We start from the raw sequence: 68,027 nt of genomic DNA, 5'->3' as shown, positions 1-68,027 counted from the left end.
AAAAAAGAATTAAGAAAAAAAAAAATTGTCACTGACAACAAATGGCATTGATCGGCAACGACGATAACTTTGTATAGAAGAAAGCAACTCGCCCTTTGTTTGAAAGAGATAATAGCGGTATGCCAAGCTGACGAAAATTGTTTGCCTGGTTTTTGGATCTTGTTCGACTTTCTTTTGACTTAACAACGATGATTCTCTTTCAGTCAACTTAAGTTTTATGTCTCTTGTAATTTACCTCTTCGGTGTGACGACACACGGGTTAACAAAACCGATGGCTGAGTCGTGATTTAGCTGTTGTCACAAGTCTTAATTCTTGATAGCTAAAAGGAATGAGATGACTGGCTACTTTTTAAAACAACCTTCTAAATTTGAAAATACAAGGCAATTTTACATGCATGTAAATGAGGCTGTTTTTCTAAGAAAAAAACACTTTTTCCCTGTAATGTTCTTGCAGAAAAGAGTTACTTTTGACCTTACTTTTTCTTCCAAGCTCATTACTTAAACGTTCTTGTTACCTTTCAAAGACCCAAATGGTCTGATCTTCTTCTGAGAAACCTGCAATGGGTGGCTCTCATGGCATCCCTGTTCTTCTTCTCGCAGTTTTTTACCTAGCCATTTTCCCTTCTCATGGAATCCTCCATGGAAATCTGGCCACCATTTGCCATAAAACCCCCGATCCGTTCAGCTGCCAGAGAATCCTTGGTAACGTTCCCGGTGCCATCTCGGCTGACCTCCCTAAGCTCTCGCTTATATCCATCAATCTGACGATGAACCAAGCCGATCAAAACCTTGATTCCTTCTCCAAATTAAGTAAGAATGAGAGTGATCCTGAGCTGAAGAAGAGTTTCAAGCATTGTGTGAAGTATTACCATGAAATTCGAGCACATATCCAGAAAGCCTTTAAGTTCTCACGGAAGAAGATTTTCAGAGATAATCATCCATTGGTAACATCAAAGAAACTTGTTAAAAGGTGTAGTCAAGCCATCAGAATCAACTCATTGGATATTGAAGTCATGAACAAACGTATGATCCTAAGCTGTGATATTTCAATGAGTGTAAATCACTATGCTACTGCTAATGCCCACATTCAGTAAATCTTTGATAAAAGCGAGAGCTGATAATCTCTTTTGTAGTCAAGTTTGCCAGAAAAAGAATCATATCTGATTCCTAATGGAATAAAAATCCTAGCGATAGTTTTGTTTGCTCTGTCCCTTCTTGTTTTTATTATTTTGTTTTGAGTTTGCTTGATGAACAAGGTTTAAATATGTGAGATTCCACTCGGTTGGAGAGGGGAACGAAGCATTCTTTATAAAGGTGTGGAAACTTATCCCTAACAAACGCGTTTTAAAATCCTTATGAAAAGTCCGAAAGGAAAAGCCCAAAGATATGACAATATCTATGAAGTCCCCTTTTAGAGAAACTAGAGAGGACAATGTCTCCTGGCTCCCTTCAAGGGAATGCCAAAGAGGACAATATCTATTAGCGGTGAGCTTGGGCTGTTACAAATGATATTAGAGCCAGACACCGGACGATGTGCCAGCGAGGACGCTGAGCCCCAAAGGAAGGATGGACATTGGGCCCTAAAGGGGGGTGAATTGTGAGATCCCACTCGATTGAAGAGAGGAACGAGTGCCAGCGAGGACGCTGGACCCCGTGAATTGTGAGATCGCACATCAATTGGAGAGAGGAACGAGTGCCAGCGAGGACGCTGGGCCCCAAAGGAGGTGGATTGTGAGATCCCATGTCAATTGGAGAGGGGAGCGAGTGTCAGAGAGAACACTGACCCTGAAGGGAGGTGGATTTGAGATCCCACGTCGATTGGATAGGGGAACAAGTGTCCGCGAGGACGTTGGGCCCTGAAGGGAAGTGGATTTGATATCCCAGATCGATTGGATAGGGGAACAAGTGCCCGCGAGGACGTTGGGCCCTAAAGGGAAGTGGATTTGATATCCCAGATCGATTGGAGAGGGGAACGAGTGCCAGCGAGGACGCTCGGCCCTAAAGGGAGGTGGAGTGTGAGATCCTACATCGATTGAAGAGGGGAACGAGTGTCAGCGAGAACGCTGGGCCCCAAAGGGAGGTGGATTGTGAGATCCTAAATCGATTGAAGAGGGGAACGAGTGCCAACGAGAATGCTGGGCCACGAAGGAAGGTGGATTGTGAGATCCCACATTGATTGGAAAGAGAAACAAAACATTATTTATAAGGGTATGGAAACTGCTCCCTAGCCAACACGTTTTAAAAACCTTGAGAGGAAGTCCGAAAGGGAAAGTCCAAAGAAGACAATATGGGACAATATCTACCAGCCGTGGGCTGGGCTGTCACAAAATAACTTTGTAGTCGATTCTTCAACATATGTTATCTCTAGAGAAAGAAAAGAGATGAACTTGGAAAATTTAGCAGATGATATTGGCCTGACCTTGATAGCAAATGACCAAGTTCTGAGAAATGCTTCCAATACCTATCAGTTCATAGTGCAACTTCAAGCCTGCACAATTGGTTGCAGTCAGGTCAGGCAGATGAAAACATGTCCCAACTACAGATGCATTCAGTGATGAAAATGATGAAATGGATGTATTCATTTATCTAAACTGATCAAACGTTAATCATTCGGAAAATTGGATATAAAATTAACCATGATTATCCAGTGAACACAGAAAAGGACCATTCTATTTCCACCAAATATCAAACGAGTCACTATTCATGGAGTACACTTAGCAGGCAAATTATCAAGTATTTGGACAACAATATCATGAGCCTTTCTTTCTTGAATTGTGGATGGTTAATACTGGCAAAATGAAGGATATCGAAAGCTCATCGACCAAGCAAAGCAACACGATCCTTTTGCACCGCCTGCACTAGGTTGATATCAAAGAGTTCACACCGAATAGGCATCTCCATCTCATAGAATGGATTCTTCAAGACATAATCTGTGTATAACTCATAAATGTACTTCAGAAGACCCTCCATGTGCAGTGTCCCAGGCTCACACACAACAAAAAACTTTGTTCCTATAACAGCCAAGTTCATCCATGATTCAGCTTCATAACTAAGAACTAGAAAATGAATATAACATGAAAGTTAAGGCATTATAATCTCAACAACGGTTGTGTTCGAAATCCCATATATTGTTGAACTCAAGACAAGAAAGATGTAACAGCCCAAGCCCACTGCTAGCAGATATTGTCCTTTTTGAGTTTTCCCTTTCGGGCTTCCCCTCAAGGTTTTAAAATACGTCTACTAAGGAGAGGTTTCCACAATTTTATAAGAAATGTTTCGTTTCTCTCTCCAACTGATGTAAGATTTCACAATCCACCCCCTTATAGGGGCAAACATCCTCGTTGGGACATCGTCGTGTATGGCTCTGATACCATTTGAACCGCTCAAGCCTACTGCTAGCAGGTATTGTCTTCTTTGGACTTTCCCTTTCGAGCTTCCCCTCAAGGTTTTAAAACATGTCGAGAGGTTTCCACACCCTTATAAGGAATGCTTCGTTCCCTTCTCTAACCGATGTAGGATCTCACAATCCACGTTCTTGGGGGCCAGCATCCTTGCTGGCACATTACCCGGTGTATGACTCTAATATCCGTTGTATCAGTTCAAGCCCACCGCTAGCCGATATTGTCCTCTTTGGATTTTCCTTTTCGGGCTTCCTCTCAAGGCTTTGAATGTGTCTGCTAGGGAGAGGTTTCCACACCCTTATAAGGAGTGTTTCGTTCCTCTCTCCAACCGATATAGGATCTCACAAAATATCAATAAGGTTCCTAGAACTTCAATTGTGCATTCACATTAGGAATTTGATTGCGTGTCTTTGGAACATAGTTTGAGACAGAATCCATGCGTTTAAAGCACAAATTAAACAAAGTAGTGGAAGAAAAAATGTACCAGTAAGTGACTGGAAGCAATGGAGATCGAATGTGTCGGCTTCAAGGAGTTCAGTACCCGAACAACCAGAAATAGGCGAAAGCTGCTGGGAAATGGCATGCATCGAATGCCATAAACTCGCCACTCTCAAACTATCGTTTGTGTCCATTCGTCCAGCAGATCCATAATCCTAAATTTTCAAACAAGCCAATAAGAGATTCAATCCGAAGATTAAAAGAATTCCACCCCTAACCGGTTTATAATTCATAAGTAAAAGAAAGGTCGATTGAAAATCTGATAAACAAACTGGAATCATGATTTGGGGTTCGTATTTGTTTTTCGTTTCGGATACCAAATTAAGCATCAAAACTCCCAATCAGAATGGGAATTAGCAGAATCTAGTTTCTAATTGCATTAATAAGTAGTTTCCATTTGTTGATTACCTTGTAGAAGATTAAGCCACCAGATTTGTTGATGATGTAGAGGCTGTAAATTGCTGCCATCCTCTTCAGATCTTTCCGGGTTGAAATTTCTGAAGTCCTATGAAAGAAATGGAATGAAAGCGATTGTCAGTGTAGATTCAAAGGCGCAAAATCCAGTTTCAACGATCGCCGATCATAAGCCAGTGGGGGGAGTTTCGGAAGCTCTTGAGACTGGATGGAAGAGAGGCCTATTTAAAACATTAAATTAATAATTAAACTAATTTTTATAAATCAACCTTTTAAAATTTTGATAATACATAATTTCTCATTTATTTAAGATTTCTTTAAATTAATTTAATTTAGAGCGAAATGTGATTTTTTTTTTTTAATCAAAAATTAATTTTATTTTTCAATTAAAAATTTTAAAAAGATATATTATGAGTTAACATTTAATTCGATTGTTGTTCACCGATTTCGCGACAATGTCCTAATTCAATGGTTGGGAACCGAATGTGCGACACTGTCGAGTTTTCTTTTGCGTTCTCGACATTGTTGTGGGGAATGCCCCAATTCAATGGTTGGGAACCAAATTTGCGACACCGTCAAGGTTTCTTTTGCGTTCTCGGCATTGTTGTGGGGAATACCCCAGTTCAATGGTTGGAAACCAAATTTGCAACACCGTTGAATTTTCTTTTGCATTCTCGACATTGTTGTGGGGAATGCCCCAGTTCCAAACAATTTGCGACACCATCGAGTTTTCTTTTGCGTTCTAGGGTGAACCCTATCTTAACTTTTAAGATTATTACAAATATTGAGAATGTTTGACATTTGTGACAAATATTAATATGATATAGTGTCACTTATGAATATTTGATATTTGAAATCACGAGAATTTAGTTATTAACCTAACATGTGAATAAGTAATTTTTTTTTAAATAATTAAAAAAAGAAAAAGAATAACCAACACCCCCACTCAATAACCAACCCAAAATTTCGTTGTCAACCATTGAGGTTGGAACCCTGAGCAGACGGCGGGTGATAAGTCTAAGGAAGGTGAGGATGACATCAAGCCATCATGCCCCCTTATGCCCTGGGCGACACACATGCTACAATGGCCGGGACAAAGGTAGTGATCCCGTGAGGGTGAGCTAATTCCAAAAACCCCCTTATGCCCTGGGCGACACACGTGCTACAATGGTCAGGACAAAGGGTCGTGATCCCGTGAGGGTAAGCTAATTCCAAAAACAGCTAATTCCAAAAACTCCCTTATGCCCTGGGCGACACACGTGCTACAATGGCCGGGCAAAGGGTTGTGATCCCATGAGGGTGAGCTAATTCCAAAAACCCCATTATGCCCTGAGCGACACACGTGCTACAATGGTCGGGACAAAGGGTCATGATTCCATGAGGGTGAGCCAACTCCAAAAACTCGTCCTCAGTTCGAATTGTAGGCTGCAACTCGCCTGCATGAAGCCAAAATCAAATTGATCCAAAAGATTTTCCCAACCAAACAAGTGTTCACCTCATTCTCTGGAAAATAAAATATAAAAAAACACGCATACTAATGAAATGGTTGTTGCTATCGGTTAGCAGCAAAAGCAAGCCTTCATGGGGTAATTTCCACTATTTATACCCGAACCTAGGGGATTCATCCATGACCATGATGAAGTTGTGAAGCAATAAAAGTATGAAGGTAAACCGGAAGGATAGATAGCAATCCGAACACTTTAGTCCACTCACCAATCTCTTCACAAATTTTAAAAAGAAACTCTTTCTAGCCTTGGCCCAGGTCGTTTATCTAATAGTAATGTAACAAAAACCATGCAAAAGTAAACACCCCATCATCCCCCTGATAGACAACAGCAGCAGTCTTTATCTCAGAACTAGCACAATACGTGAAGAATGAAGACCGATCTCATCAGTGATCTAGCCAAAAACTACATTCATTTATGCAGCTTGTTTGCGAGTTGAGTGTACATGTAAGCCACAGTGTAGAAAGTTTCTCCAAATATAAACTCTAGGAAAAACTAAAGATACAGAGCAGCAACCATATAGCTTAGGTTTTTGTTATGTGCTGATGGCTTAATAATCAAATCAGCACAAGACCGTCCATAAGCACGTCGATTTCAAACAACTTGGAAGAATGTAACCGTCCAAGCTCACCGCTAACAACCATTGTTCTATTTGAGTTTTCTCTAACACATTGTTCTCTTCGAATTTTTCCTTTCGGGTTTTCGGGTTTTCCCACAAGGTTTTTGAAACACGTCTACTAGGGAGAGGTTTCCACACCTTTGTAAAAAATGTTTCATTTCCCTCTCCAACCAACGTGGGATCTCACAATCCACCCCTTTAGGGCCCAGCATCCTCGCTAGCACTAGTTCCACTCTAATCGATGTGGGATTTCACAATCCACACCCCTTCGAGGCCCAACATCTTTGTTGCACTCGTTCCCATCTCACAAACGACAAGATGGAAGAGTCTAATACAGGCAATGAATACTAATGGGTCTGTTATGAACAGAACCAGTTGATCATAAATTGAAACAAGCAAGAGTTATGTGATTCTGATATCTGCCATATTATGAAAAACCTTAAAAGACATAGCTTATGTTTCTGTTGTGTGATGATCATGGTAAAATGATATGCAATATGCGACTGACAACCACAAAATTATCAATAGGCTTGTGATGTGTGATGAAAGATATACGCCATAGCAGATAGTTTAACCTCACTTGATAGAGGGGAACTTGAAAGACACCATGGCGAGAGTGTAGCTTAGGCTTTTGTTATGTACCGNATACAGAGCAGCAACCATATAGCTTAGGTTTTTGTTATGTGCTGATGGCTTAATAATCAAATCAGCACAAGACCGTCCATAAGCACGTCGATTTCAAACAACTTGGAAGAATGTAACCGTCCAAGCTCACCGCTAACAACCATTGTTCTATTTGAGTTTTCTCTAACACATTGTTCTCTTCGAATTTTTCCTTTCGGGTTTTCGGGTTTTCCCACAAGGTTTTTGAAACACGTCTACTAGGGAGAGGTTTCCACACCTTTGTAAAAAATGTTTCATTTCCCTCTCCAACCAACGTGGGATCTCACAATCCACCCCTTTAGGGCCCAGCATCCTCGCTAGCACTAGTTCCACTCTAATCGATGTGGGATTTCACAATCCACACCCCTTCGAGGCCCAACATCTTTGTTGCACTCGTTCCCATCTCACAAACGACAAGATGGAAGAGTCTAATACAGGCAATGAATACTAATGGGTCTGTTATGAACAGAACCAGTTGATCATAAATTGAAACGAAGCAAGAGTTATGTGATTCTGATATCTGCCATATCATGAAAAACCTTAAAAGACATAGCTTATGTTTCTGTTGTGTGATGATCATGGTAAAATGATATGCAATATGCGACTGACAACCACAAAATTATCAATAGGCTTGTGATGTGTGATGAAAGATATACGCCATAGCAGATAGTTTAACCTCACTTGATAGAGGGGAACTTGAAAGACACCATGGCGAGAGTGTAGCTTAGGCTTTTGTTATGTACCGATAGCAGTAAATTAATCGGCACAAGACCGTCCATAAGCACAATCCAAGAGCCAGATAATTAAAAACTAGCAATGAATCATTCAGAAATCTGCCATAACATGGATAGCTTTTCCTCAAAAAACTGAAGGAAAGCTTGAAAGACAGGACGGCAAGAATGTAGCTTATGTTCTTGCTGTGTGCTGACGATGGTAAAGTAATCAGCACAAGACCGTCCATAAGCACACCAATAGCAATAGCATAAATAGCAAAGAAGGTCATTTAGAAACCATTACATGTCCCCAAAAGATGCATCTTTTTACAAGAAATTTGAAACTGGTTCAAACCATAAGATTAAGAACTTGATAACTTTATTGTAACAGCCCAAGCGACCGCGAGAAAATATTGTCTTTTTTTAGTTTTTCCTTTCAAGGTTTTTAAGACGTAGTCAACTATGGAGAGATTTCCACACTCTTACAAAGAATATTTCGTTCTTCTCCTCAACCGAGGTGGGATCTCACTGCATTCATTCCCTTCTCCAATCGATATGGGATCTCACAATCAACCCCATTTGGTGCCTAGCATCCCCACTGACACACCGTCCGATGTCCACCCCCTTCAGGACCCACAATCCTCACTAGCACACAACCAAGTGTTGGGTCTATTACCACCGCCCTATGGGGATCTCACAATCAACCCCCCTTCGGGGCCAAACGTCCTCGCTTACACACCGCCCGGTGTCTACCCCCTTCAAGGCCCACAATTCTCACTAGCACACAGCCCATTGTTTGGCTCTAATACCATCGTCCTAGGGGACCTCACAACCAACCCCCCTTCAAGGCAAGCGTCCTCGCTGACACACCGCCCGGTATTTGGCTCTAATACCACCGCCCTTGGGATCTCACAACCAACCTCCCTTCAGGGCCCAGCGTCCTCGCTGACACACCGCCCGGTGTTTGGCTCTAATACCACCGCTCTATGGGATCTCACAACCAACCCCCCTTCGGGGCCCAGCATCCTCGCTGACACACCACCTAGTGTTTGGCTCTAATACCACAGTCCGGTGCCCACCCCCTTTAGGGCCCAACATCTTCACTGACACATCGCCCAATGTTGGCTCTAATACCATTTTGTAACAACCTAAGCCCACCTCTAGTAGATATTGTTTCTTTGGGTTTTCCCTTTCGCGTTTCCCCTCTTTTAAAACGTATCTGCTAAGGAGAGGTTTCCACAACCTTATAAAAATGTTTCGTTCTCCTCCTCAACCAACATGGGATCTCATAGTTATTGTCTCTTCGGGTTGGGTGAGGCCTCCTCAAAAATACCCAATGTGACCCAGCACCCAATTACAGAAAATACATGCATATACACACACCATTGCAATTGAAACAAGTGTATTGATAATCATGGAATCCTCTCATTATAGCTTATCAAACTATAGAAGAACACTACTCCACACCATGTAAAGGAGACCAGCTAAGCTAAGCCCAAATTTTCTAAGTAAAGTGAAATTTTACAAATGATAAGTAATGACATTTGAAAAAAAAGGATAATCACAAACCAAGCGCAATCTATTATCAATGTAATGAACAAATGATAGAAACATTCAGAGTTCACACAGAAGATCCGAGTAAAAACAACAAAAATCGGAAATGATAACTATCACAAGTCGTAAGAAAAATGAACGAACAAAATTCAACGATTCAATAAAACAAACAGAGATGTTAATCGAAAACATGTGGTTTAAATCTAGCTAGAAATCGTGGAATGGACAAAAATCGGGGCAACCCCACCAGCCATATGGTAATGATTAACACAATGATCATACCCAAAACGAAACTTGTTGGATTAAACAATGCATAAAATAGGAATTCAAATCAAAGAAGGAATCAAAGAAACAGTGGTGACTGGAAATTGGCCATTACAGATGAGAAGAGTTGCGGCGCTAAGGATTACGCCGAGGGAGCAAGGTGATCATAGGGTTTAATTTATAAATCACTGTTTTATAAGTAATTTGAAAAATATTTTCTCCAAAAATTAGGGCTTCCAAAAAAAAGTTAAATATACTCTTGAGGAAACATCAATTCAATCCGACCGAAGCATAGATATGCACGAACCACGAACCGTTGCTATGTTAAGGTTTGAGATGTAATTGAGTGACAAGGTAGCGATTTCCACCTTTACTAGGATTGTTTCGTTCCCCTCTTCAACCTATCTGGAATTTCACAATACACAAGTCGGTTTCAGCGAGGACGTTGGACCCCCAAAAGAGATGAATTATGTGATCTCACGTTGATTGGAGAGGGGAACGAAGTATTTCTTATAAGGGTGTGGAAACTTTTCTCTAGCAGACGCGTTTTAAAATCATAAAGCTGACGACGATACGTAACGAGCCAAAACGGACAATATCTACCAACAGCGGACATGGGCGATTACAAATGCACATTTTATACCAATAATGAAATCATGTATGCTACTCGAATGACCTTTTTCTGTCTGGAATAATGCTCTAATACCAATGGATCCAAACCGATCAACAACGGTTCTTCAGTAAACTATTTTACTTATCACATGTTGTTTTCGAGTCTAACCCATTTAAGAAATCAAGCAATCGATTTCAAAATGATAATAAACGTCTTATTCACTCGACTACGCTCTATCATATTCGTAAATTCCATATAAATTCTTCGAGAACGTATTGTACATAAGAATTAAATTTGCAAAAGAGAAACTTATACACAAACTTAAAATTAAAAAAAAAAAAAAAAATCTTCCAAATCATTTCATTTGCAATTCCACGTCATCTTTTTGACTCCCATTTGTTGCCTTTTCCACCTTGTCTTCCTCTTCTACTTTCATCTCTTTGGACTTTCCCCATAGCACTCCATATAGCCCAATGATTATCAAAATCGAGCCAAGAACACTGTTAAAAACGAACGATCACGAACGCACAAAACCCGATAAGTAAACAGTTCTATACGAAATAGAAAATATCTCATAAATTTGAATATACGAGAGTACGTGGAGTATTTGATAACGATTATAACAGTTCTATACGAAATAGAAAAGGTGTCAGAAGTTTGAATATACGAGAGTGGCATGGATACGCACGTTCCAACGTAGAGTTGTTCGTGGAGGAGAGCCCAGCTAAAGATGGCCACAATGATAAGCAACAATGGGGTGAAAATTGAGACATAGAGAGGCCCTTTCCTTTGTATAATCCAAGAAGTGATGCTAAATGTCAATCCCGAACACACAATTCCCTGTGAAAACTTCCATTAGTTTCATACCGACATATCGACACCATGCATCGAGCGATTATTAAGTACGTTACGTACCGTGTAAAGGGCCGAGATGAGTCGGATCGGACTTTTCAATGACCAAGAAGCGACGTTGTGCTCGGAAATTACAGCTATGAGTCCACATTGGAAAAAGGCCATGAAGCACAACAACGTTGTACTTGTATAAGGAGCTTTGAACTTGACACTCAATCTTGCCTACAAAGAATGGTTTCAGCTGTCTTTGGCTTGAAAAATAGACCAAATTAGGGGTCATGGCTACTTACTTGAATGACGAACCATAACGCCCAAGAGAACGAGCTGCAAAGCAACAAAACCGAGCCGAGGGTTCGGTTTTCTTGACGGTTCGTCGGGTTTGTTTTGCTCATGATCCTCTCGACATAAGGCCAGTGAATTTTTGATTCACCTAAGCCAATGGTGTGTCCATGGTAGAAAGATAGCAGCATTGCTCCACATATACACACAATTGTTCCCATCACCTTTGCAAGACCAGGCTTGGTCTTGATTCTCACACTCTCTTGTCTGCCAAAATAATGGCATGCCCTTAAGTTTACTCTTAACGCTACCGCTAAATTGAAAGCTTAAGCGGATAGATTAACGTAAACAAATTTATATATATTGATAAGTAAACTTAAAAACCTAGAAGAACACTCGTGGCCTTTCGATAGATGTAACAGCCTGAGTCTACTGCTAGTAGATATTGTCCGTTTTGGCCCGTTACGTATCATCGTTAGCCTCACGGTTTTAAAACGTATCTACTAGAGAGAGGTTTCCACACGCTTATAAGGAATGTTTCGTTCCCCTCTCCAACCGATGTGGGATCTCACAATCCACCCCCCTTGAAGGCCCAACGTCTTTGTGGCACACCGCTCAATATCTGACTCCGATACCGTTTGTAACAGCCAAACCCCACTACTAGCCGATATTGTCCATTTTAGCCCGATACGTATCGTCGTCAGCCTCACGGTTTTAAAACGCGTCTACTAGGGAAAAGTTTCCACATACTTCTAAAGAATATTTCATTCCCCTCTCCAACTGACGTGGGATCTCATAATCCAGCCCACTTGAGGGCCCAACGTCCTCGTTTGCACACCGCCCAATGTCTGGCTCTGATACCATTTGTAACAACTCAAGCCCACCGCTAATTGTTCGCTTTGGCCCATTATGTATCGCCATCAGCCTCACGGTTTTAAAACGCATCTACTAGGGAAAAGTTTCCACATGCTTATAAGGAATGTTTCGTTCCCCTCTCCACCCCCCTTGAGGGCCCAACATCCTCGCTGGCACACCGCCCAGTGTCTAGCTCTAAAACCATTTCTAACACCTCAAACCCACCACTAGCAGAGATTGTCCACTTTAGCTCCTTACATATACCCGTCAGCTTCACAATTTTAAACAGCATCTACCAGAGAGATTAGTTTCCACACCTTTGTTCCCCTCTCCAACCAATATGAGATCTCACAATACCTCTCCATAGTAGACACATTTTAAAACCATGAGGCTAACATCAATACGTAACAAGCCAAAGCAGACATATGGCAGCTTTGAAAATCTAACCTGAAAACAACAGCAAGAATAAAAGTAGCAGCAGGAAGAACATTAGCCATAGCACTTGAAACGGTTGGGTTTGTGCATTTCAACCCAACAAAGAAGAATATCTGGTTCGCTGTGGCTCTGCACAAACATTCATAGAATTCCTTTCAATTCTAAAAAAGTTACAAAATTTAAAAACTTGATCACAACCCATTTGACTCACCCAGATAAAGAACAGATAAAGATTTGAACAAGAACAGGGAAAGTGATCTTTGGCCTTGTTTTCCTGCCAAAGAAACAAAACATAGAACAAGAACCAAGAAAGATTCATTCATTGTTCTTGATCATCTTTTCAAACCCAGAAATTGATGATCTTTTCATTCATTTTGAGTACCTTTCAGTAAAGAAAGCAAAGGGAGCAATGGCCAAAGTGCCAAAAAATTGCCTGTAAGTGAGAAGAACAAGAGGGTTCATTCCTGATTGCATGGCTAGCTTTGAGGTAATGCTTAAACCAGCGTAGCAAACTTGCAATATAACCATCCCCATGATTGCTGTGATATCTCCCTCCATGATTCTTCTTCTTCTTTCTTAGAGAGAGAGAGATACAGAGGTTTATTCATAGAATGAATCCATCCATGAGAGAGATATGAGAAGAACTATATATATATATATATACATACATACACACGTGAGAAAAGTTGGGCGTCTTGTCAACTTGATCATAGTTCAATTGGTTAAGATATTTTAAATTTGTATGAAACACGAGTAGTTATATTATTGTGATAGTTTCACTGAATAACAATGTTCAACGTACATATAGTTTGTAATTCATTTCTCTCTTCAATTGATGTGGAATCTCACAATCCATTCCCTCTGGAATCCAGCGTCCTTGTTGGTACAACGCCCGTGTTTGGCTCTGATATCATTTGTAATAGTTGAAGTTCATTGCTAGTAGATATTGTCTTCTTTAGACTTTCCTTCAAAGTTTTTAAAACGCGTATGGTAGGGAGAGATTTCCATACTCTTACAAAGAATGTTTCGTTCTCCTTCCCATCTGATGTGGAATCTCACAATCTACTCCTCTTCGGGCCCAATGTACTCGCTAACACTAACACTCTTTCCTTTCTCCAATCGATGTGGGACCCCCAATCCACCCCTACAGGACCCAACATCCTTGCTAGCACATCGGCTCGTATCTATCTCTCTAATACCATTTGTAACAGCTCAAGCTCACTGTTACCAGATATTGTTCTCTTTAGGCTTTTTCTTTCAGACTTCCCATCAAGATTTTTAAAACGTGTCTACTAGGGAGAGATTTCCACACCGTTATAAAGAATGTTTCGTTCTTCTCTCCAACTGATATAAGATCTCACACTCCAATTCGTTCTAGCGGTGATATTGAGTAATTTTTTTAGATAGACCCAACGAGAAAGAATCTGATTTATAGGACGATGACAAGTACACGTTGTAGCTAACGGTTTTGAATAACTTTTGGAGGTGGAATTAGAGAAAGAAAGGAAGAATTTTGGGGAAAGATTAAGGGAAAGAAAGACACATAGGAGGATATTATTGCACCATTTGGGCATTTGCATGGAAGACAAAGTTGCCACTTAGGGTTACAAAGTTGTTTTTTAGGGGCCGTTTTTGGAGCAAAATGAAAGAACTTGAAGCAAAAAAACACTCAAACATGACATCAAAACCCTTTCTTCTTCCTCTTCTTCTCCTCCTTCAGTTGCTTACAGCTCATTTGGGACTTTGCATGGCTTTAGTTTCCAAAGCTTGGGTTTAGTGACAAGTGGTGCAATTTGATTGGTTGAGAAGAAGAGGTAATTAATGTTGGAAAATGAGACATACCCATATATAAATATATGTTTTTTTTTGTGTGTTGGAAATATATAATATCAACTCTTTTATGGGAAGTTGGCAAAGAATACAAGAAAGTTTGAGAAAAAAATCCTTTGATTTTTGGGGAAAATAAGGATTTCTTTTTAAGGATGTCATTATGTTTGTTGGGATAACTTCTACTTCTCAATGTTTAGGTAGCGTTTGGATTAACGAGTTCAGCTGTTTTAGCTTTGAAGTGTTTAGCTTCAGTTAAATAGTCCTCTAATTTTGAAAGTTTCGAGAAAAAAAAAAGTTTATGTTCTACTCCAACCTCGAGTTTATAACTTAAATGAAAAAAAAAAAAAATCTAACTGTTTGGGTTGGTTGATGGAAGCGTTGGGTTAGGTTGTAGATCTGTTGAAGCAACCTTTTGGGCATGAATTCACGTTGAATGTGATTGGGTCGGAAGTGGACTTGGCCTCATGTAGTTGTTGATTATGGACGCGGGTTGGGTTCGACCTGACTCAATTTGGTTTGTTTTTTTTTTCTTTGCCCACTATTTTTTTTTTCAAAATTGGATTCCCTCCGCCAATAATGTCTCCAATGATAGTGGTTTCATGTGGATAAATATAACCCACATCGACAACGAGAAACTTTGGATAGCATTTACTCTCGGTATTGAATTTCGAGTTCAAAATTGACCGAGGAGAAGTATTAGAGAGGGAGATCGAGGAAGATTGTGAAACTGTCGACTAAAATGGAGCACGATCATCAGAATTCGTGCATGATTTGGCAACGGTTTGGATTTTTTTTTCTAATGTGATAGTGAAGTTGTGAACTGTATAGGTTAAATTACAAATTTAGTCTCTCAATTTTTTAATATATTTTTATTTGACTTTTTAACATTAAAAAATGTCTAATAATCTCTAAATTTTCAATTTTGTACATGATAAATCCGGAATTTTTTTTATAAATAATAATAATAATAATAATAATCTAATTTTCAATGTGAGCTCGGAAAAAAAGAACTAGTTCTGATATGAACCACGACCAAGGAATTTTCATACCTCAAGATCCTATTACAAGAACGAGAGCCAAGAAGCTACAACAAACTTTGTACACTTCTATTGAAGCTATAGTGAGCTCATCAAACAAAATTATAGAAGACGTTGGAGACCTTCCCTACATGTTGTGCAAAGTTGATGTTCAAAAAATAGATGTATTTAATGCAAAGTTGCATTTGATAAACTCAATTAAATTTATGGAATTAGTCATGACTACTGATCATATTTCATCTCTCGCTCTATTTAATTATAATTTAAATATTTATTTGTGATATTTAAATTAGTTTTTAATACCGAAGTTGTTATATTGTAACTCATATATTATCCATCTATTTTAATATGGAGGTTACGAGTATTCTCATTAACTATATAATTTAAAGTTATAAATATTATATAAAACATTCGTTTCTTTGATGAGAGATATCACATTTTGAAATTCTTTGCAAATTCTTGTGTTTAGAATTTGAATTGTGGAGTGATTCGAATCACAAGTTTAGAAACGAGTTTTCTTTACTCTTGTTCTTAATCATCAACGTAATTTGTTCCATATTTTCCCTTGGGTTGATTCCATATCAAGTTCTCTTTGCATTTGTACGATCTATACACGTCATCTACTTCTTAACCTCACGTTATCAAGGAAATTTATTGGTATAGTTAGGAATTATCCGTTTTTTTTATTTTATTTTCCTTGTAACCAAAATATATTTGTGAGATCTCACCTCCGTTCGAATGGAAACGAAACAATTTTTTTATAAGGTTGTAGAAACGTCTCCCTAATATACACGTTTTAAAATCATGAGGTTGATGAGTATACGTAACGAGCTAAAGCAGACAATATCTGCTAGTAGTAGGCTTTGACGGTTATAGAATGGTATCAGAGTCAGTTATCGAATAGTGTGCCAGCGAACACGCTAGCCCTCAAGGAAATTTATCGGTATACTCAATAATTATCCATTCTTTTACTTCGTAACCAAAATATATTTGTGAGACCTTACATCAGCTGGAGAAGGGAACGAAACATTTTTTTATAAGGGTGTGGAAACCTCTCAGACATGTTTTAAAATCATGAGACTGACAACTATACATAATGAGCTAAAACGGATAATATCTACTAGTGGTAAGCTTGGACTATTACAAGATGATATCAAGATCAATCACTGAGCAGTGTGTCAGCCCAGACGTTGGCCTCCAAGCGAGGTAAATTGTGAGATTCGACATACACAGATTCATCGTGTACCTTATGCGTGCGGTGGATCGTGAGATCCCCCACTATATTGAATAAACTCCAAATAAACCCGTTTAAAAATTAAAAAATCCGAACGCGAAGTCCATATTTTCTAAAAAATCCCCCAAGATCCAAAAATTTAAGTACAAACTTTAATGATTTTCCTTAAACTCATCGAAATAACAACGAAGAACACAAACAAAATGCGACCCACCGACAGTCTACATTATAATTTATAGACAAAAACCAAAAAAGATCAAAATAAAGGATTCGATACTCAAAACCCAACAAAATAAATCTCACACAAACAAAGAGAGAGAAGAAAGACAGCAGCTTTGCGAGCTTTGAACTGTCCAGTGACAATGGCCGCCATTGTCGGTCTCTTTACCCTTCTTCTTCTTCTTCTTCTTCTTCTTCCTCCTCCTTCTCTGGTTTTTTCCCAGTGCACTCGCCGTCCGCCGGTCATCTTCAACTTCGGCGACTCCAACTCCGATACCGGCGGCTTAGTCGCCGGACTTGGGTTTCCGGTTCTCTCCCCTAATGGCCGAACCTTCTTCCGTAGATCCACCGGCCGCCTCTCCGATGGCCGCCTTCTCATCGACTTTCTCTGTAAGTAGGCCCCACTATACTTTCCCCTCTTTTTTTAATTATTACGTGGCGTTAGATCTGACCGTTCAGTTCGTCTTTAGATCTGAAATTGTGAATGGCATTTTTGTGATTTATGGGAATTTGGGGGGTTTTTGTGGAATTTGAGATGGATATGGATCCCGTTCTGTTTGACGTTGTCTGGAGTTTGAATCCTCTGCTTTACTCATATTCTAATCTCTGTGCTCTCTGTCCACGTGGCGCGTTTATTGTGCTGGGTCCCACCTTCCTCTCTTTTTGAACTTTGATTTAAATTTAGCATTTTTATATATTAAGGAAATTTTTACTATTTTTTTTTCTTTTCTATTTATGTATTATAAATATTAATTTGTTCTTTCCCTTCCATAAATTATTATTAAGATTATTTTAATAATTTATTAAATGTGATGTCTCACGTTGGTTGGGGAGGAGAACAAAGCACCCTGAAAACCGCGTAACGCGTTTTAAATCTTTGAGGGGAAACCCAAAAAGAACAATATCTGGTGGGCCTGGGTTGTTACAAATGATATCAAAGCCAGACACCGGACGATGACGATGTGCCAGCTTTCTCGTTGTTCCCTAAAAGGGGTAGACACGAGGCGGTATGACAGTAAGGACGCTGGGCCCCAAAGTGGAGTGGATTTGGGGGCGGTCCCAATTTATAAGGGTGTGGAAACCTTCCCTTAGCCTATAAGGGTGTGAAAACCTTCCCCTAGCGGTAGACTTTATAAGGGTGTGGAAACCTTCCCCTCGACTTTTAAAGCCTTGAGGGAAAGCCCATTTACATGGGTGTGGAAATCTTTCCGTAGACTTTATAACGGTGTGGAAACCTTCCCCTAACTGTAAACTTTATAAACGTGTGGAAACCTTCCTGTAGACTTTATAAGGGTGTGGAAACCTAACCATAGCCTAGACTTTATAAGGGTGTGGAAACCTTCCCTCACCTTTTAAAGCCTCGAGGGAAAGCCCATAGAGGACAATAAATTTAGAGACTAAATTATTTTAATTCTTAGTTCACAAAGATATGTATATTACTTTAAATTAATTTAATAATTATTTTCTTATTACCTTCGACCACTCTAAAAAATAAATTTTAACGATTCGAGAGTAATTTTTGAAATATATATTGAGATTGAGTTTGAAAAATATAATAAATAAATAATCTGAACATCTCGAACTAATTTAACTCAAAAAATTTAGAGTTGTTCGAGTTGAAAAAATTTACAACTCGAACAACTAGATTGAGACCGACCGAAATTTATTTCATTTTGATTTGACAGGTGAAAGCTTGAACACGAACTTGTTAAACCCTTATATGGACTCGTTAGCAAGATCGAAGTTCAAAAATGGAGCAAACTTTGCTATCGTAGGATCGTCCACTCTCCCCAAGTATGTTCCTTTTTCGCTCAACATTCAAGTCATGCAATTCGTTCACTTCAAGACCCGAACGCTCGAACTTCTTAACTCTAATGCTGGTATTCTTCTGAACTCTTATCGTTACAGTTATTGTCGTTACTTTTTCCATTTTCTATATGTTAAGAATATAGTCGATTGAGATTGAGATCTTGTTTTAGGTTACGAGAATTTGATTGATGATGACGGTTTTAGGAACGCGTTGTATATGATTGACATTGGTCAAAATGATATAGCCGACTCTTTATCTAAGAACCTTTCTTATTTTCAAGTGGTTAAACAGATCCCATCGGTCATTTCCGAAATTCAAAATGCTGTAAAGGTGAGAGTAATCAGTGGTTGTGCTTCGTTTTTCGGTTCCTCTTTTGTTGAATTCGATGTTTTTCTCTAGGGTTTGTATGGTCAAGGTGGAAGGAAGTTTTGGATACACAACACGGGGCCGTTAGGTTGTTTGCCTCAGAAACTCTCATCGTTTCACATGAAAGATCTCGACCGATATGGATGCATTTCGAGCTACAATAACCTAGCGACATTGTTCAACAAGGCGTTAAGCCATTTATGCCAGGAATTGAGATATGAACTGAAAGACGCAAGTATTGTGTACGTTGATATTTACACTATGAAGTACGATCTGATTGCCAACTCCTCATTACACGGTAAGTACAAAAACCCGTCGTAAATTTACTAAACAAACACTCTATCAACCAATGAATCTCATAAAAACTCACAAGAACAACCGTTTTTTTCAGGTTTTTCTGATCCTCTAATGGCATGTTGTGGCGCCGGGGGACGTCCATACAATTACGACATTAGAGTGACGTGTGGTCAACCGGGATATGAAGTTTGTAACGAAAATTCAAAGTTCATCAGTTGGGACGGGATTCATTACACCGAAGAAGCTAACAAGATCGTGGCTTCGAAAGTACTTTCTAGAGCTTATTCTACTCCGTCATTGCCTTTTGATTTCTTTTGCAACAATTGAGTTCAATTAAACCATAGTTTGTTTCTCGTCATTGTTCCATTTTCATGGATATTTTTTTTTAATAACGAATGAAATCGAAGGTAAATTCTCGAGAAATAACATTACAATTTTAATCTAAGAAGTTTCACAATTTTATGTAAGAGACCACAATTACAAGTTCGATCGTTCGTCTATGTAAGAGACCAAGTCCACCATTAACCCATTTTAGCCTGTTACGTTTCGTCGTCAGCCTCACGATTTTAAAACGCGTCTGCTAGGGAGAGGTTTCCATACCCTTATACGGAATACTTAGTTCCCTTGTCTAACCAATATGGGATCTCACATTCCACTCCTCCTTGGAAATCTCTCCCTTACCATGAATGTTACGCTTCCCTCTCCAACCGATAATAAGATCTCATAATCCACCCGTTGGAGACCAACGTCCTCACTGGCACACACCCAGTGTCTTGTTCTGATACCATTTGTAATAGCTCAAGCCCACACGCTATCAGATATTGTCTGCTTTGGCCCATTAAAACGCGTCTACTAATGAGAAATTTCCACACCCTTACAAAAAAAATACTTCATTCCCCTCTCGATGTCACAGTCTAAACCTATAATTTACCCTAAAATTTAGTGTCTAAATAATTAAACTTCATGATCTTCTACTAAATTATCCAATGTACATTATACGCCTCCCTTGAGGATTAAGGAGCTCTCGAATAGCCTCCCCTTAATCGAGACTGACTCCTTTCTCTCCACCAAATTAATTAACGTTGGACTTACTTTCAATAATCCTCAACAATCCTCTCTTTGAACAAAATACACTACAGTATGATATTGTACACTTTGAGCATAAGCTCTCATGGCTTTGCTTTGGGCTCCTCCAAAAGGTCTCGTACCAATCAGTGAGACTCACTCTTAATAATCTTCAAAAATCCTCTCCTCGTAAACCTGTGATCTTCCACTAAATTAACCGACGTGGGACTCAGCCCCAATAATTCTATCACAATAAACCGAAAAGAGGCCATAAATTACCAATTATAGAAATCAAGTGAACAATGAAAGAAAGCTCATTCAAATGCTCAATGGAAACAAAACCCACCAAAACAGAGCAATCTTAAACGCAGAAATAAACAAAAAAAATGGGAAAGATAAGAGCTTTGAACATAGAATCAAGCAAAACCAAAAGCAACCCATTATAAAACAGCGTTAATTCAACACAAAGAAGAACAAAAATCAAAGAGAGAGATTAAGATCGAGCCCCTTTTTTGGTTGTTCTAGCTGTTCTTGGTGTTCTTGGTGTTCTTGGTGTTCTTCCTTTTGGTTGCTCTGTTTTGTAGCTGAAGATGAAGCAGCTCCTAATTCAATGGCGACTTTGGATTTGGATCTGTGGGTATCAAACCCATCTTCAATGAAATCTTCTGGCTGAAACTTTGGATTCCAAACCCCTTTTGTTGGGTTATCTTCTTCAGCTGATTCTTTTGATTTGATTTTGTCTCTCATGGCTTTGGTGTTTTGAATTAGAGCGAAGAACAGCTTCATTTTTTCCTCTTCATCTTCATCTTCATCTTCATCTTCATCTTCTTCTTCATCATCATCATCATCTTCTTCAATGTTCTGCAATTTTCTTCTCTTTCTTCCTCCTTCCATGGCTCTGCTCCCAAGGGATGAGAAATGGATGAGAGAGAGAGAAAAACAAAGAGAGAGAAAGAGATGATTCACATTGAAATGTTGTAAAATGGGTTTTGAAAAATGTGGGAATTTGAATGAGGAGATTGAAAAATGGAATTGGGATTCTCTGCCTCGATTACAGGTCAGATTAATCTTTTTTTATACGATAATTTGAGAAAGAGATTTAAAATCGAGACGTTTGAAATGAAGATATGAAACTATATAAACTTAAACTCGAACATGAATAAGGTTAAATTATTAGTTTAGTTTCGGAGTTTTGAGTATCTAATAGAGTTTTAAACTAAATTTGTGAAATTTAGAAGTATATAATTGATTAATTGATGTATTTGATAAATCGTTTTCGTTTCTTTGTTTGGTAGTATGCTAATCTAAATAATTTAGAAAATGTCACAAAATTGTTCCCGGCACGCATTAAAAAGAAAATGGAAATACAATGATTCCAACAAAATAATTTAAATTTCATTATTCGTTCTATACCTCGTTACAAAGTAGAATTCAGTTAAGAACTATTAAAAAACTCTTAATGAACAGAAGCTAAATATGAAAATACGAGTACTCTTTGTGCTATGTTCGTAGTATGTCGTTGTCTTTACTATTACATGTATTAACGTGACTTGGGATAGGATCATCTAGCTTATCTCTAAATGGGTCATGAAAATCCTGATCAATTAGCCTGTAAGTTTGTCATCGGCTTTCAAAAACTATAAACTAGATAATCGTGGCTAAACCCTAATATAGGTCCACTGACCCTCGTGGTACAATTAATTCTAGGTTGAACCAAACTTCAACGCAAACACAACTACGTACTAGGCAACAACGCAAATATTGAGCACAAACCACTTGGTAATGATCTCCTAACGAGTACACGTGCGCAACCTTTTGGGGCCTAATGTCCTTATTAGCACATCGTCTAGTGTCTGGTTCTGATACCAACTGTAACGACCCAGACCCATTGCTAGCAGATATTATCTTCAACGCTTTAAAACGCGTTTGCTAGAAAAAAGTTTCCACTCTCTTATAAAAGCGTATTTCATTTTCCTCCTCAACCAAAATATAATTATTTTAATGTGGAGTGGTTGCTTGTGAGCCATCCTATCCAACTCATTCCATAACACATATTCAAACCTACCCTACCATTTGTTAAACATAAATAAGGATTAAAATAATTATATTTATTAAATTATAATTCATTAATTTTTAAAATTATTTTAGTTCCTTTCAACTTAAACTTTGAAAAATGGTCAAAAATTAATTATTTGGTTCGGTATTTTTAAAATATAAATATAGAACTGACAGTTAAATATGAAATTTTTTAAAGTTCAAATGTATTTTTGAACAATTTTTTTAAAGATTTAAGAGTTACTATTGAAACTTTTGAAAGTTAAGACAAAGTACAAAATTTATGAATATTTTTTAAATTAATTTAGCCTCGAAACGAAAATAAACATATCTAAAAACTAAAACAAGAACAAACTAAGATTAAAACTTCAATTTTTGTTTTTTTCCAAAAAAATCGAGGCACTAAAATAGAATAGACATGTTGAAAGTTCATACACCACCAAAATAAAATAAGGTTTAAATGAAAAAGAGATGATGATTTGACCCCAAAATGAGCAGTGATATAATGTGTGTGTGGACCATGAGCATTCTTTTCCCTTAATTTCTTGGCGGCTTGTTTTTTGATTTGTTGACTGGGGAATATCTCGAGTCTTCGTGGATCCTACACTCCCTGTTTATGGCTGCCACTAATGAAGCATGTCATTGAAAATGATTGAATAAAACCAAAAAATCTGGTGCAATGAATCTATTACCTCAATCCATATTCTCCTCTTCGTATTCTTCATTTACATCACTCGAGCAATGGCAATGATTCTGTATACAAATAAACAAGCATATATAGAGTGTTACAGTTTCCGTTAGAAACCACAACTCTCTCTAATGATATGATATTATCTACTTTGAGCATAAGCCCTCGTAGCTTTGCTTTTGGTGCACCATAAAACCTCTCCTGAAACCCATATAGCCCTTGAACAACCTCTCTTTAATCGAGGCTCGACTCCTTTCTTTAGAGCCCTCGAACAAAATACACTATTTGTTTGACACTTGAGTCACTTTTGACTACACCTTCGAGGCTAGCCACTTCTTTGTTCAACACTTGAGGGTTCTATTGACATGACTAAGGTAAGGGCATGACTCTAATATCATGTTAGGAACCACAACTTTCCACGGTATGATATTGTCCACTTTGAGTATAAACTCTCATAACTTTACTTTTGGTTTTTCCAAAAGGTCTCGTACTAATGGAGATGTATTCTTACAATCCTCAGCCGTTTCTTCCCTTTCAAAATAATTTTGGTGGAATAACTCTTTCTATATGGTACAATACAATCCTCATATTCTTTCATCACATGTCTTGAGCCAATGGCAGATCAATCCTATGTAGCATTACAAGGAACTAAGTTGAGAATCGCAACCAGAAGTTGCATCATCATGTGGTTTTAGTCTACTAGGTTGAAATTTTATGTCCAACTGCTTCAAATAAATGAACTAGATGGATGATGAATGTAATGATTCAACCATTTGGCAAATCTAGTGTGTCTGTTTCTTAGTGAGAGAGCTTGCCATAGAATAAAATGTCCTTCTGCTTACTCCTCGACCCATCGAACTCCGTGTTTGGCCCACAGATAATAAGCTCCGATGGGACCTCTGCCACCGAACTCGTAAAGTTCGGGCTTAATGTTATTCTCCTTGATTTCATTTAGGATCGGAGTTAGGATGTTCCATGCAACTGCGAGTTCATCGCTCCTCATGAACAGATGGCTATCCCCATCAATGACATCAAGGAGAAGATGCTCGTATGAATCGGGCACGTCCACGTTGTACCTACAGTAAGGGAGAAAAACTAAAATGAACAAGAGAGAATAAAGCAATGTCCACATCAAAACCATGCTGCAACTAACAAAGGACAATATTTCAAATCCATGAAGCACAGACGCACTTGTCTTTGTAAAGAAGATTGAGCTCTGGAGAGTCCAATCGCAATCCCAATCCAGGAACCTTGTTATTAACTCTGACAAGAATGGCCTCTTCAGGTACATCACGCAAAATAATCTCGTTAGTTGTGGATGCACTGTTATACCCAATGTGCTCGCGATATATGTTCCCTGGAACCTGGCGAAATTGTATACGGATCTCTACACTGCATTTGAGAGCAAATTCTCCATTAAGGATGCAGGATAAGCAGAGAATATGTAGGGGAATTATCATTATGATCATACCAGAGATTTTAAACTATCGTGTTCAGAACAAGCTCCGCTAAGAATAAGATTTGATATAACATTGCTATGCCTAGGTATTAGAAACTGATGTTGAAATTTTAACTATTCAAGTTCTAAGTTCTACTTCCTTTCAGCTTTTTGGTTCTTAATTTCCCTCATCAGTGGTCGTTTTCTCCTATTTTTCATTCCCCTCTTATCAATAAGTTCCAATGGTTGTAAGTGTACTCACACAAAAAATCATCCATTACATCGTCATTGCCATATAATCTTGGGATGAAAACTAATGCAAGTTAATAAACTTGACTTAGCAAAAAAAATTTATTAACCTCGAGCAATTTTAGGATAATTGTTAGTCTTAAGAGAATTGTAAGTAGTTGCTAACTTGTAGGGAAAGTTTAGGAAATTTGTTAATGTTTTCTCCACTCTAGATACGGATCATATGTATGCTCTATTCACAACAACAAAGAGAATTGAAAAGCATAACTGCTTAAGGTTCTTCTATTCAAAGGATCTCTCCCCTCACAATTTGTTCTTTCTGCTTAATCTATTTGTTTCGATATATTTCGTGGGCCATATCCAACAACTAATTCTGTTGAAGTCCTACATCTTTCTGACATGCAATAGCGTAACCAAAGAAGAAATTACCAGTGTTTGATTAGTCCCAAGCCTGATTTGATCAAGAAAGGAACACCGTCCCAGCGTGCATTGTCAATGTACAAAGCACCAGCAAAATATGTCGGGGTCAGATTGTCGAGAAAAAGGTCAACTTTGTCCTTGGCACTAGATTTGTACTGTCCGAGAACAACATCACTAGGTTCCAATGGGCGAATGGATCTCAGAAGCTTAACCTGGAAAGAATCTACTCATTTACATTACAGTGATTACACCATGCAATAGTACTTTTTCGAGAAGTCGATATTTTACCTTCTCATTTCGAATGGCTTCACCATCAAGACTAATGGGTGGTTCCATGGCAAGTAATGCGATTGTTTGTAGTATATGGCTGTGCACTATGTCCCCAATGATTCCACCACCGTCCAAAAATCTGCATGGAAGGAACTGCATACATGTTGATGATCCTGTAACATTAATTCAAGACAAAGGTAAAAGTAAAACCAGTGAACTTCCAAGTAACCTTTTTGTTTGAACTCCAAGTTCTTCCGATAAAATGACCTGTAATAATTTTTAATTTGTTTAGTGAGTATACAGAGTGAAAGGACTAGAAATTTCTTTATAGAATGTGTACCTGTACACTGCTTATGAATGTGCGACTCCATAGTGGCTGAAAAACTAAATTAGCAAACCTTAAAACTGTAAGGTTTTCAATAAGGTTCTTCCCAAGAAGATGATCGATCCTGAAATATGACGGTTTAAAATCAATTTATTAGCTGAAATCTAAAATAACATAAGAACTATGAACAAAAAAGTGTTAGCTTTGCACTTAGGTTGTGCAAGTTCTGGGTATTAAAGTGCAGTGTTAGTGATATCGAAGAACGAATGATGAGAAGACACACCTGTAAATTTGGTTTTCCTCAAATTGGGAAAGAAGAGATTTTGTCAAAAAATGAGAAGACTTCATGTCAAAGCCAAAAGGTTTCTCGATGATAACACGATTCCAACCTTTTTTTGTTTGAGCTTTACTGGAAAGAGAGAGTGCAACATCTAGAAGGGCGTCTTGTGGCACGGAGAGGTAAAATATCCTGTTTGCTTCGGAATACCTCTGCAGTATGTCACATATTTTATAACCATTAATCGACAATCATATCGAAAAATTGGACATAAGGAAATGCAAGAAAAAAAGAACTTCTCAATCAATCAATGGCCCGATGCAACCACCTCAATCTGTTCCATCAGGAAATTGAGCTTTGACATGCCCTTATTGTTGTCATAACCTCCATTTACATGGAATGTTCTACTCAGAAAAGCATCCATTTTATCACTGCAATTTTGTCTACAAAGAAACAAAATACATTTCACCAAAATTTTGTTACTAATTGCCAAACACAACGCATTCGTTTTACATTCACAACGTTGCCAAAATATCGATGAAATTCATTACAATTGACATCAGTAATTGTCAAACTCCAAAAAATTTCAAGTTTATGCAGTTGACAATCACATTTTGAAGTTCACAAGTCTGTTTTATCATAGAAATCAAGCCTTAACAAGCCTCCACTGCATGCTTGAACTTCAATGTTTTTTCCCCTTACAGTACATGGTATAACTTTAAGTTGAACATGCACTTAGTCAGCACAGAGAAAACTCGAAACATTTACAACGTACCACTCAGTGTACGTTTTACATCATTAATCAAACATGCAGATTAGAATGAGTTTTGAATTCCAATTTTCTGAACATATTGAATACTTGACAATAAAAGTATAAAGAGATTATCCAGGAAATAAATTCAGAAACATACTGATGGTCGATGCGGCAGGTTAAAGTAGCAGATATAATCGACCGCAGTTCTTCATCTGTTATATTCTTTCTTGAATAACCAAAAATGCCAACATTCTGCAACCATGGAATATCAGAACAGCTGTAAATCAACTTTGTGTTCACATAGATATCAAACTAGTAGATGTAATCTCCATTCATTTATATTTTGCATAAGAATCTCCATTCAATTTCTTGAGGTAGATCTCTTCAATAACCTGGAATAATTTAATGTCCAGTAAAAATAATCAATACGCATACCATTCTCAACAGTTTTAAAATGTGACTATAAGCGATGAACGGAACTGAAGTCCCTTTGGGACAAGAAACTAGCCCAGTAGATAAAAATGATTGCGGAGCGAAATTTTTTTTTTTTTTTTTTTTTACGGAATGTGCGTGTGGAACACATTTTAAACTGAACGTGTTGAAATCAATTAAATATATGCAAGGATACGACATAGAATACTCCCACGAGATATAAGAAACTAGGATGTCTGTGTTTATGTCATAAATCTGAATATCACCATACCTCAGGGAGAAAGCCACTATAATACAGCGCAAACAGTGCTGGAAAAATCTTTCTTGTTGCGAGCTCACCAGTAGCTCCAATGACAGCAATACAGAGGGATGGTACTTCTTCGTCCCCGACGATGCGGTTTGACATAAGTGACTGTGGCAAGGATCCAGAAGACGCAGAGGAATCTGGAGCATCAGATTGCAGATTCTCAGATGCTGCAGCATGTGTACTTGTTTTAGTTGTTTCAGAATTGGAATCTGATGAACAAAAATGCTTAGTTCACCAAAAAACATAACAAATATTAGATCAAAACTATAGTAAATGAGAGAATGGAAGGCAACTACGTTTACTAACCACTGGAAAGGTTGGATTTCAAGACTTCTTCAGGAACTAGCTGAGCCTGTGACGAAGTTTCCTCAAAAGGCTTATCAAACTCATCTCCTTTATGATTTTTTATAGTCTTAAACTTCTGTGTTTGTCCAGATTTCCCATTATGTTGCAGAAGGCTTAGGCTCTCACTTATCCAGAGCCTTAAGCCATGAAATATTTGGCAGAAATTGGAAGCTCTTCGCGATCGTAATCTATTCGGCGCAATCTAAATCGACTCATGAATATAAGAACACCATTACTAAGCTTAGAAACAAGAAGTTTGTTTAAAATATTAGAGAATTCCATCATAAAGGGTAAGGAAATTGATAGAGAAAGAAAGAAACCCCCAAATTTTGAATGATCTCTCACAAACTCAGCATAAAATCTCACCATATGATCAAAAATCTGATAGATACTTGCATTACATCTTGTTACAGCAAATAAACCTATCTTCTTACTACGATCACTTATTTCGCTATGAATTAACAACTAATTTCATCAAGATCAAACAACTAGGAAGCAAAATTAGAAGTGAGAAACTGAAAATGAATTGAAGAAGTAGCGGAGAGAGTGAAGGATCAAGCACACTCACATGGTAGCTGCAGTGGGGGATTCTGCGGACATTGGAGCACAGGGGAATAGCACCGGGAGGAGCCGAGAAAATTGAAATTGAAAATGGCATCGAAGCTTTTGTTGTTCAGTGAAGATGGTTTGATATCGGAACTCTCTCTCCTCATCCTCCTGCGTTTAGCCAGCCATGGTAGGGAACTCGAAGACGATTGCATCTGTGGAGCCGAGGTTCCGGGTGCAGGAGATCGTGGCCCATTTGTCGGCCGTTAAGCCCACCCGGCCCATAAAGACGGTCCAGGCCCAACATACTATTTTGGTTTTAAAGTAAAATTTAAAGTAAATGATTGTATTATTAATTACATGTCTAACACTATTTTAATTAATATTAATATTTAATAAATATAATTAAAATTAATAGGTAAGTTTGGTCGATAATATATAATATATATATATATATATATATATATATATATATATATATATATATATATATATAAATAAAGTCAACTAATAGGTCAGATGTTTGAATCTTCCACCTCAGATGTTGTACTAAAAAGAATGCTAACATCGTACAATACTAACATTATCGTCGAGTTTAGAACTTTGGTCGATTGGTTTCACAGACACTAAACTCGAACATAATTTTACAGCCTATAGTGCTCCATTCTTGTTACGTATAGCTCTTTCATTGTTATTATTAGTGACGACCCAAGTCCTCGATTGAAATCTTTCCTCAAAGTGAATTGAATAAAAATAATTACAGGAAAAAAAAACATGCTTACGTACATATTATATATACCAATAATGTGAATGTGACTACTGTTTTGAACGTGTATGAGAAGAACTATCTTGAGATTCGAGCATCCGAACAACTTGGCTCATCTTTGGTCTCTTCTCGTAATCTGGATCCACACACCTCAAAGCAACTAACAGAACTCTTTTCAACCCTCTTGTGGATGGCCTTCCTCCGATCCCTATTTTTGGATCTACCACTTCTTCGCATCGTCTACTTCCGATCATCATTTTCAGCCAATCCACCACGTTTACCTTAATCGAGCCAACATTTCGGGAAGACGGTTCAAATTGATGAATTTGATATATTGTTAAACTAAAAAAATGTACCTGTTTGGGTGGACGTCCATAGTCAACAGGATTTCTTCCCGTGATTGTTTCCACCAATACAACTCCAAAGCTATACACATCGCTCTTCTCATTCAAAAGTCCAGTATTCGCGTACTCGGGAGCCACATACCTGGAAAAAAAAAATACTCAGAACAACACCAAAACTAAAAGCTCGTACAAGAATATTGAATAGAGAATACCCAAATGTCCCCATAACTCGAGTCGTAACATGAGTCTTTCCGACCTCCATCAACTTTGCCAACCCGAAGTCGGATACTTTGGCATTGAAATTTTCATCTATAAGTATGTTGCTGGCCTTGATGTCTCGATGCACCACCTTTGGCTCAATGGCTTCGTGTAAGTATGCAATCCTTTGTGACATGACAACAAAAAAACATCATAGGTTGTTCTAAAAAACCAGACAAAACATATGACAAGACATAGGTTGATCATTTTACTGACCCTTTGGCTGTCCCCAACATGATCTTCATTCGAGCCTCCCATGTAAGGTATCTATTCTCTCCCATTCCTTCATGAAGCCATAGCTCTAAGCTTCCATTGTTTATGTACTCATACACCAGCATCCTGAAAGTAGACCAAAGCTAAGAATAGTACTTTCTCGTGAACATGGATTAGGACCGATTAGTAAGATCTGTTGAGAATTGTGAGATCCAACAATTCCACGTTGGTTGGGGAGAAGAACGAAACACCCTTTATAAGGGTATGAAGACCTTTCCCTAGCAGACGCGTTTTTAAGCCTTGAGGGGAAGCCCGAAAGGGAAAGTCCAAAGAGACAATATCTGCTAGCGGTGGACTTGGCTGTTACAAATGGTATCAGAGCCCGACACCGGGCGATGTGCCAGCGAGGAGGCTGTTCCCCAAAGGGGTGTAGACACGAGGCAGTGTGCAGTAAGGACGCTGGGGCCCCAAAGGGAGGTGGATTTGGCGGGGATCCCACATCGATTGGAGAAAGGAACGAGTGTCAGCGAGGATGCTGGGCCTTGAAGAAGGGTGGATTATGAGATCCAACAATCTCACATTAGTTGGGGAGGAGAACGAAATACCCTTTATAAGGGTGTGGAAACCTTTCCGTAGCAAACACGTTTTAAAGCCTTGAGGGAAAGCCCAAAAGGGAAAGCCCAAAAAGAATAATATCTGTTAACGGTGGACTCGGGCCGTTACAAGAATTTTCATGAAAATTTGGTTCATGAATACTTTTGGATGTAGGAGAATTTCTTCTCTCCAAACCACGTAAGTCTTTGTGTCTCTTTGTTTGATTTATATTTGTGAGCATGTGAGTACGATCGATCTTGCTTCTACTTTCGCTACAACAATCAGTATTAGAGCATTTTTCTTAGAGAGAGAGAGAGTTGTCACAATCGCACTTTTCTTGACAGCACTTTGCGATTATGTGGCACTCACTCCCAACACCAAGTGAGTCAAACCAATTTGTATTCGCGTTGCCTACGGCCGGACAACGTATGTTCAACTGTAACAGTCCAAGCCTACCACTACTAAATATTGTCCTCTTTGGGCTTTTTTGTATTTGCATTGCCTACGACCGAGCAACGTATGTTCAAGTGTAACCATCGAAACTCACCGCTAGCAGATACTGTTCTCTTTAGGCTTTCCCTTTCGGGCTTCCCCTCAAGGTTTCTAAAACGCGTCTACTAGAGAGAGACTTCCACGCCCTTATAAAGAAGGTTTCGTTCTCCTCTCCAACCGATGTGAGAACTCACATCAAGCCTCTAACCCCGTTTGAGAAGAAGGTTTTAGAAAACAGTGGCAGAGAGATTTTCAAAAGCGAGTTCAAAAGTAAGAATAAGAGAAGATTTAAAAGCAAGTAAAAGTCAACACAACGACTTAAATAGCATATAACTTTTCGAGTAGCGAGAAGAGAGAGAGAGAGAGAGGCGTCGAGTACCTATGAGTCCCTTCGACGCAGTACCCCAAAAGACGAACAAGATTCTTATGCCTAACATGCCCAATTGCCTCAACTTCCACTCTAAATTCCATCTCAGCTTGGCCTCTAAAACACACAAAAACAAAAAAAAAGTATCAATTTAACACTTCAAAATCAATCAAATCACTAATTTTACACCCAAAACTTACTGTCCATTAAAAATCTTCTTAACAGCCACTGATATCCCATTCAACAACCTCCCTTTATACACAACTCCATACCCTCCTTCTCCAATCAAATTCTCTTCTGAGAACAAATTAGTAGCCAAATCCAGCTCCCTCAATGTAAACCAATACCCCCATCCCAATCGCGACATCTCTAGCAGACCCGACAGTGGCGACGTCGAACGTCGGTTCATTGTTGTCGTCGTGACGGTGCCAGAGCTGCCTTCATCCCCTGATTGTGATCCATAGCCATAGCTCAATGGATGAAATGATGATCCTGATTCAGTGCTGTAAGTGGTGATATGAACTGCCTTTATGTCCTTTGAATGTGATGGGATTTGTGTTAGAGGACATAAGGTGTTGGTGTTGGTGTTGGTGTTGGCTGCTGATGATGATGTTCTTGAGTTCTTGTTGCGTGAGGTTAAAAAGAATGAGAGTATGCAAAGGGTTGAGATTATGAATAGGCCTACTCCAATTCCAATGACTTCCCATACCTTAAGACCAAGTATGCTTGTTTTCTTTGATAGCTCTTGGTTTAGATCATTCCCCATCTCGTACATCCAAAAGTGTAAAATCACCGATCACTTTATTCTGGTATGTTCGATAAGTTCTCCTGGTACCTGCCTTGAACTACAGGAGCGGTCTTGCATACACACATATGTAAATCATTGTTACTTGTAGGATTGGAGCATATATGAGCGAGTAGAGCCCAAGAACGGAGAAGTCTGTTATAAAGTAGTTGACTGGAAGTATCAGACTGTTGGTCTGAGAGAAGACGGACTCTCTCGAGAAAGATGGCCTAATTTCTTTTCTTTGTTTTTTCGGGAGCTTATAATGCTAAAAGGTGGGGAGAAGGAAGTCGGACCTCTGATCGACCTGAAAACATAACAAAATCTAGGTGTTGAGAGAGATTTGAGTGGCTCAGCGAGTGTTTTCTAAGAAGTGATTGACTTGGAAGAAGAAAATGAAATACGAACAACCGCGCGGGTGAGAATCGGGCTCGTCCGTTACCTGCAGAGGCTGTTGTAGTTGATTACAGGGCCAATTTCTGAAGTCCCTTTGGCACAGCCAAGCATGCTCTAAAGGCATAGAAGCAGCCATGGTTTTAATGAACAGAAGACATCTCAAGAACACTTAGAGAGCTCTGATATAAAGAATAAGGTATGAAGAAATTGGCATCATAATGAAGTTTCTTGTGGCATTTGAAAGAGAGAATGTGTGAGATCCCACGTCGTTTAGGAAGAAGAACGAAACATTCTTTATAAGGGTGTGGAAACCTCTCTTTAACAGACGCGTTTTAAGAACTCTGAGGGAAAACCCGAAAAGGAAAGCTCAAAGAGAACAATATCTGTTTGCGGTGGGCTTAAGCCGTTACAAATGGTATTAGAGCCAGACACCAAGCGATGTGCTAGCAAGGAGGCTGAGCTTCAAAGGAGGCTGGACACGAAGCAGTGTTCTAATAAAGACGCTGGCCCCAAAGGGAGTGATTGTGAGATCTCATATCGATTGGGGAGGAGAACGAAACATTATTTATAAGGGTGTGAAAACCTCTACCTAGCAGACACGTTTTAAAATCCTTGAGAGAATGCCCAAAAAAGACAATATCTGCTAACAGTGGGCTTGAGTTGTTACCGGGAGTCGTTACCGAGGATGATAATGACTTCTAAAATTCCATATGTTACTTGTATGCTACTTAATTTGCTCATTATTGTACATACTTTAGGTGGCAACTGCCTCACTTTTGATTGTTTCTTTTCTTAATTAAATCATCACTTTGTAAAAGAAGTAATGATTTTATTGACTCTAACTATTAGGACTCGTTCTAACCAAAGAATTCGTATATCTCAAAAATGACTTACCTTAGCTGTGAGATCCCGCATTGATTAGAGAGGAAAATGGAGTATTCCTTATTAGGGTGTGGAAACTTCTCCCTAATAGACGCAAATTGTGAGGCTGATGACGATACGTAACGGGCCAAAGCGAACAATATTCGCTAGCAGTGGGCTTGGGCTGTTACAAATGGTATCAGAGCCAGACCCCATAGGATGTGTCATCAAGGAGGTTGTGTGCCAGCAAGGACACTAGTGACCGAAGAGGGGTGGATTAGGGGATCCCACATCAATCGGAGAAGGGAATGAGTGCCAGCGAGGACACTAGACCCTAAAGGAGATGGATTGTGAGATTCCACATCGATTGAGGAGGAGAACGAAACATTCTTTATAAGGGTGTGGAAACCTCTCTTTAACAGACGCGTTTTAAGAACTCTGAGGGAAAACCCGAAAAGGAAAGCTCAAAGAGAACAATATCTGTTTGCGGTGGGCTTAAGCCGTTACAAATGGTATTAGAGCCAGACACCAAGCGATGTGCTAGCAAGGAGGCTGAGCTTCAAAGGAGGCTGGACACGAAGCAGTGTTCTAATAAAGACGCTGGCCCCAAAGGGAGTGATTGTGAGATCTCATATCGATTGGGGAGGAGAACGAAACATTATTTATAAGGGTGTGAAAACCTCTACCTAGCAGACACGTTTTAAAATCCTTGAGAGAATGCCCAAAAAAGACAATATCTGCTAACAGTGGGCTTGAGTTGTTACCGGGAGTCGTTACCGAGGATGATAATGACTTCTAAAATTCCATATGTTACTTGTATGCTACTTAATTTGCTCATTATTGTACATACTTTAGGTGGCAACTGCCTCACTTTTGATTGTTTCTTTTCTTAATTAAATCATCACTTTGTAAAAGAAGTAATGATTTTATTGACTCTAACTATTAGGACTCGTTCTAACCAAAGAATTCGTATATCTCAAAAATGACTTACCTTAGCTGTGAGATCCCGCATTGATTAGAGAGGAAAATGGAGTATTCCTTATTAGGGTGTGGAAACTTCTCCCTAATAGACGCAAATTGTGAGGCTGATGACGATACGTAACGGGCCAAAGCGAACAATATTCGCTAGCAGTGGGCTTGGGCTGTTACAAATGGTATCAGAGCCAGACCCCATAGGATGTGTCATCAAGGAGGTTGTGTGCCAGCAAGGACACTAGTGACCGAAGAGGGGTGGATTAGGGGATCCCACATCAATCGGAGAAGGGAATGAGTGCCAGCGAGGACACTAGACCCTAAAGGAGATGGATTGTGAGATTCCACATCGATTGAGGAGGAGAACAAAACATTCTTTATAAGGGTGTGGAAACCTCTCTTAGCATACACGTTTTAAAACAGTGAGTCTGACAGCGATATGTAACAGGACAAAGCATCAACAGCGTCGTTGTGAGATCTCACATCGGTTGGAGAGAGAAACAAAACATTCTTTATAAGGGTGTGGAAACCTCTTCTTAGAAGAGGTATCTTAAAAATCTTAAGGGAAAGCCCGAAAGGAAAACCTTAAGATAACAGTATCTACTAGTGGTAAGCTTGAGCGGTTACAGTCGTCATGGAGGATCTAGAAGTGTTCGAATTAAGCGGGTAGTCTTCGAGTGCATAGCAAAGATTTAGGTGGTGGTATTGGTAATCCATAAGGGTTAGTGGTTAATACTTAAAATCAGGGAAGGGATATGGTTGGTGGATGTCTAATTGTGTCCCATTTTGCACAATGAAATGCCTTGTTCTTCAATTTAAATCATTCATTCATGCAACTATTTGAAAGGGACATTGAATTTGGTGATGCCTTACACCAAAGATTATTAATGTAGAGTGATTTGATATCACAACAGTCTTTTGTACTCTCTTTCCTAAGGTCTCCATCACCACCACCACGAACCCATACCTTATTGATCAGATATCTCAAGGTAAGAACACTTGTTTGAGATTTGAATCACTCCACAAGCAAGATCGTTCATGTCAAGCTTGAATGATTCTAAACATGTAACATAAACTATATAGAATTGCAAAGAAACTTAGTCATTAACGAAAGGAAAAGGTAAGAACACTTAACCCTGATGATAAGGAATCATTCCAATGAAAAGGAAAATTCAGATTACCTTATTGATCAAATATTTAAAGGCAACAACACTTGATTGAGATTCAAATCACTCTACAATAAAGATCGATTATGTCAAGCTTAAATGATTCTAAACATGCAATCTAAACTACATAGAATTGCGAAGAAATTTAGACATTTGCTGAAGAAAGCTCTTTTCGACCGATGTCTTAGTTAACATCTATTGTGGTTATAAAGTTCTATAATTCACGTTCAAAAGGCTACAACAAAATAAAGGTGTGCACTGCTACGTTCAAATAGATGTAATGTTGACTAGACTTGATGTAACCATCTCGACTATGAAATCCTATCTTTATTAGTGTTATAACATTAATCATGTATGCTTGAAAGAGTAATGGCTCGGAGTGATATTTCAAATAATGCAACTATAACAACTCGTATAATCATCGAGCTCGGTGATTTGGTAGCAAAGAAAGGGGTGGTTTCGAGCTAATCATGATGTTGTAGGAGGAATTTGTGAACAACTAGCTATGAGTGGTCACAATGAGTTGGTAGCCTATTGGAGAGGTAAGTGTTATAGACATAAAGCATGGAACATCACACCTAATGTGGCCTCACTAAGCCTACAAGCCACCTAATTTGATTGAGCTACATGCTTGGTGGTCTCATTTAGTTTAGTGGTCATTCCTCTACCTTTTCCTAGAGCTAAGACTATACATTCTAACGACTTACTTCATCGCTTCGAAAATACTACCAATATCAACATCGACATCGAAACCACGACCTTGAACCCCGAGGATTCCCAGAAGTTTTGTTTTTCACCATCCGTTGTAGGACCGGCTCCTTGTTTTGCTGCCAACTGATCCCTCAGTTCCTTAATGGCTTTCTCCCGTCGATCCCCGATCTGTTACGAACCAAATGTAGTTTAGTTTCATCTATAACACGTGGGTCCAAAAAGGCAGGTGGGTCCAAAAAGAACGTTTTATCGACTATGAGTCTTGTCTACACTAAAGCTAATAAACCATCAAATTCTAAGCAAGTTTAGTGTTTACTCTTTGAAGTTTCCGTGTTTGAGTGCGAGCTTCTTGTAGACAGAACTCTAGCTTTAACACCCTCTTTTTCAGCTCGTGGTCAGCTCGTCGTTGTTTCTCTAACTGTTGATAAGAAAATCAAAATATATAAACGAATACGAAAGCGGTATGGTACGAGGAAGTATACCGTACACGGTATAGCCAAAGAAGTATGCATACTTGTGACTCCAACTCCTTGGTTTTAAGCTTCCAATGAGAAGACATCATTTTGATTTCATTTTTGAGTTTTGTTATCTCTTCGTCTTTTGCAATCAACAGCTTGTTGATCTTCTCCACATTTCTGGGGGAAACTTCATCTAATATCTTCCTCAATTCACAATCCTTGCTCACACCGGATTTGGCGAGAGCTTCGGTAATATCGTGCTCGACTCTCGTCACTTCATCTTTCAGCTGCTTCTGAGAAGATTCCCTTGCTTGGAGATCTTTCTGTAGGTTGTCGAGTTGTTCTTCTAACCTTTTCACACGATCTTCGTGTTCTTTTATAGACGTGTTCTTTTCGTCCAATTCCTTCAAAAGCGCTACACATTGGTTCTGTGCAGATCGAGCTGATGCTGCACTTGCATCGGCAGTTGCTTGAGCGGCGGCGAGCTGTAGTCTTAGTCCATCCAACTCATGGAGATACTGTATTCGACAAAGAATTGGTTACATACATCATTCTAAAGAACATAATGATGGATTTCATCAGACCCCTTTTCTATAAATCCTTAAAAGCAAAGGAATTGGATTTACTATGAAACCATCATGAAAAATGAAAAAACGAACAAAACGGTTCTGCAGCTATCAGATGGGGAAAGAAACTGTAACAGCCCAAGCCCACCACTAGCAGATATTGTCTTCTTTAGGCTTTCCCTTTTGGGTTGACCATCAAGGTTTTAAAACGCGTCTGTTAAGGAGAGGTTTTCACACCCTTATAAGGAATGTTTTGTTTCCCTCTCCAACCGAGGTGAGATCTCACAAAACCACCCCCCTTGGGGGCTAGCGTCCTCGCTGGCACACCACCCGATGTCTAGCTCTAATACCATTTGTAACACAACCCAGACCCACCACTAGCATATATTGTCATCTTTGGGCTTTCTCTTTCGGGCTTCCTCTTAAGGTTTTAAAACGGGTTTGTTAGGGAGAAGTTCCACACCCTTATAAGAAATGTTTTGTTCCCCCTCCAACCGATGTGAGATCTTGCAATCCACCTCCCTTGGGAGCCCAGCGTCCTCACTGGAACACCGCTCAGTGCTTGGCTCTAATACCATTTGTAACAACCCAGGCCCACCACTAGCATATATTGTCCTCTTTTGGGCTTTCTCTTTCGAGCTTCCCCTCAAGGTTTTAAAACGCGTCTGTTAGGGAGAGGTTTCCACACCCTTATAAGAAATGTTTTGTTCCCCCTCCAACCGATGTGAGATCTCGCAATCCACCCCCATTGGGAGCCCAGCGTCCTCACTGGAACACCGCCCAGTGCCTAGCACTAATACCATATGTAACAACTTAAGCCCACCGCTAGCAAATATTGTCCTCTTTGGGCTTTCCCTTTCGGACTTTCCCTCAAGGTTTTAAAACGTGTCTATTAGGGAGAGGTTTCCACACCCTTATAAGGAATGTTTCATTCCCCTCTCCAACCAATGTGCGTTCTCACAATCCATCCCCTTAAAAACCCAACGTCCTCGCTAGCACACCACCCGGTGTCTGACTCTAATTCCATCGCTTTTCTTAAGTATTAACAAATAGTAATTTATAGATTCATTTAAACTTTGCCTTCATTTTCCCTCCTACCAACCAACAGCATATTCAAATCAAACAATTATTTGAATTCAAGTAATGGGAGGGAAATAACAATTAAAGTAACAACACAGTACTTTTTCCAGCTTTCCTCACATTGAAAAAGAAAGGAGCAAAACAGAGAAGGCATTCACGAAGAGGAGACTAAGATGTGTAGCTTTTTGGGAACTTTATAGCCAGATAGAGAAAAGTAAAGCAATCACAAGCAGAGTATGATAACCTAAACCAATAATTAATCATGAAAATTCCAGTAAGAAACAGAGTTGGGAATGGAACCTTGGTGGCAGAATTTGCAGAAGCCTTGAGCTGTTCATCCCTCTCTTCCAATTCAACATGCAATCTCTCAATTGCTTGTTCCATATTCTTAGCCTTAGTCTCTGCTTCCTGCAAAAACAGCTCAAAAAATCACTCAAAAGCTTGAAAGATAAACAATATGATAGAAAAAAAAAGGTGCCCAAGAATCCCAAATCATCCAAAATCACATGCCTGCCTTGTTTGGGCCTCTTTAGCAAACGATTCTTCCTGAGATGAAAGGCGGCTTCGAGCCTCCTTCAACTCCGCCGCCAACGATACCACATTTCGCCTGAAGCTCTGCTTCCTCTCATTCAAATCCTTCAGCAATGGATCAACCTCTTGAACAGACATCGAGAGAACAAGATTCTGTTCCAATGGCGTGAAGAAATTTGGCTTTCAAGATCAGCGGTCTCATGAGGTTGCTTTGTGAAACCTAAAATGAAGCATCTGCATGTGGGAGAAGGCAGTAATTTCAAAACAGAGTAAAGAAATAAATGATTGAAACTCGTGAATTCATTCAAATTATCAACAGAGCTTTGAAACCCATTTTCAACTACATTCTATAACACAAACCCAGAATTTTCTCGGGAAAATTCGGTCCAGAAAATCAGTCAAAGATCAAGAGAATATGAATATCCACAACCCCACAACGATTTTTCTCCTTAAAAATCTAACCCATAATCAGAAATCGAGAGATGAATCGAGATTACAGAGAAAAGAGATAGTTAGATCACCATTTTTGAAGCGGAAATGAGAGATCGCAAGAGTTGTAATCGAAAAACAAAACGATCCAGTGGCTCTTTTGACGTCTAGTTGAAGAAGAAGAAGCAGCAGTAGCCAAGTGGTGGATTGTTCTTGTTGTTGTTGACACTTGTGGAGTAGGATTAAGGATTAAGATATTACTGATTCAATGGCCCTTTTGACGATCTTAGGCTTTGCGGACGGAGGGGATGTGGACTTCCGGTGGCGATTTGAATTCATTAATTGGGTTACTCGAATTGGAAGGATTTGAAATAACTTTTTGTCAATATTGGGGCTGGAATTGAACGGCGGACAGAAGAGGCCGACAGCTGAGCAAATGGGTGGATTGAGGTTCGGGGTTTGAAAACTCTCGAGCCTCGGGTTCGGGTAAATTGACGAATCCAAAGCTGAGATTTGTGTGGTTCGTGAGTTTGAATTGATTGTGGAAGCGCGGCAAAATTCCAAACCTAGAGTTTGAAATATCTTAAAAATTAATATAAATATATATTTTTTTAAATCTGAATATTTAAAAAAAAAAATGTATATATATCCAAACTCGTGGTCATAGACAAAATAGACATCAATTAGTCGACAATCGTTCTTCAAATGGAGCGTAGCCTGATTAACACATATATATAATCTTTAACATCTACTCAAAGGTCGTGCTTGTTGAATCTTTGAGGTATCCCTAGGTTAAGGCTTCGAGTAAACGTGAGTGCTCTTGGATTAGCAAGGATGAAACCCCAATACTCTAATTGACCGAAAGAGAACTTAGATTCACCTGACCATTAGGCAGGCTAGAGATTATATTATATGTCAACACAATAGAGCGAGTGGCTCTTCTAAGTGGGCTGCTATGTGATAAGATTACAGAGAAAGCGACACCTTCGTGTAACATGTTGTGGTCTTAACGCCCGTAGTGATCAGTTTCACGCGCTCTAAGCCCAGCCTGCGTGCGGTTAGGAAGGTTGGCCAGAATGTGAGCAGTACCACTCACCCAACTCTACCACTTACAGGCACGATGCCTTCGTGTAACATGTTGTGGTCTTAAACGCCCGTAGTGATGAGTTTCACGTGTTCTAAGCCCAGCCTGCACACGGTTAGGAAGGTTGGCCACAATGTGAGCGGTACCACCCCCACCCAACTCTACCACTTATAGGCCCCCGTCCGTCCTACAGCCGCCCAAATAGGAATCAAGTAGGAATCTATACATACATATACATACATATATATAACCTCAGTTGATATAATCTTCTTTCAACAGTCTCAGAATTCATTGCTCAAATGTGAACACAGAGATAAGAACAGCCACTGAACAAAAGCATTGAGATAATCTCATCAATAACTAAAACATGAGAAACCACAACATCAGCTGGAAATGTAAGGGAATTAGATTTATTAGAAACTGCAATTCATCAAAACCTGTAGTCATTTTAGATGGAGGATACAGAAACCGCTCGCTGCACAAAAACTCCATAGCTCGACAACTCCTAAAGTTACAATCCAGTCTAGCCTACATTATATGGCTTTTCCTGGGACGACGAAGACGCTACTTCAATCGATAGTTAAGAGTCAAAAGCACGAGATTCAAATATGTACAAGTACTATCCTTATCATGAAGACTGATACACAGGTTAAGTTCTTCTCTAGGACTTTATTTCTGAAGTGTTTCGGGGGTGTGCTCATGGTACCGAAACCATGGCTATGCAGTAGAAGAGAACCGTCACGAGCTGCTTTCATAAGCCTTGCTGTATATACAGATATCGAAAACTACTTATTTATATGATCAGCATAGAGAAATAGCCAAACCGAAAGATATGAATGTTCATGCATTTCGAAAAGACCTCAAAGGAGCAAGTTTATATACCATCTTACACGATCGAAAGCAGAAATATTTCTTTTTACCAGTCGAAGAATCAAATATGCAAGAAACTTTATCATGACATCGACGCTGACCCGAATGCTGAACCAAAGATGCAACACTGTTTAATGTAACTATTCAGAAAGATACTACATGAAATATAATTTAAAGACACTAATTCAGCATCAAGGGGCTCCGCCCGAAAAATGTCGAATAAAACATGTTAGGTTGACTAAGCTTAAAAGCTTATGTTCCTGTTTTTATTCTCTCTGTCCTCAGAGGTTGTCTGGTTTTTTTATAATAGCTAAAGTTGTCCTTCATAAGATCATGGGCCTGTACACCATAGTCCTAATATAATATATATTACAGGTCATCTAATCAAAAGCAGTTTCTATTTGCAAAATATGAATCACAAAGCTAATATCTGTGTTAAAAGAAACCTTTGAAACCTCTCTAAACACGTTTTAAAACTGTGAGGCTAACGACGATATGTAACGGGACATAGTGAACAATATCTACTAGCGGTGGGTTTGGGCTATTACACAAGCTGACATAAGTAACCATAAGCCACAAGTCGGCTTCACACATCCATGAGAAAAGACAGGACGAGAAAATGGGAAGAGGGGGTTATAGAGTAAGGTTAGAAGGGACGGGTGGGGACTCCCATGGATCATTTTGTGACATAGTACTTTGAGAACAGAAACAATTTCATTGATGAATGAAATAAAACGTCAATGAAATTAAAGGAGCTTATTGGGCTCCTAACACCAAAAACAAATTATAAGTACGTTAGACAATAAAGGTATATAAGGATGACGATGTAAGCTACAGAAGGGTAGTCATTGATCGTATAGTCTACCTGTAACAGCCCAAACTCACCACAAGCAGATATTGTCATCTTTGGGCTTTCCCTTTCGGGTTTCCCTTCAAGATTTTTAAAACGCGTTTTCCAGGGAAACGTTTCCACACCCATATAAAAGAATGCTTCGTTCTCCTCCCCAACTGATATGGGATCTCACAATCCACCCCCCTTTAGGGTCTAGCGTCTTTGCTGACACTCGTTGCATATGAACAGAACTTCAATTTCTCTTTTTACCTTATACGATCCCAAGTAATAAAAACCATCTAAACTACACAAACCAGATTCAACGAAGCGATAGAAACCATACCTCCTCCATCCTCATTTGGAGAGTTGAGAGCAGGTGAAGCCGTCTCGCACAAGTTCATTGATTGCGTCTCTAAACTTAACGTAATCTTCAAATTTGTTGTACACTTGATGTGAAATTCGTGCATACCCTGTTACAATCGCAGTTTCCCCCTTTCTCGGAGCACGATAATATATCGGTACTTCAACTCTAAACTCTTCCCGCAAATGTGTTCTCAACTTCAGAGTATCAGACTCACTCGAGATACCTAAGCAAGAAGGCAACCCCACCATGATCATACTTGCACACATACTCGGTGGGCAGCCGAGATGAGTCTTCCATGCTTCTACTAACATCTCTCCCATCTTAACAACAACCTCATGGTTACGTTTTTTGATTCCCTTAATCCCATCTTCAAACCTATTAACAAAATTCAAAACCGAAGGCACGACCAACTGAGCGCTATAATCCCTCGTTCCAATCCAAGCACTTTCTATAGCCAACCCATTACCATACTCGTGAGAAACAACAGGATGATGCAAATCAGAATGACCAGGGGACCTCCTAGAATACAAGAAAGCAATTGAAGGTGGACAAAAGAACCACTTATGCAAATTACTAGTGTAATAATCAGCACCAATGTCTTGCATATCAATATCAGTACACCCAATAGCATGAGCAGCATCAACAAAAACTTGGTCAACACCCTCTTCCCTACAAATCTTAACCAGCTCCTTAACAGGTATAACCACACAAGGCATCGATGTAATATGATCAATCACAGCCAAACGAACCTTCCTACCATTAGCCTTACCTCTCTCTAACGCCTTGCGAAATTCACATATAATTTCATCATTAGATTTAACAGGAAAAGGCAATTGTACCTCAATTACATACCCACCAGCTCGAGAAACATACGCCTCTATTGATTTCTTCACAGCACCATACGCATAGTGTAGCATAACAGCCGCATCACCCTTCTCGAATCTCCCCTCGTTGAAATCCCTAGCGATTTTCTGAAGAACGATAGCAGCGGCAGTGGTGGCATTATCGACTATAGAAACTTCATCGATCTGCTCGGCATTGATGAGGTTTTTGATGATGGTTCTTGATTCAAGAATCCCTTTCTTGAGGTCGTTGAAGTAGAAGCGATCAGGCTGGCGAAGGAACTTGAGCTGCCATTGTTGTTGAGCAGAGATGACAGAAGAAGGGCAACAGCCGAAGCTTCCGTTGTTGATCCGAGCAACGGAAGGGTCGTGGTGGGCGAATTCGGATTGAATTTCGGACTTTGAAATGGAAGTTGAGGAGATTTTTGGCTTTTTGGGCAAGTGGGTATTGGCCTCGCCGTTGAGATGCGGCGTAGAATCAGTGTGGGGGTGGTTTGTTTCACAGTGGGAAGCCATTGGAGGAGATGGGTCGGAGAATTTAGGGTTTAAGAGTGATGGGTGATGGTGAAATTGAAAGAAAATGAGAAAATGGCGCAATGGGTCGATGAGAATTAGGGAGAAATGCGTTAAGAGGAGGGCTTTGCGGAGAAGGGAAAACGTTAAGGCGAATGATGAGTAAAATAGTGAAGGTTTAGGACAAGTGGGGTGGCATAGTGCTACAACGGAAAGACAAATGGAGAGACATATTGGCATCCTCCATTATCATCAGAGTAAACTAGTCAAGTGGGCAGTTTTAAACTTTGTCCATTTATCGTATCTCTAGAGATGTCGTATATAGTCTAGGTCATCTCTACCCACATACCTCTAGAGATGTCGTCTATAGCCTAGGTGATGAGGATTTCTTGATTAAACGGAGAGAAAGAGAGAGTAGAAGACATTCTTTCACCGTGGCGACCGAGTTATATTTTTCGTCACCGCCTTTGTCCTTTTATCATCTTCATCCACGTACAACTAGAGATGTCGTCCATAGCTCAGGTGACGAAGATTTCTTGATTAGACAAGAGACAAAGAGAGTAGAGAACATTTTTTCACTGTTAGATAAATGGGATGGCGACTGAATTATATCTTTCGTCACCGTCTTTGTACTTTTATCATCTCTACCCACGTACAACTAGAGATGTCGTCCATGACCCAGGTGACAAGAGGATTTCTCGATTAGATGGAGAAAAGGGGCGGCAACTAGAATGTAATTTCCGTCCCCGACTTTGTCCTTTTATCACCTCCACCCACGTACAAGTAGAGATTTTTTTTTAATGCTCATTTTTTGTTCCATTCATAATTTTAAAAAACATGTTTTTATTTTTAAAATGAAAAGAAGTTAAAAAGAGACAATTTTATGGTTGAATCCTACCGACAAAAACCACACATATTGTAATAAAGCAAAGATGTTGGAAGACATAAATTAGGTCAGTCAATTGAGTGACTATAATTCAATTTCCCACTATAAAGTTTATGCCTATTTTTGCCTTTTCCATTCAAATTTTAAATATTTTAAAATAAGTTTAAGATGGAGGCCGTCACATATACATACGTGTAGTTTAGGTCAAGGTACCCGTTTAGTTTGTTGTAAAGAGAAAAAAAAAACGGTCAAAGTCAATCTCGAAGGGGTAAAATGGTCATTTCTGCCTCCTCACGATTTAAGATTACCATAATACATCCTTAATTAGGAGGATGAAGAAGAAAAGAGAAGGCAGGCATCCCGGACGAGAGACCAGATGGATACCTAGTACATGGTGAGCACGAGGTTTACAGATCCTACAACTTAACGTTAACAATATGGACCCATTAAGATTTTCCACCTGACCCTTTGTAGATGAAAAACTGGTGATGGTCGACTCTAGAATTCTAATATACTTTGAGGCCACTAGTGTTGGATTCTGGATTATGAATGTGGTCGTATCTCACAGACTCGGGATACACAAGAATGATGGTATAAGGAGTGAATAAGACGTATATAGTTCAACCTAGAAACCATACTAAGTCCAAAGGAGTAGATGCACTCTAAGGTAGATTAGGGTCGTGATTAGTCCAACCATGAGCACGTATGGTGTTAAGTTAGATGAACGAACTAGGAACCACTAGGAGCCTGCAGCATAAAGTCGGGGTATTTAGCTCAACGTCAGTTTTGATTTAGAGCCCACAGGTAGGTACTTACTGAGTATATTTTTATAATCATTCTTGATTACTCTACTGAAGAAGAGTAATTTTCGACTCACGGTGCATATTGTATTTATTTTTCGTACAACAATTATGAGGTATGAATCGAATCGAGGTTGATGAATTATTAACGACGTCTTTAAATTTGCTCAAAGAATATATTCTCAATTTCCATTATACAAAACTCCAAAACCCTCCTCTCCTTTTCTCCTATATAAACCCTTCTTTCTCCCTCAAACAACCAACCCCTCTTCTTATATCTTCAAGCCCTAGCTAGCTAGCCATGGCCTCATCCAACGACGAGAGACGAAAGCCGAAGTCACCCTCATGCTGGTTCTCGATCTCCACCTTGTTCAAGTCTCGAGCCCGTAGAAAAAGGTGGGACGACGATGCGATCTCAATGGAAGATACACGAAAGGTGTGGCCAAGCGATGATGACAAAGGTCGACACTGGGTGGCCGAGCCTGGCATCGATAGAAAAGCCAAAGCTTACATCGATAGGATCCATTATCAAATCCGCTACTCCGTAGCCGAATGACAAACTCACTCCAAACCTTTCAGCTAGTTCTAAGTGTATAGTGAATGCATCCTTCTAAGTATATTGCTTAATATGTAACGCAACCCAAATCCTTAAAGCTATATAATTAAACTCTTATTAACTATAATTAATCTTGTATTAATGTCTTTAAAATGTAAATGGTTTCAATGGGTTGTATTAATCGAGTTATGAAATTTCGGGTTTAGTTTTGAGAAAAAAATGAACTTACGGATCGAATCTCGGGTTATGCAATTTAGGGTTTAGTTTTGAAATAATAATGAACCTACCGTTCGAAATTCGGGTTATGCAATTTAGGGTATAATTTTGAGATAATAATGAACCTACCGTTCGAATTTCGGGTTATGCAATTTAGGGTATAGTTTTGAGATAAAAATGAACTTACGGATCGAATTTTGGGTTATGCAATTTAGGGTTTAGTTTTGAAATAATAATGAACCTACCGTTCGAATTTCGGGTTATGCAATTTAGGGTATAGTTTTGAGATAATAATGAACTTACGGATTGAATTTCAGGTTATGCAATTTAGGGTATAGTTTTGAGATAATAATGAACCCACCGCTCGATTTTTGGGTTACGCAAACCTATAAAAAAAATTTGAGTTCAACCGTTATAAGGTGAAGGATTGAACTCTCGATTTTGAGATAATAAACTTTTATATTCTCTTTTTCTAATATAGTTTAGGTTCGTAATTTAAATGCAAGACAAATAAAATATTAAAAAAAAATACATTAGAAAGTAACAACGAGCTCGTGCTTTAAGCCAATGTTCGTTCTAAACAATGTGAGCTTAGAATCAAAATCGATAATATCATATAATTCGTGCTTTTTACTAATATTTTAGAAAATCATGCTCGGTTTCAAATTTAAAAATAGAAAAAATACGAAAGCCATAGGAATTTTTGAAGTTGAATCTAACCCGACACAAACCGAACACGTCGTAACAAAGCAAAGCTATGGCTAGACCTAAATTAGACAAGACTAATAAGACATGACCTAATTCTTTGGACAACTTCTTTCACATTGAGTGATTATAATTCATTTCCCCTTTATGTCTATTTTGGTTTCTTTAGATTTAAAGCTCGAATATTTTCAAACAAACCTAACTCGAAATGCTCACACGTATACTATAAACGTGTAATCGAGGTTATTCTCCAAATTTAGTAATGTTATAAAAAAAAAATTATAAGTCCACTCTTAGTAGATACTGTCCGCTTTGGCCCGTTACGTATCGTCGTCAACCTCATAGTTTTAAAATGCGTTTACTATGGAGAGGGTCTAGCCCTACTCCGACTAGTGCCTTGCACTGCTCGGTGACTAGCCATANGGGGGGGGGGGGGATTGTGAGATCCCACGTTGGTTGGAGAGGGGAACGAAATATTTCTTATAAGGGTGTGAAAACCTCTCCCTAGCAGACACGTTTTAAAACCGTGAAGTTGATAACGAATCTTAGAAAGATTATTCTCTGATTTTTTATATTGATTCGGGCTCTCGAGTTTAAAATACTCATTTGACCGTGACCAATTACACATTTGTTCCATTTCGAGTCATATTAAATCAATGGTTGATTGCTCAAGATTCTTAGTCTTGAAGAAATGGAATTTTGTGCTCCTTTTGCTCTCTTTTATTCTTTTTGCTCTAATTATAAAGTATTGTCGTGCTTATTCACACCATTTTGTACCTTCTTCTTACTAACTATACTATTCATTTCTTTTGTCCTAAGTTTGTGTTAGGATCGATACTCGTTGTTAGCTCTGATACCAATTGTTAAAATCGCTTAACAACGCACACACTCGATCAAGATGAACATAAAAAAAAATAGGAGAGAAAAAACAAGGAATACAATGAAAAAGAGAGTAAGAGCTCGCTAATCGGGTATATATATGGTTTCAATTTACTAAATATAACTTACAAAGATTTAAAATGAGATATAATCAGACAAATATATCTCTATCAAATCTTTACCAAATATCTATCTCTAGTGACCAGGCTCGTATCCCAACAATCTCACCAGTTGGAGACTGATCCAGTCAACCCAACAATCTTCTCTATCAGATCTTTACCAAATATGTTCCAAATATCTAGTGACCTATCCCAACAATCTCACAGTTGGAGACTGATCCAGTCAACCCCAATAATCTTCTCTATCAGATCTTTACCAAATATGTTCCAAATATCTAGTGACCAGGTCCGTATCCCAACAATCTAGGAGACTGGTCCAGTCAACCCTAACAATCGTCTCTATCACATCTTTACCAAATATGTTCCAAATATCTAGTGACGGCTCCGTATCTCAACAATCTCACCGTTGGAGACTGATCCAGTCAACCCAACAATATTTGTGAGACTGGCTCCATATCCCAACAATCTCCACTTGGAGACTATCCAGTCAACCCAACAATCTTTGTGAGACTGGCTCCATATCCGAACAATCTCCACTTGGAGACTGATATAGTCAACCCAACAATCTTCCAATGACTGGCTCCGTATCCCAACAATCTCACCAGTTGGAGACTGATCCAGTCAACCCCAACAATCTTCATGAGACTGGCTCCATATCCCAACAATCTCTCATTGGAGACTGATCCAGTCAACCCCAACAATCTTCATGAGACTGGCTCCATATCCCAACAATCTCTCATTGGAGACTGATCCAGTCAACCCCAACAATCTTCATGAGACTGGCTCCATATCCCAACAATCTCTCATTGGAGACTGATCCAGTCAACCCCAACAATCTTCATGAGACTGGCTCCATATCCCAACAATCTCTCATTGGAGACTGATCCAGTCAACCCCAACAATCTTCATGAGACTGGCTCCATATCCCAACAATCTCTCATTGGAGACTGATCCAGTCAACCCCAACAATCTTCATGAGACTGGCTCCATATCCCAACAATCTCTCATTGGAGACTGATCCAGTCAACCCCAACAATCTTCATGAGACTGGCTCCATATCCCACCATCTCCCTAGGATAAGTCAACCCAACAATCTTCCAATGACTGGCTCCATATCCCAACAATGTCATTGGACTATCCAGTCAACCCAACAATCTTTCAATTAGAGACTGATCCAGTCAACCCAACAGTTTGCTTGAGTTTATCAACCCAACAATCTTCCAATTGGAGACTGATCCAGTCAACCCAACAGTTTGCTTGAGTTTATTTTATTTTATTTTTTTAATTTCAAACAAACGACTAAATACCATTATTTAATTGTACTAATATAGTTGTAACACATAAAATGTAGGTAAAATTCTTAGTTGTGACGTATGAGTAAAGGACAGGTATATGAATGAACCGATACCACATCTAAAAGAGAGTAATTATAAAAATATGATAGTCAAAAAATGTTTTTAAAAAATTGAAACCAAGGTGCTCTTGTTCAGTGGCCCAAAGTGGTATGTCGAGAATTTTCTTAGAAAGCATGCGAGTGATAACAAAACATATTAAAAAAAAAACTAGGGGTTCATATGACCTGACAACTCGATCAATCCAAACTACACAACTAAACAATAAAAGTTAGGTTTGAGGTTTGGGTTGACTTTTTGGAAAATAAAAAATTTGGGTCGGTTCGCAAATTGACCTTTTTTGGTCGGGTTGGAAAATAGGGTTACAATACAACCCAGCTTTTAAGATTATTATAAACATTACAAATATTTGACATTTGTAATTGATGTTAGTGATATGATCTGACTTGTGGATGTTTGAATAAATAAGATTTTTTAAATAATTTAAACAAATCTGACAACCCAATTGAACCTCGATTGAGTTAGGTTGTGAATTCTATTCGAGTTACTCGGATCACCAACCCGACCAATTCGAAATATTTTGGGTTGGTTCAAAAAATTCTTCCAACTCAACATATGAACACCTCGGAAAAGGATCCATATTGGTATATGATTTGTAAGGATAGTCTTCACTCTTTGAAATAATTTTCGATAAGTAGATAACGTAGTCATATTACAGGGATACAGATAAATATGGAAGCCATCACGTGCCTAATTCTAAGTACGAGAGATTACATCAGAGTGAGGAATTGTTCTTGAATCCATGCGAGTGACAAAACATGCTAGAAGGAGTTGTGTTGGTCTGTAAGGATAGTCTTCACTCTTAGAAGTAAGGAGTAAGTAACGTGCTCATGTCGCACGGGAATGTCGGAGACATCATATGCCAAATTCAGATACTGAATCCTGATTCAAATCCTAGACACTGGATTACAAATGGTATTAGAACGGTACCTTTTCTAACAAGATGTGGTTCGGAACAAACCAAGACAGAAATTGGTGGTTATTGTGACACTCGAAAATTTTAATTTTTTTTTTCCAACTCCAAATTAATTTTCAATAGTTTTCTTTATGGCCTTTTTTTTTTTTTTTTTTCTTCGCACCCTTCGACATCCCGGCGCCCCAGTTCCGTATCCCCCTCGTTCTCTCTCTCTCGCCATCGCCGCCACAGTCGCCATCGCCGTCGCCCACTACCTCCGCCATTCTCTCTTCAGTTCAGCCGTCTACCATCCGGCGCTCTCTTTGCCCAAAACTAATTCACTTATTCATCCTCTCTTCAGTTAAACCAGTTTGGCGGAACGAAGAACAAATGAGGGCTTTTCGTGAGGTAGATGAAGAACTGGGAAGGAAGAGGAGATGAATAACCCACCAAAAGTCCGAACCGAACCGAATCGAATCGAATCAGTGTTTCTCAATTCGACTTGGAAACCTAGTTCCAGTTATCTCCTTCACTCGTAAGACTGATATTCTGATTTTGATAAGTAAATTTTGTGTTCATTTTCTTACCCAGTATTTTCCTTGATTTTATGTATTTATTTTCATTTGGGATATGCTATCAAATGCTTTAGTGAGGCAATTGTTTTCTGTTTGATTCTTTAACAGGTCTTTAGTTCTTTCTGCAATGAAGTTGAAATTGATGTGAAGTGAGTTGGATATGAATTTTAGAAGAGTTACTTCTCAGATTTTATTGTAGAACTAGCCGGCTTAATGAAGGAGACAATATGAAATACTTATTTGTCTGCAGGGCAGGGTCTTCTCAATTTCACTGGAGAGATATGATTAAGTCGTGTAATTAACCATGATTTTGCTACAACGTGTTGCCAGAGTCGAATCTAAAACCAAAACTGGGATTTTTGTATCCTCATTTAAGGATATCTTCAATGAAGCTCTTGGATCTTCCTCACCGTGTCCTAATTTATATTCCTTTTCGTCTGTTGGTGGAATTAGTGATAATGGAAACAGGATTGTTCCTATGTTTTCCCCTTGGATGTCCACGGGAGTTGGTACAAGCTCGACAGCAGCAGGAGGGGCAGATTGGATGGTCACTCAGGAAGTAGCCTTGTCCTTTAAGGAGTGGTTCAAATCTGGAAGCAACGCTTTGTATGATCAAATCTTCCAAATCCTCCAAATGGCTAGAGATGACCAAGAAATGCCATATGGTCATTCCACTGCTGATCTAGCTCTTTCTAGTCTTGGCCTTCGTCTCAATGAGTTATTTGTCTTAGATGTCCTGCGTTATGGCTCCAAGGATGTTCTGTCTTGCCTCAAGTTCTTTGACTGGGCAGGACACCAACCGGGATTCTTCCATACACGTGCCACATTCGTTGCCATCTTTAAGATTCTGTCCAAGGCCAAGCTCATGTCCCTCATGTTTGATTTCCTTGAAAACTACGTGCAGCAGAAATTTGTCCATAAGGCTCGTTTTTACAATACGTTGGTGATGGGTTATGCTGTTGCTGGTAAACCCATTTTTGCTCTTCAGCTGTTTGGTAAAATGCGCTTTCAAGGCCTTGATCTCGATTCTTTTGCCTACCATGTTCTTTTGAATTCTCTTGTTGAGGAGAATTGCTTTGATGCAGTGCATGTTATTGTCAAGCAGATTACTCTGAGGGGATTTGTGAATGAGATCACACATTACTTAATGCTAAAAAATTTCTGCAAGCAGAGTCAGTTGGATGAGGCAGAAACCTTCTTGCATGACTTGGTAGGTAGTGGAAAAGGACTGAATGGGCGTATGCTGGGTTTTCTTGTTAGTGCACTTTGCAAAAGTGGAAACTTTGAGCGGGCATGGAAGTTGGTTGAAGAGTTTAGAGACTTAGAATTAGTTTCAATGGATCATGTGTATGGTGTGTGGATAACAGAACTTATTAGGGCTGGGAAGCTGGAGAGAGCTCTACAGTTCTTATATAGCAGAAAGTCAGATGAAAGTTACATTCCTGATGTCTTTCGTTATAATATGTTGATTCATAGACTTCTCAGAGATAACCGGCTTCAGGAGGTGTTTGACTTGCTTACAGAAATGATGGAGGAACATATTTCCCCGGATAAAGTTACTATGAATGCTGCCATGTGTTTCCTCTGCAAAGCTGGGATGGTGGATGTTGCACTTGATTTATACAACTCAAGATCAGAATATAGGCTTTCCCCCAATAGTATGGCATATAACTATTTGGTCAATACTTTATGTGGAGATGGAAGCACTGATGAAGCATACCACATCTTGAAACACTCCATAGATCAAGGTTACTTTCCGGGAAAAAAGACATTTTCTATACTTGCAGATGCTTTATGTCGAGAGGGAAAGCTTGATAAGATGAAGGAGTTGGTTATTTTTTCCTTAGAGAGGAACTTTATGCCCAGTGGTTCCACATATGATAAGTTTATATCTGCTTTATGCAAGGCTAAGAGAGTTGAAGACGGCTATTTGATTCATGGTGAGCTTAATAGAATAAATGTAGTAGCTATAAAGAGCACTTATTTTGTTTTGATAGATGGTTTTAACAAGTTAAGGAGGGGCGATATCTCTGCAAGACTACTCATTGAGATGCAGGAAAAGGGTCACAATCCAACTAGGAAAATATTTAGATCAGTTATTCACTGTCTTAATGAAATGGAGAATATGGAAAAACAATTCTTTAACCTGCTTGAGTTACAGTTATCTCGTCAAGAGCCCAGTCCTGAGGTGTACAATAACTTCATTTATGGAGCTGCACTTGCAAAAAAGCCTGAGCTTGCTAGAGAAGTATATCAGATGATGTTGAGAAGTGGAATCCGACCCAATTTAAGTTCCGACATTCTTTTGTTAAAGTCCTACTTACATAGTGAACGCATTTCTGATGCTTTGAATTTTGTAAGCGATTTGTATCAGACACGAACTATTGGAAGGAAAATATCCAACGTCATGGTTGTCGGTCTATGCAAAGCCAATAAAGCTGATGTTGCACTTGATGTTTTGAGGGACATGAGGGATAGGGGTGTAATACCTAGTATTGAATGCTACGAGGAGCTGGCCAAGCATTTATGTCATAATGAAAGATACGATTTGGTGGTAAATCTTATAAACGATCTAGATAAAGTTGGGCGTCCAATTACATCCTTTCTTGGTAATACACTTCTATATAGTTCATTGAAGACTCAAAAACTCTATGATGCCTGGGTTAGTTCAAGAGAGGGGCAAGTGGAGACTTCCCGAAGTTCTATGCTCGGCCTGCTAATTGGGGCATTTTCTGGCCATATTAGAGTAAGCCAGTCTATTAAGAACTTGGAAGAAGCCATTGCCAAGTGCTTCCCACTTGACATCTACACGTACAACCTATTATTGAGGAGGCTAAGTGCAAATGACCTGCAACAAGCATTTGAGTTATTCAATCGATTGTGTGAGAAAGGATATGTGCCGAATAGATGGACTTATGATATATTGGTTCATGCTCTTTTCAAACATGGGAGGACGTCAGAAGCTAAGAGATTGCTGGAAGTAATGTATCGAAAAGGATTCACTCCGACGGAGTGTACTAAAGCATTTATTTAATCCAACAGTGTTTGACAAGATGCCATGATCTACAGAAAATTTAGCACTATTGTCCCCCTTCTGCGAAATATTATTCTATTTTGTTCAATGAAGAGTGGAAAGCCCTGAAGATTTTATCCAGCCAAGCATCAAAGCATTTCTTGGCTTAGTATTTCATGGAATAAGTAGGGTAGAAGATTGTCTAGTAAAAGAGATCGTAGTTTCCAATCCAATCATTTCTACAGTTTGAAATAATTCTTACTCTTTTTTTAAATGATAATGATTTGTTGTAATTTTGATTTCGTGACCCCATCGTAATTTTTGTAAGCTATTTGCTAGATGAGTAACAAGTCACATGCCATCAATTTAATGCTTCATCAATGCATTTGAGGGAATTGTGTGAATAAGCATTTGAACTCTATGTTTACTCAGAATGCTAACAGAAACAAACTCGATATGTTTACTCGTGAACGCTCATTGATAGTTAGGATGATCAGTTGAGCTCTCTCAACACAGACTGCCGCTCGTTCTGTTGGTGCTCGAAGGTCTTTTGTTTTCAGTAGATGACATGGTTGTGCAGGTAATCTTCCTCTTACGTTCCAGCTCATGTTAATATCCCCATTTTCTGTGATTATTTGTGTTATTACTTTATCTCATGATTTTGGGTGATTTGTTGGAATACAATTGATAATACATGTTTTTTTTTTTTTTGGTCGTCAACTATCCTTTAATTCAACTTAACTATGGTTTTTTACTTTAAAGTTCTTGTGACTGTTTATCTTCATTCAGGATATTGTCTTCCTAAAGAGATGAAATATGTGAATGTAAATGAATATTGTGAAGTACTAGGAGTTGATAGAAGGCATGCCGACTTGGCCGAGGAGGAGGGAAAAGATATTAGAATTTAGATAATGGTTGTGATATAGTACAGAGTAGATGTTTCGTATGGACGTTGAAACCTGTTGCTTTATGTTTCATATCGAGACGGGAGAGGATCTTCATCATTAGTTTTCTCATTAATCTTCAAGTCTTCCACAGAACATATAGGGAGGCTAAGCTTCAGTGTTTGATTGCTCTTGCTCATGGGGTTTTAATTTGAATGCTAAAACTAAATTGTATTATCTTCTTTGTTGTCACAGATTATAGGGGAAGACAATTATAGGTCACCGGGTTAAAGCTTTCCTTTTGGGTTTATGGATGGAAAGGAATCAACATTTTTCCCAAGGCAAGCAAGATCTTGGTGAGGAAAAAAATTGATCCAATTAATTATGAAGCTTCCTCATGGTGTGTTGTGTCTTTCCAAATAATTCTCTAGCTATTCTTTAGAAATTAATTCCTTGCGCTTTTGAGAAATGGCAATATCCTGAACTGTAGGCTGAAATAAGATGGTTTGTTGTGCAGTTATTACTATAGACAATTTTTCTGCTACTCATCTTTGTGAAAGACTGCATTCCTTTTGTTTAAAGGGTGTTTTTCTATGGATTATTACCTAATTAGGTAGTACTATGTGTGTGAGATCCCACATCGGTTGGGGAGGAGAACGAAACATCCTTTATAAGGGTGTAGAAACCTCTCCCTAGTAGACGCGTTTTAAGAACCTTAAAGAGAAGTCCGAAAGGGGAAGCTTAAAGAGGACAATATCTGCTAGCGGTGGGCTTGAGCCATTACAAATGATATCAGAGTCAGGTTTCGGGCGATGTGCCAGCGAAGAGGCTGTTCCCCGAAGGGGGTAGACACGAGGCAGTGTGCCAGTAAGGACGCTGGGCCTCGAAGGGGGTGGATTTGGTAGGAGTCCCACATCGATTAGAGAAAGGAATGGGGGCCACTGAGGACGCTGGACCCTGAAGGGGGGTGGATTATGAGATCCCACATCGGTTTGGGAGGAGAATGAAACACCCTTTATAAGAGTGTGGAAATCTCTCCTTAGCAAACGCGTTTTAAAAATCTTGAGGAGAAGTCCGAAAAGGAAGACCCCAAGAGGACAATATCGGCTAGCGGTGAGCCTGGGCCGTCACAATGCAACTCTTGATCCGGAATAAGCATATTCTGCATGTCAGACAGATTGCTGAACATGGCAATTGATGGATATCATCATTTCAGGTTTTTTTTATATATGCATATAACAACTATTCATAAAAGAGTATACTTTTCATGGTCAGTTTATGCTAGTTTGATTGTAACATCTCTTGGCGATAGATGAATCTAACCACTGATTTTAATTGAAGGGAGGACATAAGTGAATAGTTTCCTCAAGGAACCACTCATTCAGCACCATCAGTAGGAAGCGTTGGCGAATTTAAGCAGAACTTTTTGCCTGACACGCCAAGGTGAGTAAGCCACATTTACAAATTACATATACAAATTACATGCTATATGCCTTAGGTTTTGTCGGTTAGAAACCACGACTCTCACCATAGTATGATATTGTCCACTTTGAGCATAAGCTCTCATGACTTAATTAGCTAAGGATCATCCCCTAATTAGCCAATGTGGGACTCCTCTTCCAACAATTCTCAACAATCTATCCCTCGAACAAAGTAAACCATAGAGCCTCCTCTGAGGCCTATAGAGCCCTCGAACAGCCTTCTCTTAATCGAGATTCGACTCCTTTCTCTAGATCCCTCGAATAAAATACACCATTTGTTCGACACTTGAGTCACTTTTTTACTATACCTTCGAGGCTCACAACTTCTTTGTTCGACATTTGAGAATTCTATTGACATGACTAAGTTAAGGGCATGACTCTAATACCATGTTAGGAACCATGACTCTCCACAATGGTATATGATATTGCTCACTTTGAGTATAAGCTCTCATTTCAATAGAGATGTATTCCTTACTTATAAACCTACGATCATTCCCTTAGCCAATATGAGACTCCCCCTACTATCCTCAACATATACATCTATGTTAATAGTCAGTATATGTTAATAGCTTAATAACACGTGAGTGTGAAGATTTGAAACATTTGAAAGTTTAAGAGTATTTTTTAAGTAAAGTATTAATAGTTTCAATTCAATTGAGAGATTTTTTTTTTCTTTTAAAAAAAAAGTTTATGATAACATTAAATTAAATAAGTAAACGAGCATTTTACTTTTTTTTTTAATAAGTTTAAATGTTCGTTATAATTATACTATTTTCTCGTTAAGTATATTTTGTTTCTTTTTATTTTAATATTTTGTCTAGATATTATGATATAATGAAATTGTTCATTTATCTCTTATGTCGTCGCGAACCTATGAACATGTGAAAATATCGACAGTTGTCAAGACATCTATTTCGATTTTCAGGTTTTTAGATTTATTCCTTTTTGATATTTCCTTCAAAATGTTTATTTTAATTCATAGTTTTTGTGTCGGTATGGTTTCAAAACTTTCAAAATATCTTACTCATATGCATTTGAACTTTTAAAAAGTAACTACTTTGTTCTCGGAATAATTTTATTCGAGATAACATGACATTGATTCCAAAAATACATACTAACGAGCTAACATGGGTATGAATCCAAGTCACATATTTGATGAGACGAGCATTAGCTGAGCAGACAGTTGATGAAGAATTGTACAAACCAAAGTGTGATAGTCTTCCAAGCCCCATGACTAGTAGATATTGTCATTTTGGCTCGCTACGTATCACCATTAGCCTCACAATTTTAAAACGCATCTACTAAGGAGATGTTTCCATACCATTTGTAATAGCCCAAACTCATTGCTAACAGACATTTTCCGCTTTGACCTATTACGTATCACCGTCAGCCTCACGAATTTAAAACGAGTCTACTAGGGAGAGGNAAAAAAAAAAAAAAAAAAAAAAAAAAAAAATACTTCGTTCCCATTTCCAATCGACGTGGGATCTCACATGAAGTCTCCTCCGATAACCAATTTATTTTATTATTTCTTTGTAAAAATAGAAAACAAAAACAAAATAGGCACCAAATTGGGTTTAAATTTATTTTTTTAAAAGTCGAGGGACTAAAAAATAAACGCTTCCAAACTTAGGTAAAAACCCGTCAATGAAATTTAAGAGTCCCCGTTATATAATTTAAAATTGCTTGTCAGTCCCCATATGTTTTTATTTTCTTTATGTTATCCTCATTTGTTTCCCCATACCTAAGGCATCTTAAAACATTACTATATTTATATTATATGGTTCCCAATGTCTTACATATTACATTCAATTGAATCTTACTATATATATATTTTATTCGTGAATTCCGAGATGATCAAAGTTTTGATTTTCGAGTTTAGTTCGAAAATTAAACTCGTGCACGGTGTATTCATCTGTTCGTAGAACTGTTTTTGTTAGTAATAAACGTTTATTAGTGTCGTAACTTTTTTTTTCTTTTTCTGAAACTAATCTAGGGTTGAATTTTGTAATTCAGGGTCGTGGCTCGATTTAGAATTTTTACTTCTACAGTGGGTTTCTTCCTCCAGGATGATCGATTGTTAATGGTTGGCTTCCGACTTAACCACAATTCTGACAGTTTGATGTAACTAAAGCGAGCATTTAGCTTTAGAGTCTTATCTCAAAACAATTTTTCTCATTTGGTTCTTTCCCAGTGCAGCATCTTCGTTTCACTGTCTAATCATCTACTCTTCTGGATACTCCGTTAAAGAGTGTCAATAGGTTGATTTTGTGATATTTTAGATCACATCCAATCGTTCGTGGTAGAGTGAATCTAATAATTAATTTATAAAACTATTGTTATCGTGAGCATGGTCGGTTCAATTTGGTGCACGCCATAACGAAATCAAATTTCAACCTAACCCAAATACTGAGTCAAGCCAAAATCGCTCAAATTTTTTTGTTATGCACTCGAGTCTTTACATATGTCTCATCCATACTTTCAGAGCAAACATGTTACCATGTTAGACAGTAACATAAAAGTACTTTGAGAGGGAGTGATACATTCTTTATAAAGGTGTGGAAACCTCTTTCTAGTAGACGCGTTTGAAAACTGTGAGGCTGACAGTGATACGTAACATGCCAAAATAGACAATATCCGCTAGACACTAAGCGGTGTGCTAGCGAGGACGTTGGCCACATCTATTGGAGATGGGAGCAACATATTTCTTATAAGGGTGTGAAAACCTCTCCCTAATAGACGCGCTTAGCCATGAAACCGAGTCATTAGCGAACCGTGAAGGTGACGGGTACGTAACGGGCAAAGAAAGAAGACGAAGAGCAATAAGGCCAAAGGAAGAGAGAGGCCCGCAGTGTCTCAAAAGCAAAACCTTCCCACGTGAACTTCATCACCCCATACCATTTCCCACTTGTGTCCTTTGTATAGAAAAAAACCCTAAAAAAAATGGACAAATCCCTCCATCTTTGTCACCACAACCAAACAAATATTTTAGGGTTTACGTTTTTTTTGCGTCGTCCAAAGTTCGTTATATTCCAATATTCTAAGGTCCGAACTTTTTAAAAATTTGTCTTACCACTAAAATTTGAAAAACGATAGTCGTTTTCGTTTCTAAACTTTTACGTTTGTTTTTTAGCTGAAATCGTAGAGACGAGAATTCAACTTCTAATCTTTTAGTCGAACATATATGTCTTAACTACCTTAATTATGTTAAGATTGAAAACGCTTCTACTAGGGAGAGGTTTCCACGTCCTTATAGAATGCTTCGTTGTTCTCCCCAACTGATGTGGGATATCACAATCCACCCCTCTTCAGGGCCGAGCGTCCTCGTTGACACTTGTTCCCTTTCTCCAATCGATGTGAGACCCCTCAATCAATCCCCCTTCGAGGCCCAACTTCCTTGCTGGCATACTTTCTCGTGTCCACCCCCTTTGGGGCTCAATTGTTCCATTCTCCAATCGATGTGAGACCCCTCAATCCATCCCCCTTCGAGGCCCAACTTCCTTGCAGACACACTTTCTCGTGTCCACCCCCCTTTGGGGCTCAATTGTTCCCTTCTCCAATCGATGTGAGACCCCCTAATCCAATTCATCCCCTTCGAGGCCCAACTTCCTTGTTGGTACACCGTCGTGTGTCCACCTCCCTTTGGAGCTCAACCTCCTGACTGGTACATCACTCGATATCTAGCTCTGATACCATTTGTAAAGCCCCAAGCCCACGACTAGCAGATATTGTCTTCTTTGAGCGTTTCCTTTCGAGTTTCCTCTCAAGGTTTTTAAAACATGTCTTTTAGGGAGAGGTTTCCATATCTTTATAAAGAATGTTTCGTTCTCTTCTCCCATCGACGTGGAATTTCACACAAATACTCGGTGAAAGGTTAAGATTATGGCTTTATCACATTCCATATGGAAGAAGTCTATTATTATTTGGATTAGAGCTGAAAATGGTGCATGGTACTTAACTTATGAATGTGTATCTATATTATCCGAAAAGGATGGCAGCCGACACATGCATTGCTTCGCATTGCAGCCAAGATCACAGAAAGAACAGATACAAACAAACAACAAACAGAACAAAAAAGAAAGATGCCACCCAGATAAGAATTTGGAATGAGGGGCAGCTTTAATTTGCAGACACTGATGTTCAAACCCTCTATTTCATTCAATCTATTCGATTTTGCCTCAATCTGAGGGAGCAAACTGCAAGAACAAGAAGAACAACAAAACCCTTCTTCTTAAAACCCTCGAAAAATCAACCCATTTTCTGTCAATGTATGTTTGCCACCAATGATTGATGAACAGAGCCATTCAACGGCAGGATAACGGCGGCGATGACGGCGGCGTTGGTGGTGGTGACCCAGTTCATCTCAACCAGAGGTTTCATGGTGGACCCATTTCGTCTTCCATTTTTCTCGCTATTATAGCTCTGCTGCCCTTTTCCCTTTTATTTTCATTTGTTTGCCTAAATTACGCCTTTCTGGGTCGTTCGATTTAAACCCCAATTCGTATTTTCAATGCATGTGGATTCGTGTTCTTCGACTGCTTCGAGGATCTCTCTTTTCTCTCTCGTTTTTGTTTCTTTCCCGTTCGTTTAGCCGCCGAATTTCCTCAGGTTTCCCTTCTGGTTTGGTTGTGTTTTTTGCTGGATGTCTTTGTCGGACTGTTTGTTTTTCTTCTTCAACTAATTTCCTCTTGCTTGTTCATCAGAATCTGCCAATTAAACAAACATTTCATCTGGGTTCTGTTAGATTTGCCTTCTACGAGCTTATTCTGGATTTGGGTCACTGATAGGGACATTTTTTTATTCTAAGCCACTTTGATCTTTTAAAGTTGATTATTCCCCTTTTAAATTCATCTGGGTTCGTCTTATTATATTCATTTGGATTTGGTTTCTGGAGTTTAAACGTTACTTATTCCGACCATTATGCCTCTATCTGAGCTTTGTCGTGTGGCTAGAGAGAAGCTTGATTCAGCTCAAGACAGGAACAACATGGTTGCTTCAGATTTATCTCTGAGGTAAGTCTTTTAATTTTGCTTCCATGGTTTTGTTTCTGTACATTTGCTCTAAATTTTAGCTTCTTGATTCTTGTGGGTTTCGAATGCAGTCCCGAGAACGACGTTTTCGAGCTGGTTTGGGAGAATGGCCAAATTTTGCAGCAAGGTCAGTCCAGTAGGACCAGGAAGAACTCAAATATGAACACTTCACAACCTCTGTGTTTACCAGGACATTTAAATAATGCAAAGATGGGAAAGTTTGGGGCTATTGATTCGGTAGTAAGAGATGTTATAGCGACGGGGTCGTCGCCTGAGGTCGAATTGGCTCGTGATGATGATGATGATGATAACGATATCGTGCCTTGGCTGAGTTATCCTCTTGATGGACATCTGCAACACGATTATTCTTCGGATTTCTTACCTGAATTATCAGGGGTAACCATTAACGACCACCCCGCACGCCATAGTGTTGCGTCTTCTATAGGCAAAGCTAATGGTGTTCATCAGGTAAACAGAGATACGCGCCTAAATTCTTTGCACGGTACTAATCTTGAAGATGGCAATATTTCGAAGCTTTCTACATTAGATGTTTCAACTACTGGACCTAGAAGTAGCACGAACGAATTACGTTCGTTAGCACCCCAGCAAAGCCAGACATTATTTCCACATCTTAGAGTAAGATGTACAGGCAGCACTGAAAACGCGTCGGGCAAGATTCTCCGTGATTCTCTTATGGGCCAAACTCTTCAGGTTCCATTGATTGCAAGCAGTTCTTCAAGCACAGCTAGGCAAAAGCTTGATCCAACTCCTTCAAGTAATTCCCCCAATGTTATAAATTTCTCCCATTTTCTGCGACCGGCTGCTCTTCTCAAATCCAATCCTCAGAACCATGGTGTCGTTGGAACTGTGGGTTCAGCAGCTACTAGTCAACGCGATCAATCGTCATGTATAAGAAATGAATCAAAGACGTGCTGTAAAAATGCGATAGTGCCTTCCATAGATGATAACAAACCATCAGATGCCAAGGCTCCTGAGCAATTGCGGGCTGTCAAACATCCCAAGCTTGCTTGTTTGGGAGATTCAGCTAACAATGAAGACCGACCCGATCGTTGTCTTCAAGTAGGTGCACCGAAAGTATTGCCAGATAGCGAGAAGGCTGTTGAATCTGCATTTGCTGCTTCTGTTTGTTCACGCAATAGCGTGGAAGGAGCTTCCGATGATCCAACGCTTAACAGGAAGAGAAAATGTCACGAGACTGAGGATTCTGAATGGCATAGTGATGTGAGTACAAAATTGAATCCTCGTCTTGCCTTGTGTTCCTTGATCGTTTTCCAAATGTAAACTATAAGTAGTTTCAAGTGCAGGATGTAGAAGAAGAATGCAATGATGTGAAGCGAGTGACTCCCACTCGAGGAACTGGTTCGAAAAGAAGCAGGGCAGCAGAAGTGCATAATTTATCTGAAAGAGTGAGTCTTCTAGTTACGAGAACTCGTTTTTTGCTTCATATACAAAATTTAGCCGTTTTTTTTGGTTCTTACGTGGACTCGTTCTTAAATTTCTGCAACAGCGACGTAGAGACAGGATCAATGAGAAGATGCGTGCACTGCAAGAACTCATACCAAATTGTAATAAGGTTGGCCTATCGATATCTCTTGATGGGTTCTTTGTTACTCGATATTTATTCTTTTAATCTTCATGGAATTACTAGGTCGACAAAGCTTCCATGCTCGATGAAGCCATTGAGTACTTGAAAACGCTTCAACTTCAGGTTCAGGTGATGCTCTGTTTCCTGAGGCAGAAAAATGTATTTCTTTTGTCCCTTCCACTCCCCACAACCCGGAAGTTGTCGTTGTTTAGAACATTCAAGTAACCCGTTCAAGTGTTTCGCTGATTTTGTAGATTATGTCTATGGGAGCTGGTTTGTTCATGCCTCCCATGATGTCCCCTGGAGGAATGCCATTCATGAATGCACCTCATATGTATTCACCCATGGGTGTAGGAATGGGAATGGGATTCGGGATCGGTATGCCTGACGTGAATGTTGGCTCTCCTGGTTATCCCATGGTTCAAGTGCCACACGTGCAAGGAACGCACTTTCCTGGCCCGTCCATTCCAGCTCAAACTGTAATGCATGGAATGCCAGGTTCTAACTTTCAGGTGCTTGGACTTCCTGGTCAAGGACTTCCCATTCCCATGCCACGTGGACCGATTGCACCATTTACCGGAGGTCCTTTTATGACCAATCCCGGTGTGGCAGTAGCTCCTGTCGAGAATTTTGGTTCAGCTGCAGCTTGTAGCTCGAAAGATGCGTCTCCGAAGAGTGATTCACCTATGGTGCCAAATGGTGGCACTGACCCTTTAACAACTCCAACTCCTAGACAGGTTTGAAGATATATATTTTGAAGTTTTTATGTTATGTTTAAGGGTAGGCTAGAGTTGTTATCATGTAAACAATTCTTGGTTTTGTTCGGACTTCCATGAAGATTTAGGATTCAATTTGGTCCCACAATTTACCTAAACCACATTCAGGATCAAAAGATTAAACCCATTTGCCAAGAATCACGTCTTAATTTGTAGAAAACCCGAGCCCAGTGCGATTCGTGTTTTTTTCACTTGCTCGAATGGTCAATCCCCCCAAAACTCCTTTAAGGGTCAGACTAGAACTACTAGCGGTGGGCTTGAGCTCGAAAGGGAAAGTTCAAAGAAGACAATATCTAGTAGTGGTGAGCTTGGGTTGTTACAAATAGTATTAGAGCCAAACATCGGGCGATGTGTCAGCGAGGAGGTTGAGTTCCGAAGGGGGGTGGACACGAGGCAGTGTGCAAGCAAGGACTCTGGGCTCCAAAGGGGGGTGGATTGTGAGATCCCACATCGGGCGATGTGTCAGCGAGGAGGTTGAGTCTCGAAGGGGGGTGGACACGAGGCGGTGTGCAAACAAGGACTCTGGGCCCCGAAGGGGGGTGGATTGTGAGATCCCACATCGGTTGGGGAGGAGAACGAAACATTTTTATATAAGGGTGTGGAAACCTCTCCCTAGAAGACGCGTTTTAAAAACCTTGAGGGGAAGCCCGAAAGGGAAAGCTCAAAGAGGACAATATCTGCTAGCAGTGAGCTTGGGCTGTTACAAATGGTATTAGAGCCGAACACCGGGCGATGTGTCAGCAAGGAGGCTGAGTCTCGAAGGGAATCTCGAAACCTCTCCCTAGAAGACGCGTTTTAAAAACTTTGAAGGGAATCCCGAAAGGGAAAATCCAAAGAGGACAATATCTACCCTTTTGAATTATCGTGTTGCTATTTCTTGTAACTATATTGTTCGGGGAGTTTTAAACAACAATGGTCGATAATAGCGGAAGTAGCAACATTCTTTATTAGAATCGAGACGATGAGAAATATTTGATACCCATGAATGATATTCAACTGCAGGCTAATGAACAAGCTTCCTGTGCTAATGGGCAGCCGTGTGAACCCCACCACCAAAAATGACCTTCTAATTAAGTTGCCTGTGAGTCAAATTTGCACCGTAGTTTTTCCATTTTACCTATTCAATGATCAGGGCTGATAGCATTTAAATCACTATGTTTTATGCAGATTATTACTGAAGAAACCACATTCATTAGGCTTCATTAGGCAGATTATCTCGGCCTCGACATTCGGCTGCTACCTGTTCATAATTACTTGATATCGGCAAATATAAACGATCGAGTACGACAGCCCGACTACTTTGGACTTGGAGAACTGGACAGGCATAATGCAGCTGCGTCGATGGGTCGAGGCTGAATATGATGAAAAATGTAAGTAGATTCGACTTAATAATGGAAAGGAAAATAAAGGTCTCTCCCATTCTCTATCTTTATATGAATCTATGCTGAAACGTTCATGGATTTGTTAAGTATTGAGATAGGTAGCTTGGCTTTTACATCCTGAAATTATGTGCATCTGAGACCTGCATGTGGTGATTAGCTTATGTAGCTTAAAGTTGATCTGTAGAACATTATCAAAATTTTGTATGTATGCTAGTTTCGTAATCTTTCTGTGAGATCCCACGTCGGTTGGGAAGGGAATGAAATATTCCTTTTAAGGGTGTGGAAACCGCTCTCTAGTAGACGCGTTTTAAAACCATGAGGCTGATGGCGATACGTAACGGGCCAAAATGGATAATATCCGCTAGCGGTGAGCTTGGGTTGTTACAAATGGTATTAGAGCCAGACATCGGGTAGTGTGCCGGCGAGGACGCTAGTCTCCCAATAGGGGGGTGGATTGTGAGATCCCATATTGGTTGGAGAGAGGAACGAAACATTCCTTATAAGGGCATAGAAACATTTCCTTAACAGATGCATTTTAAAACCGTGAGATTGATAGCGATATGTAGCGGGCCAAAACGGACAATATCTGCTAGTGGTGAGCTTCGCTTTTCCCCGCCCCAACCACATGTAGGTAGCCTTGAAATTTAGAATAGAATTGAAGATTTATTGAGCAGATACCAATTTCTCTCTTTTGGACCAGAGAATAAGCTTTAAGCTTGTCTAATGAGTGATTGTTTAAGCCATTTGTGACTTAGAGTTTTGATGGGTTCATTTCTAGATTATTTTTCAAGCTTGTTTAATGATTTGATCGTGAGATCTCATATCAGTTGAAGAGGAGAACGAAACATTTCTTATAAGGGTGTGGAAACCTCTCTCTAGTAAACACATTTTAAAATCGTGAGGTTGATGGCGATACGTAATGGACCATAACGGACAATATCTGTTAACGGTGGGCTTGTGCTGTTACAAATGGTATCAGAGCTAGACATTAGACGGTGTGCCAGCGAGGACGCTGGCCCCCGGGGGGTGGATTGTGAAATCCCACATCGGTTGAAGAGGGGAACAAAACATTTCTTATAAGGGTGTGAAAACCTCTCCCTAGTAGATTCGATTGAAGAGAGAACAAAACATTGTTTATATGGATGTGGAAACCTCTTCCTAGTAGATTCAGTTGAAAGGAGAACAAAACATTTCTTATAAGGGTGTGGAAACCTCTTCTTAGTAGACGCGTTTTAAAACCGTGAGGCTGACGGCAATACGTAATGGGGCCAAAGCGAGACAATATATGTTAGCGATGGAATTGGACTATTACGTTGATAGTTTTGTATAATCATATTCACTCGCTCGAATCAAACTAAGAATGGTCATGGAATAATAGTTGTACCACCTTCATCTAATGTTTGTAGATAGATATTAGGGTCGGTTTGAAATGATTTTAAAGCTCTTAACCACTGAGAAAATCATTCTAAACCATTTAACCGACTATGTAAGTCGTCGTCAATCCCATTTCTTACTCTTTGAACCATCCTATGCATTTATGTCATGTACGAGATTTCAATGAACGATACCAAATTGTCATTTGGTTGACAATAATTGTACTTTCGTTGGGGTCGTTGGATGAACTCGTTTGGTTTTTCAGGCTTGCAATAGAGATGCAAGATCTATGTCGAAGGAGGTGCTTTTAGAATGTAGCTAGGTTTAATGCCTCTTCGCGAGTGTCGTTTTCTATCCTTTTTTTTTTGTAATTTTGATCTGATAACTTAAAAAGTTCGATCGACCCAATCCAATCTAATCCATACAGTTTGAGTTAGGTTCTTATTTTATAAGAGCTGATTGAGTTGAAAAAATTACAATTCGAACCGTTGAATTGAGTTAGAAAAATGTCTCAATCGAACACTATCTAATTCATCAACACTCTTCGAAAGGCAAATAAAATAAAATAAAACTTTCCATAATTCAAGTCACTTAGAGCGTTTTCACCATGATTTGATAATCCCATTATGCTTTAACCAATTAAATAATTTATTTGAGATCGAACTCTTGATTCAACACCTGATAACGTTTAACTACGGAGTTCCTATGACTGAGTCATCGAAAAGGAAGTTGCGTTTTGTTAGTGTAGGTAGTAACCTTCATTTCCTTTACGCTTTTTGTAGTCATCTTATCCTCGAGATTTCTCTCATTCGAATGCAGTCTCAGTTCATTCATATATCCCTCGTTTACTTGGGTGTCACATGACCACTAGCTTTCACCTTGATCCGTCCTCAAACCACATCTTATTGGGAGAGATATCGTTTTGATACCATTTGTAAACCCATACTCAGGATTCGAAATCCAAATTCAGCACCTGATGGCCCCGACATGCCCCTGCATCATTTGCAACATGGTCACATTACTTACTCCGTTTCTAAGAGTGGAACCCAACATAGAGTTGCTTCAAGCAAAACGTGCTTAATGATAGAGTTCCTATAATTGAACCATCGAAAAGGAAGAGACACCTTTTTTAGTCATCCTATTTTCAGAATCGCTGTTTTTCAGATGTGGTTTATTTACTCGAGATACAAAATTTATATATGCTACTTATTCGTTATATTAAATAGATTTAAAAACCCTACTTTTAGTTACAAATACTTTTAAGAATGGTTCTATTTTTGTTCTTAAATGTTTAAAAAATTATCTTTTTAATCCAT

The 68,027-nt window shown here is 39.2% G+C and overlaps 9 protein-coding genes and 1 long non-coding RNA gene across 17 annotated transcripts; 4 read left to right on the top strand and 6 right to left on the bottom strand.

The window, feature by feature from the left end:
• Positions 1-2,597: 2,597 nt before the first annotated feature.
• Positions 2,598-4,539, bottom strand: LOC111804776 (trafficking protein particle complex subunit 4-like). The gene is made up of 3 exons (XM_023689570.1): positions 4,308-4,539; positions 3,886-4,054; positions 2,598-3,011 (listed from the first exon to the last, which is right to left on the bottom strand). The coding sequence occupies exons 1-3, from the start codon at positions 4,365-4,367 to the stop codon at positions 2,815-2,817; spliced, it is 426 nt and encodes a 141-aa protein (XP_023545338.1). The 5' UTR covers positions 4,368-4,539; the 3' UTR covers positions 2,598-2,814.
• A 5,897-nt stretch (positions 4,540-10,436) lies between these two features.
• LOC111804745 (WAT1-related protein At1g09380) lies at positions 10,437-13,284 on the bottom strand. Of its 2 annotated transcripts, XM_023689521.1 has the most exons (7): positions 13,048-13,284; positions 12,877-12,939; positions 12,678-12,794; positions 11,387-11,642; positions 11,160-11,318; positions 10,933-11,084; positions 10,437-10,744 (listed from the first exon to the last, which is right to left on the bottom strand). In XM_023689521.1, the coding sequence occupies exons 1-7, from the start codon at positions 13,221-13,223 to the stop codon at positions 10,600-10,602; spliced, it is 1,068 nt and encodes a 355-aa protein (XP_023545289.1). In that variant the 5' UTR covers positions 13,224-13,284; the 3' UTR covers positions 10,437-10,599. The 2 variants fall into 2 exon arrangements, with proteins under 2 accessions (XP_023545289.1, XP_023545290.1); XM_023689522.1 differs by lacking the exon at positions 12,678-12,794.
• Positions 13,285-17,016: 3,732 nt separating this feature from the next.
• LOC111804742 (GDSL esterase/lipase At1g09390) lies at positions 17,017-19,884 on the top strand. Its single transcript, XM_023689515.1, has 5 exons — positions 17,017-17,375; positions 18,671-18,865; positions 18,965-19,125; positions 19,195-19,459; positions 19,553-19,884. The coding sequence occupies exons 1-5, from the start codon at positions 17,129-17,131 to the stop codon at positions 19,783-19,785; spliced, it is 1,101 nt and encodes a 366-aa protein (XP_023545283.1). The 5' UTR covers positions 17,017-17,128; the 3' UTR covers positions 19,786-19,884.
• A 3,886-nt stretch (positions 19,885-23,770) lies between these two features.
• Positions 23,771-28,822, bottom strand: LOC111804722 (glucose-6-phosphate 1-dehydrogenase 4, chloroplastic). Of its 2 annotated transcripts, none has more exons than XM_023689489.1 (12): positions 28,652-28,822; positions 28,045-28,285; positions 27,703-27,947; positions 27,157-27,251; positions 26,574-26,688; positions 26,252-26,457; positions 25,984-26,092; positions 25,873-25,910; positions 25,662-25,782; positions 25,383-25,585; positions 24,458-24,658; positions 23,771-24,342 (listed from the first exon to the last, which is right to left on the bottom strand). In XM_023689489.1, exons 1-12 carry the CDS (start codon positions 28,739-28,741, stop codon positions 24,105-24,107), a joined length of 1,902 nt encoding a protein of 633 aa, XP_023545257.1. In that variant the 5' UTR covers positions 28,742-28,822; the 3' UTR covers positions 23,771-24,104. The 2 variants fall into 2 exon arrangements, with proteins under 2 accessions (XP_023545257.1, XP_023545258.1); XM_023689490.1 differs by having other exon boundaries at positions 27,703-27,905.
• Positions 28,823-29,394: 572 nt separating this feature from the next.
• Positions 29,395-33,160, bottom strand: LOC111804735 (probable receptor-like protein kinase At2g42960). The gene is made up of 6 exons (XM_023689507.1): positions 31,864-33,160; positions 31,676-31,780; positions 30,214-30,336; positions 29,952-30,122; positions 29,752-29,881; positions 29,395-29,676 (listed from the first exon to the last, which is right to left on the bottom strand). The coding sequence occupies exons 1-6, from the start codon at positions 32,436-32,438 to the stop codon at positions 29,446-29,448; spliced, it is 1,335 nt and encodes a 444-aa protein (XP_023545275.1). The 5' UTR covers positions 32,439-33,160; the 3' UTR covers positions 29,395-29,445.
• Positions 33,161-36,181: 3,021 nt separating this feature from the next.
• LOC111804746 (nuclear envelope-associated protein 2-like) lies at positions 36,182-39,989 on the bottom strand. 2 transcript variants are annotated; one of them, XM_023689523.1, is made up of 6 exons: positions 39,710-39,989; positions 39,168-39,422; positions 38,958-39,065; positions 37,068-37,529; positions 36,870-36,971; positions 36,182-36,721 (listed from the first exon to the last, which is right to left on the bottom strand). In XM_023689523.1, exons 2-6 carry the CDS (start codon positions 39,324-39,326, stop codon positions 36,551-36,553), a joined length of 1,002 nt encoding a protein of 333 aa, XP_023545291.1. In that variant the 5' UTR covers positions 39,327-39,422; positions 39,710-39,989; the 3' UTR covers positions 36,182-36,550. The 2 variants fall into 2 exon arrangements, with proteins under 2 accessions (XP_023545291.1, XP_023545292.1); XM_023689524.1 differs by lacking the exon at positions 39,710-39,989 and adding an exon at positions 39,549-39,703.
• A 1,097-nt stretch (positions 39,990-41,086) lies between these two features.
• Positions 41,087-44,333, bottom strand: LOC111804730 (probable L-cysteine desulfhydrase, chloroplastic). Of its 3 annotated transcripts, none has more exons than XR_002816564.1 (3): positions 42,747-44,333; positions 41,584-41,698; positions 41,087-41,464 (listed from the first exon to the last, which is right to left on the bottom strand). XR_002816564.1 is itself a non-coding variant. In XM_023689501.1 (2 exons), the coding sequence occupies exon 1, from the start codon at positions 44,123-44,125 to the stop codon at positions 42,758-42,760; it is 1,368 nt and encodes a 455-aa protein (XP_023545269.1). In that variant the 5' UTR covers positions 44,126-44,331; the 3' UTR covers positions 41,087-41,464; positions 42,747-42,757. The 3 variants fall into 3 exon arrangements, 1 of the variants encoding a protein (XP_023545269.1); XR_002816565.1 differs by having other exon boundaries at positions 41,584-41,679; XM_023689501.1 differs by lacking the exon at positions 41,584-41,698 and having other exon boundaries at positions 42,747-44,331.
• A 6,427-nt stretch (positions 44,334-50,760) lies between these two features.
• LOC111804708 (pentatricopeptide repeat-containing protein At1g71210, mitochondrial) lies at positions 50,761-54,553 on the top strand. Of its 2 annotated transcripts, XM_023689465.1 has the most exons (3): positions 50,761-51,125; positions 51,274-51,314; positions 51,416-54,553. In XM_023689465.1, the coding sequence occupies exon 3, from the start codon at positions 51,470-51,472 to the stop codon at positions 54,197-54,199; it is 2,730 nt and encodes a 909-aa protein (XP_023545233.1). In that variant the 5' UTR covers positions 50,761-51,125; positions 51,274-51,314; positions 51,416-51,469; the 3' UTR covers positions 54,200-54,553. The 2 variants fall into 2 exon arrangements, with proteins under 2 accessions (XP_023545233.1, XP_023545234.1); XM_023689466.1 differs by lacking the exon at positions 51,274-51,314.
• Positions 54,554-56,124: 1,571 nt separating this feature from the next.
• Positions 56,125-58,766, top strand: LOC111804793. The gene is made up of 3 exons (XR_002816577.1): positions 56,125-56,278; positions 56,404-56,505; positions 58,560-58,766. It is a non-coding gene; the product is annotated as an uncharacterized LOC111804793 (long non-coding RNA).
• A 1,759-nt stretch (positions 58,767-60,525) lies between these two features.
• On the top strand, positions 60,526-65,559 carry LOC111804719 (transcription factor PIF3-like). 2 transcript variants are annotated; one of them, XM_023689481.1, is made up of 8 exons: positions 60,526-61,555; positions 61,645-62,815; positions 62,899-63,000; positions 63,102-63,167; positions 63,243-63,338; positions 63,434-63,916; positions 64,958-65,036; positions 65,123-65,559. In XM_023689481.1, the coding sequence occupies exons 1-7, from the start codon at positions 61,464-61,466 to the stop codon at positions 65,015-65,017; spliced, it is 2,070 nt and encodes a 689-aa protein (XP_023545249.1). In that variant the 5' UTR covers positions 60,526-61,463; the 3' UTR covers positions 65,018-65,036; positions 65,123-65,559. The 2 variants fall into 2 exon arrangements, with proteins under 2 accessions (XP_023545249.1, XP_023545250.1); XM_023689482.1 differs by having other exon boundaries at positions 60,527-61,555; positions 63,243-63,308.
• Positions 65,560-68,027: the final 2,468 nt, after the last annotated feature.

This window comes from Cucurbita pepo, chromosome LG11 (genome assembly GCF_002806865.2).
Source record: "Cucurbita pepo subsp. pepo cultivar mu-cu-16 chromosome LG11, ASM280686v2, whole genome shotgun sequence".
Lineage (NCBI taxonomy): Eukaryota > Viridiplantae > Streptophyta > Magnoliopsida > Cucurbitales > Cucurbitaceae > Cucurbita > Cucurbita pepo.
The sequence above is the reverse complement of the archived record's forward strand: the minus strand, read 5'-3'. Positions and strand labels throughout refer to the sequence as shown.

Coding starts and splice junctions, on each gene's coding strand:
- LOC111804776 (XM_023689570.1), bottom strand. CDS start 4,367: ATGGCAGCAATTTACAGCCTCTACATCATCAACAAATCTGGTGGCTTA. Junction 4,055..4,307: donor GTGGCTTAATCTTCTACAAG/GTAATCAACAAA, acceptor TTGAAAATTTAG/GATTATGGATCTGCTGGACG. Junction 3,012..3,885: donor TTGCTTCCAGTCACTTACTG/GTACATTTTTTC, acceptor TGGCTGTTATAG/GAACAAAGTTTTTTGTTGTG.
- LOC111804745 (XM_023689521.1), bottom strand. CDS start 13,223: ATGGAGGGAGATATCACAGCAATCATGGGGATGGTTATATTGCAAGTT. Junction 12,795..12,876: donor TTTATCTGTTCTTTATCTGG/GTGAGTCAAATG, acceptor ATGTTTGTGCAG/AGCCACAGCGAACCAGATAT. Junction 11,319..11,386: donor CGTTATGGTTCGTCATTCAA/GTAAGTAGCCAT, acceptor CATTCTTTGTAG/GCAAGATTGAGTGTCAAGTT.
- LOC111804742 (XM_023689515.1), top strand. CDS start 17,129: ATGGCCGCCATTGTCGGTCTCTTTACCCTTCTTCTTCTTCTTCTTCTT. Junction 19,126..19,194: donor AAATTCAAAATGCTGTAAAG/GTGAGAGTAATC, acceptor GTTTTTCTCTAG/GGTTTGTATGGTCAAGGTGG. Junction 19,460..19,552: donor TGCCAACTCCTCATTACACG/GTAAGTACAAAA, acceptor CGTTTTTTTCAG/GTTTTTCTGATCCTCTAATG.
- LOC111804722 (XM_023689489.1), bottom strand. CDS start 28,741: ATGCCATTTTCAATTTCAATTTTCTCGGCTCCTCCCGGTGCTATTCCC. Junction 28,286..28,651: donor TCCCCCACTGCAGCTACCAT/GTGAGTGTGCTT, acceptor GAGTCGATTTAG/ATTGCGCCGAATAGATTACG. Junction 25,911..25,983: donor CATTCATAAGCAGTGTACAG/GTACACATTCTA, acceptor AAATTATTACAG/GTCATTTTATCGGAAGAACT.
- LOC111804735 (XM_023689507.1), bottom strand. CDS start 32,438: ATGTACGAGATGGGGAATGATCTAAACCAAGAGCTATCAAAGAAAACA. Junction 29,882..29,951: donor CGAGTTATGGGGACATTTGG/GTATTCTCTATT, acceptor TTTTTTTTCCAG/GTATGTGGCTCCCGAGTACG. Junction 29,677..29,751: donor ATGGACGTCCACCCAAACAG/GTACATTTTTTT, acceptor GGCTCGATTAAG/GTAAACGTGGTGGATTGGCT.
- LOC111804746 (XM_023689523.1), bottom strand. CDS start 39,326: ATGTCTGTTCAAGAGGTTGATCCATTGCTGAAGGATTTGAATGAGAGG. Junction 39,066..39,167: donor AAGAGGCCCAAACAAGGCAG/GCATGTGATTTT, acceptor CTGTTTTTGCAG/GAAGCAGAGACTAAGGCTAA. Junction 37,530..38,957: donor CTGCAAATTCTGCCACCAAG/GTTCCATTCCCA, acceptor TGTCGAATACAG/TATCTCCATGAGTTGGATGG.
- LOC111804730 (XM_023689501.1), bottom strand. CDS start 44,125: ATGGCTTCCCACTGTGAAACAAACCACCCCCACACTGATTCTACGCCG.
- LOC111804708 (XM_023689466.1), top strand. CDS start 51,470: ATGATTTTGCTACAACGTGTTGCCAGAGTCGAATCTAAAACCAAAACT.
- LOC111804719 (XM_023689481.1), top strand. CDS start 61,464: ATGCCTCTATCTGAGCTTTGTCGTGTGGCTAGAGAGAAGCTTGATTCA. Junction 61,556..61,644: donor GCTTCAGATTTATCTCTGAG/GTAAGTCTTTTA, acceptor TTTCGAATGCAG/TCCCGAGAACGACGTTTTCG. Junction 63,917..64,957: donor CAACTCCAACTCCTAGACAG/GTTTGAAGATAT, acceptor ATTCAACTGCAG/GCTAATGAACAAGCTTCCTG.